General features: G+C 35.6%; 2 protein-coding genes across 20 annotated transcripts; one reads left to right on the top strand and one right to left on the bottom strand.

Moving 5' to 3' along the window:
• Positions 1 to 22,751: 22,751 nt before the first annotated feature.
• On the bottom strand, positions 22,752 to 36,540 carry LOC104241386 (homeobox-leucine zipper protein ROC1-like). 18 transcript variants are annotated; one of them, XM_070151023.1, is made up of 11 exons: positions 36,399 to 36,540; positions 34,506 to 34,740; positions 31,408 to 31,522; positions 30,983 to 31,167; positions 30,602 to 30,878; positions 29,830 to 29,919; positions 29,614 to 29,681; positions 28,117 to 28,269; positions 27,039 to 27,163; positions 23,250 to 24,957; positions 22,752 to 23,163 (listed from the first exon to the last, which is right to left on the bottom strand). In XM_070151023.1, exons 5-8 carry the CDS (start codon positions 30,779 to 30,781, stop codon positions 28,221 to 28,223), a joined length of 387 nt encoding a protein of 128 aa, XP_070007124.1. In that variant the 5' UTR covers positions 30,782 to 30,878; positions 30,983 to 31,167; positions 31,408 to 31,522; positions 34,506 to 34,740; positions 36,399 to 36,540; the 3' UTR covers positions 22,752 to 23,163; positions 23,250 to 24,957; positions 27,039 to 27,163; positions 28,117 to 28,220. The 18 variants fall into 18 exon arrangements, 14 of the variants coding, with proteins under 14 accessions (XP_070007124.1, XP_070007126.1, XP_070007127.1 ...); XM_070151025.1 differs by having other exon boundaries at positions 27,039 to 27,128; XM_070151026.1 differs by having other exon boundaries at positions 27,039 to 27,102.
• A 184-nt stretch (positions 36,541 to 36,724) lies between these two features.
• On the top strand, positions 36,725 to 50,283 carry LOC104241385 (diaminopimelate epimerase, chloroplastic-like). 2 transcript variants are annotated; one of them, XM_009796324.2, is made up of 10 exons: positions 36,744 to 37,104; positions 38,940 to 39,107; positions 42,050 to 42,120; positions 45,869 to 45,926; positions 46,177 to 46,356; positions 46,846 to 46,930; positions 47,634 to 47,693; positions 47,812 to 47,885; positions 48,026 to 48,152; positions 49,923 to 50,283. In XM_009796324.2, the coding sequence occupies exons 1-9, from the start codon at positions 36,814 to 36,816 to the stop codon at positions 48,140 to 48,142; spliced, it is 1,104 nt and encodes a 367-aa protein (XP_009794626.1). In that variant the 5' UTR covers positions 36,744 to 36,813; the 3' UTR covers positions 48,143 to 48,152; positions 49,923 to 50,283. The 2 variants fall into 2 exon arrangements, with proteins under 2 accessions (XP_009794625.1, XP_009794626.1); XM_009796323.2 differs by lacking the exon at positions 49,923 to 50,283 and having other exon boundaries at positions 36,725 to 37,104; positions 48,026 to 48,304.
• The last annotated feature ends 21,806 nt before the right edge of the window (positions 50,284 to 72,089 follow it).

Here is a 72,089-nt window from a genome sequence, read left to right as displayed (position 1 = left end):
ATATGGCTGTAGCTTTTCACTTACAAGTTGTAATGTGATGACATTCCATGATGGACGTTTTCAGTTAGGTGATGACTACCGGATGGGCCACTTGTAAAATTCATATCCGGCCGGTACCCCCTATTAAATAAATGAGCGTTAAAATTAATTCAATACGCAAAAATATACATAATTAACACAAATGAAAATTGAAGTTTACCACTCTTCTTGTGAATTATGGAAAGCAGGGTATAAATTATTTTCTCGCTGCTCATTCGCCGACGGTGATAAATTTAAATCAAGAAAAATTCTTTCATCTGGAACATGTCCGGCAAAAACTGATCCAGAATAACCACCCGATGACTGGGGGTTATCTCTACTACGCACAACCTCATTTTTTGGAACGTCTTCGACCTTCACGTACATCTCCAACATTGTGATTACAAGAAATTCCCGGCATTCGTCCGGAGTCCTCAAGAAATCACTCAAAGTGTCATCATCGTCGATGTTAAACTCTGAGTAAAAAGCAACCCCTTGCGGCGTAACGGAATACGGATATCTTCCGGTTACTTTGAGTATTACTGAACGTTTTCTCACACTCATTTTTTTGCATAACAATGATATCAATGTTTCGTACTCCATTGAAAGTGACAATTTAACATTACACTTAGCAGGTAAACTGTAGCCCACAGAGTTATTCTCCATCACAACCTCACCCCCCCAATATAATGATACTCTTATTCTACGTTCTTCAGACATAATGAAAAAATGCTGGAGAATTTAACAACAATAGAAACCAACAAGAGTTAAAAAAATTTTTTGAATGAAGTTGTGGCGATTCTACGATGTTTATATAGAAAATGGCTAGCTGGGTTTTTTTTTTTTGTATATAGCGCCACAAAAAGTGGCTTTATACGCATTTAAATTATTGAACCCAGACATTATTGGTGGGGTCAGGTAATAAGGCATATAGCGCCACTATTAATGGCGCTATGTAAGTTTGTCAGTATAACTGTACCGTTACTGTATATCGCCACTATTAGTGGCGTTATATATACTTTGGTAACTTTTTTATTTTTACACTTATTTGAGTATTTTTAGTAAAAATAAACCATATTTTGGTTCCGCACTCGTTGTTATGGCACAACAGTGCTGTTGTTATGCTTTCACTGATTTAGCTACTGCTTACTTTGGTCCAAGATATGCTTGTGGTCTGCTAACAGGAACAAACCAGTTAAGAAGAGACAACTGTGGATGCCATGTCACAACTTTTGTGGATGCCATGTAAGCTATAAAAGCTGATATGAAGGCTTGAGTGGAGGGCCGTTTGGTTGAAGGGCATAAGTGGCCCATTTTGCTAACTGGAGGGGAATTTCTGGCACAGTTTACTAACGGAGGACAAAAGTAAGTTATATACTATAGTTCAGAGATATTATTGGACCTTTTCCGTTTATAGTTTATTCAAGTCTTGGAAATTAGTTTGGAGAATAAACTAAAAAATAATAGTCCTACTGGATAGTAAAGTGGATTGTAAATTAGTTTGGAGAATTACTAGAGTAGCACATAAACCGTGAAAATAGCACGACCCAGCACGTTTTCAGATTGATAATCGAAAAATAGCTAGTATTTATAAAGTTATTTAAAAATAGTCACTATTTTGCTGAAACACGAAAAGTTCCAGCATAATATGCTGGATTATGGAGCTCATGCATATAACTTTCTGCATATTATGTTGGAACTCCAGCATGAAAAAATCTAGCATAATATGGTGGATTATGGAGTTCTTCCATTTAAACTTGCCGCGTATTATGTTGGAACTCCAACACATTATGAAATTCCAGCATTTTATACTAGAATCTCATTTGTAAAAAAATTCGAACTCCAGCATATTATGCTGGAATTATTCCGAATTTTTAAAGGTATTTTTGTTCAGATTATATCTTTACATGAAAAAGTGGCTAAATTTTAGTTGCTTTTAAAACTGTGGCTATTTTTAATTACCAGTTGTAAATCTGATTTCTCCACGTAAACATGAGATGGTAAGTGCATTTTATTGAGGGAAACGTAAAAAGAAATATAACAACAACAATAAGCCCAAACATTTGAAATAACTTCATTTAACTGTCCATTGAAAATTAGCAACAATTTTAAAGTAATTGAATTTTTCTTTTTTAAATTTGAACAAAAACAACCTTAAAAATTCAAAAAAATTCTAGCATAATATGCTGAAATTTCATAATGTGCTGGAGTTCTAACATATTATGCTGGAAGTGTATACGTAGGAGCTCTATAATCCAGCTTATTGATACACGGTGAGATACACATATCATTTTTTTTATGTTCAGTTTTTACTTCGAATTTTCAATTCAAACCACCTCAAAACTTCACCAAATCATCCCAAAACTGAGATCCAAGCTCCTTACGATGTACTCAATATATTCTAATAACGCCTACTCAAAAGAAAGAAAATTTTTGACCTTTTTTGCTACAAATAGCCAATTGGCTAATATTAGTAATATTTGGCTATTATTAGTAATATTTTATGAATTGATCAATTTTTGTAATGAGCTACTTATAAATGGACATAGCTGGTAGTTTCTCTTAAATCAATTCATGCTAGTAGGAATGACACCAGGTGACCACTCTAAAAGGCTGCTATTTACAAATTAGCCAGTTCAGGATAAAAATATCTTGAGTTGTTATGAAATTAAGATTTTAGTTTAAAATTCAGGACAAAAATAAGTATTGACTAATCTCTAAATATTATCCCTGAGAATGACATGTGCGCTTGCCCTTCATGTCAACGAGAAAAGAAATATAAGAACAAAAAATATAATTCTTCATAAGCTCTTATGACAAATTTCTTGATAAACTTATTATTATTATTTTTTAAATAATGTTATGCTTTAATAAAAAATCTCAATCAAATAAGAATACCATTTTATAAAATTCAATACATTTCTCTTCAGCAACCATTTCTATTTGAAAAGTTCAAATTTTGATGGTAAATGCTAATCAATCTCAAATTTGTATGGTACGATATCTCCAACTTCACAAGTTCAAATTCGACTATAAAATGTTCTTCCCAAACAGGTACCTCACCCCAAAAAAAAAAGGAGTATGATGAGAAAAGGAACCTATTGCACTTAAGAATCAAACAATTTTTTTTAAAACTATGATGTTCCAAATAGCTTAAAATTATTTTATTGGAAACATTTACTATAGTTTATAACACGTTTTATATCTCATTTAAGTAAATAAATTTAATTGAAAAAATTTAATCAATACAAATATAATACCAACAACTGGACATATATAATTCTCACCCTGTTATTGGAATGATGGAGTATTTGTTACTCATCTTTCTTTTCCCCACGCTGAACAGAGGGTCGCCAAAAATTATATTAAAATGACTTTTGTACATTAAAATATTTGATTAATAACCAAAAAGATAGAGTTTAAGTTGATCGATATTTATGCAATGTTTTCGTTCCTAATTTATGTAAATCTTTTTTGGTTGGTCCTTTTAAAAAGAAACCCATTAAAAAAAATTAACTTAAATTATTAACTTTATCTTTAATGAGAAATTTTTATAGTCATATAAATATATTATTATGTTTAATACAATAAGTTTCAAAAGAATTATAGCTATATAAATATTATGACTTATTTATGATCAGAAATTCTAAAAGTATTTTTTTCTTTTTTCTAAAACAACTAAATATGTTTACATAAATTAAAATGGAGTTAGTATGAGGTAACAAGTTTGAATAAAAAGAAAGAGAATGTTGAGACAAAAAAATTCACTCCTCAGTCCTCGCTAGACTTTACTCCTTCCTTTCTTTCTCCTCACCGTAATCAATCACAAAATGACCAACACTCCTTCAATTCCCAACACTGATCCACCTGACTTACACTCCATAAATATTGACGAACCAATCAACACTCAATAAAAACCTTCTATCCTCCAAACCTTACTTCACAGTAATGATGCCTCAACTCCAACAATCACTGATACCCAATACCATATTGACATGTCGGAAGAAACACTAGCAACCAATAATCCAGATAACTTCATACCACTCTCCACAAAAGAAAAAACAAGACTCTACTCCTCTTGGAAATACTCCATAATAATTAAGGTTTTTGGCAGAAAAGTGGGGCACTTAACCCTCAAGCAAAAATTACAACAATTATGAAAACCAACCGAATCTCTGGCCCTCATTGATTTAGGTAACGACTTCTTCCTCATCAAATACCAAAGAGAAGAAAATATGACAAAAGCTCTCCATGAGGGGCCATGCTTTGTGTTAGGCCATTTCCTATCAGTTAGAAGATGTGAACCTAAGTTTCTAGCATCAAACTCCAAACTTACCTATATGGCTATTTGGTTTAGGCTACCAGAACTACCCACTGAATTCTATGATACTCATATATTATACCAAGTTGGAAATAAACTGGACACACTATTCAAAATTGATGCATCCACGTCATCGACATCACGAGGAAGATATGCTCGAAAATGTATTGAGGTTCCTCTTGAACAACCACTCAAGTCTCATGTCTTTATAGGGAATCACCGCCAACAAATCCTTTATCAAGGTCTTAATATACTATGCATCCGATGTGGTAAACTTGGCCATGCTACGCTACTTTGTCTCATGAAACTCACCATGCCACCAATGCCACAACACTAACCGCCATTCCGTCTACTGATGAACGAGACACAAATGATCTATAACAACTACATTCAGAATGGAAGACGACCACTTTTCCAAAAAAGCGACCAAAATCTACACTTCGTCAACATGAAGCAACTCACAACACTACAGTTCAAGCTTCAACCTCTACGAATCAGCCAACCGACCATGGAAAAGGTACACATTCCTCACTTTCTACTACGGTTAAATTAATTAAGGTTAGACCTAATAATCTACCTAGCAACAATTTGGAAATAAAAAATAACTTTGACTCATTAACTAACCCTAATGAAAAGGTAGCTCAAAAGATAAACTCTAACCTAGTAGACTCCACCAACCCAATAAGGGAAATAGTGGCCCAATTACAAAATATGGATACTACGAACGGGTCCACCCAAATGCCAATACCACAAACTGACCCACATCTAGAAAACAACTATGATAATTACCCTACTTCACTCCATCCTAGGGTGAATAGTAACCATATTGCCACTCATCCAGCTGATACCACTGCCATGTTAGATTCACCACCCCACACGCCCAATCAGGAAATAACTACCATGCAATCAAAAATTTATACTCCAAGCCCACACCATACTACAATTGACCATCATGAACCCTCCACAATCTTCTTCAGACCAATTCACCACAACACAAAGCCAATCAGCTCTCCATGCACCACTCCTACACATTCCAGCCCACATGAGCAACCCAATCCACACGAAACCTCCCTACTCACTCAAGTACCACCGCCTCAACCAACCAATCCACCAATAATACTAATACCCTCAATCATTACCAACTTCACTTCCCCCACAAATTAATGCTAATACCTCCACACCTCAAATAACTTATAACCATGCACATACGTTCCACTCTAACCTTTTCACTGAGAACCCAACATCAACGACCCTCCTTCATGCCATTCAGGCCTCTCAACATCCACTTCCTCAGCCCAGAAACTATGCCACACAACACCCTCTCCAACCACTTACTCAGTAATCTACACATCACAAGCTCCCAACCTCTTCAATCATGGTTGGAGATGGAAATCCAAAGCCATGCACTGACTTTCTCCATGATTGTCAACAACCAAGAGATCATAGTACGTCTCCAAAATTCTCAAGACCTAGCACATATAGTCACAGAGGGCATGACATCGACAATGACCTTTTACGGCCAGTACAACTGCACGACCATGCCAATACAAACCACCAACTTATGGTGGAACCCATTCCCTCAATACCACAAACACTACAATCCCTATCCGGATCTCCCATTCTACCCGCAAGCCCAGTCTCAAATCCCTTGGCTGCACACAATGCCACTATCTCCAATGAGCCCCTTCGAGTCACTAACACCCTCCACCTCAATGAGTCCCCAACCACCAACTCCAGAAGAACAAAAATACTAACCCCTCAGGAAATAGAAACAATCATGGAAGAAATGAGGGAAACTCATAAGGAACTAGTATGGCTAGGAGCCTTTCATATCTCCGTCCTCAAGGAACAATACGAAAAAAAATTCTGCTCAATTGTCCACCAATGGTAATTACACCCACTCTCAGGGGTTCGTCTCAATAGGCGACCCAGGATAATCAAGCTCAGGTGGAGCAAACCACACCTCCACCGCACCCACCTCAACGAATTAGGTCCATGAATTTTGTAATATGGAATTGTAGGGGTGCACAGTCATCGGATTTTAGAAGGACCTTTCGTTCTATGCTCAATTATTTCCAACCACCTTTAGTAGTACTTGTGGAAACACACATAAAGGACCACTACTCTCTTAAGGAAGATTTTGCTTTTTCTAATCTCTCTCGAGCACCCGCTAAAGGCCAGGTATGAGGCATTGTGGCGTTTTAGAATGATCATGTAGTTCAAGTAATTGAAATTGTTATCACCAGCCAGAAAATCAACTGCTTGAAACAAGTATATCCATATGGTACTCCCTTTTTATTTACGGCTATATATGCAAGCAACGTTCTATCATCGCGAAAATTTTATGGCAAACTCTAAGACACATAGCTGATACATACGAAGGGTTATGGCTAGTGGGGGGGTTAATGACATTTTATATTCGCATGAAAAATTTGGAGGATGTTCGTTAAATAACACTAGAGCAGATTTAATGCTTCATTGTGTCACGACCCAGATTTTCCACGGTCGGAACCCTGATGCCGCCTAACATCGCACTCGCTAGGCAAGAAAACGTTATAGTTTTGATCACCTTTTTCCTTTACATTTTATAATTTAAAATTTAACAAAACTAAATCAAACTGAAATAAATGCGGAAGTACATAATTAACCGGTTATCTACATACTATTAACAATATCGAAACTGTTACCACCCAGAAACTGGTGTCACAATCCACGAACACCCTATGAATTACTACAAATACTGGTCTGAAGAAATTACATCTGTCTCGAAAGAAAAAAAAATAGGAAAAGGGAAACATAAGAGGGGATGCCAGGGCTTGCGGACGCCACAACTAGCTCTGCAATAAACTTCTCGATCAGCCACTACTAGCTCCGAAATCTGCACAAAAAGTGTAGAGTGCAGTATCAGTACAACCGACCCCATGTACTGGTAAGTGCCGAGCCTAACCTCGACGAGGTAGTAATGAGGCTACGATGGGGCATTTACAATATAACCTGCATACACTATATAATAAACCAAAAAAAAATATGGAACGAAATGGAACAGTAACTTGCAGTACAAAAAAAATACAGAACCCAATTGTCTTGCCAGTACTCATCTATAACCAATCCTTAAGAGAGTTACAATACTACAGAAATAAATCACAGTAGAAGAAGAATACACAAACAACTAAATAATGCGGCGCGCATCCCGATCCTACCATATAATCAATAACAATATAAATATTCACCCTTATTACACATGTTGCGGTGTGCAACCCGATCAGACCAGTCCACCCTTATTACTCCTCAATATAACACCCTTATTGTAATGACTCGACCGATCGTTTTAAGCATTTTCACTTTGCTCACCAATTCTCGGGCATGACTAGCCCCGTATGATGTATTATGACTTATGTAAATCATCGGTTTTGGTTTCCAGGGTAATCGGAACAGATATGGAAGAATGATCCTCGACTTGAAGCTTTAATTTGAAAGGTTTAACCAAGTTTTGACTTTTTAGTATTCGATCTCGGATTTGAATTTTTATGATTTGGTTTATTTTGTTAGGTGATTTTGGACTTGGGAGCGCATTCGGAATGTGATTTGGAGGTCCATGGTTGATTTAGGCTTGAATTGGCGAAATTGGAAATTTGGCATTTCCCGGTCGGCGGTGGAAATTTTGATATTGGGGTCGGAATGGAATTATAAAAATTAGAGTAGGCCCGTAGTGTCATTCGTGACGTGTGTGCAAAATTTCAGGTCATTCGGAAAAGGTTTGATAGGTTTCAGCATCATTTGCAGAATTCGGAAGTTTAGAAGTTCTTAGGCTTGAATCCGAGGGTGATTTGGTGTTTTGAAGTTGTTTGGAGTGTTCTGAAGGTTTTAATAAGTTTGAATAGTGGTATATGACTTGTTGGTATTTTTGGTTGAGGTCTCGAGGGTCTCATGATGAATTCAGATGGTTAACGGAAGGGTTGGAAATAGATTTGAGCAGCTGAAGCTACTGCTTCTGTTATTTCCGCACCTGCCGATTGGGGACCGCAGATGCGAGGTCCGCAGAAGCAAAAATGGACTGCATGAGCGGATGTTGGACTGCATCTACGAGCCCGTAGGTGCGAGGCCTGGGGCGCAGGTGCAGAAGCAGGGGATTTAAGTGAAAGGGGAATATGCAGTGGTTTGGACCGCAAGTGCGGTCCCGCAGGTGTGTGAAATTGTCCACAGTTGCGGAAGTGCTGGGTAAAATATATAAAAAGGCCCCTTCGCGAATTTTGGGCATTCTTCACTATTTTTTATCCGTATTTAGAGCTTTTGGGAGCAATTTGAAGAGGGATTCTAGGGGGTTTTCACTAAGGTGAATAATTTAATCCCTAATACTCGTGATTATGGTAGTTTTCTGTGGTTTAATCATGTAATTAATGGTGATTAAGGGTGAGATTGAGGGGATTAGGGCTTGAGTTTTGGAGAGTTTTGATCGAGGATTTGAAGGACAATTAGAGGTCGGATTTTGATAGTTTTGGTATGTATAGAGTCGTGAGTGGAAGAAGTTTCTAGTTTTGTGTTTTTTGTTGGATTCCGAGACGTGGGCCTGGGGGTCGAGTTTGGGTGAATATCGGGATTTTGGATTGAATTGATAGTTTTTCATTTGGAATTGATTCCTTGGCCTATATTGATTGCGTTGTATTGCTTTGGTTAGATTCGAGACGTTTGGAGGCCGATTCCAGAGGCAAAGGCGTAGCAGAGTAGGGTTTGGCTTGGCTTGAGGTAAGTAACGCTTCCAAACTTGGTTTTGAGGGTTCGAAACCCCAAACTATGTGCTATATGGTGGTATTGAGGTGACACACATGCCAAGTGACGGGCGTGCGGGCGTGCACCGTGAGAATTGTGACCTGGTTCATTCAATGGCACCGATTAGTAAATTTTATCTTTTGATATATGTGTTTCTTCATGTGATAAAGTAAATGGACTGTAAACCATGCTAGTTATCATACTAGGGCTTTATGCCGATATTGTCGGGACCCCTAGTGGTCGTTTTCTTGCTGTCATCTCACTGATTTTATTGATATTCTGTACTCAGTCATGTTCATGCACTTCATATCATATCTCAATTCTCATTTGTTATTTATTTGCACATCATATCATTGTTTGGGGCTAGTTTTCATGGTATTGTGAGCCCGTGGGAGAGACTAGAGAGTGATGACTGAGTGACGTCAAGAGCCTAATTATGAGAGATAGTTACGGGTCGGGCTGTACGCCGCAGCGGATTATTGATTATGCCTTCGTTGTCTTGTTATAGCTCTTGGGACGCAGGAGCCCCTCTCGAGTCTGCACACCCACAGTTGGCGGGGTTGATTATATTCAAGAATGGATCTTCCCTTGGTATGGAGATGGATATTCTCCATGAGGCTGGATTGGCCTGTTTCTCAGTACTGGAGACTGATGGTTTGTGATGTGTATATATTCCGGGATGGATCTTCCCTGGGCCTTGTAAGCCATATACAGTACCGAGTGGTTGTGAGGTTGTTATTATTATCTGGAGATGGATCTTCTCCATAGGATGGATTGGACTTCCCCAATACCGAGTGACTGCTGTCAGAGATGTATATATTCTAGGATGGATCTTCCCTGGGCCGTATGAGCCATATACAGTACTGAGTGGACGAGCATTTAAGATTATGGGCACATGAGGCACTAAGCATGGTGCATTTCATATAGCATGTTCCTTGGCATATAGATGTAGCAGAGTTATACTTCTTTACCTTTCTAATACCTGCTCTGTTTTACTATTTGAGCTGTTTATTTAACTGAAAACATACCTACATTTCTGTACAATATTTTTGTTATTTTTGACGAGGTTGAGTTCGTCACTACCTATCAGTCCAAAGGTTGGACTTGTTACTTACTGAGTTGGTGTACTCACGTTACCCCATGCACCTTGTGTGCAGATCCAGGTGCTTTCGGTCCAGGTAGCAGTCAGTGATCGAGGTTTCAGGCTTGGGAGATTGTTGAGGTATCTGCATGGCACTCGTAGATCTTGACCCTCCCTCTCTATTCTAGATGTGTTTCAGTTGTATTCAGTGAACCTTGTAGTAGACTATGCTATTTTTTCTAGACGCTCATGTACTCCGTGACACCCTGGTTTTGGGATGGTTGTATCGTAATTTGAACCTTTTTTATGTCTTACCAGATTTGGATGGATGAAGAGGATGTGGAGAAGACGACTTTTATTACACCATGTGGTGTATATTATTACAAGATGATGCCATTTAATTTGAAGAACGCTGGGGCCACTTACATGAGAGCCATGACAACCATCTTCCATGATATGATACACAAAAAAATAGAGGTGTATGTGGACGATATTATTATCAAATCCAAGAAGGATGCAAATCACATAGCAGACTTGAGGAAGTTCTTCGACAGGCTAAGGAGGTAAAACTTGAAACTGAACCCCACAAAAAGTGCATTCGGGGTTCCCGCAGGAAAATTATTGGGATTCATTGTCAGTCGTCGAGGGATTGAGCTTGATCCATATAAAGTCAAGGCGATTCAAGAGTTACCGCCACCTAAGAGCAAAAAGGATGTGATGATCTTCCTAAGACGTCTCAACTACATCAGTCGCTTCATAGCACGGTCCACAATCATATGTGAACCCATTTTTAAGATGCTGAAACAAGCTGGACGGAGGATTGTTAGAAAGCCTTTAACAGAATCAAGGAATACCTGTCCACACCACCAATTCTAGTCCCGCCAGAACCAGGACGACCTTTGCTACTATATCTATCTGTACTGGATGGAGTCTTCGGATGTGTTTTGGGACAACATGATGAGACATAAAGGAAGGAGTAGGCCATATACTACTTGATCAAGAAGTTTACACCCTACAAAGCACAGTACTCTCTGCTTGAACGCACTTGCTGTGCTTTGACCTGGACAACTCAGAAATTGAGGCATTACTTTTGTGACTACACTACATACCTCATATCCAGGATAGATCCTCTGAAGTACATATTCCAGAAACCCATGTCGACGGGAAAGTTGGTCAAATGGCAGATACTATTAAGTGACTTCGATATCGTCTACGTGACTCAAAAGGCGGTCAAAGGACAAGCATTGCCAGATCATCTTTCTGAGAATCTAGTAGGAGGAGAATACGAACCTTTGAAAACATATTTTCCTGATGAAGAAGTATCATTCATAGGAGAGGACATTACTGAAGCATGTGACGGTTGGAGGATGTTCTTTGACAGAGAAGCAAATTTCAAAGGAGTGGGCATTAGAGCAATTTTGGTATCAGAAATGGGTCAACATTATCCGATATCTGCTAAACTTAGATTTTCCTGCACCAACAACATGGCAGAATATGAAGCCTGCATACTAGGGCTCAACATGGCAGCCGACATGAATATTCAGGAGTTGCTGGTAATCGATGATTCAGATTTGCTTGTGCACTAGGTACAAGGAGAGTGGGCCACCAAGAATTCCAAGATATTGCCATATCTGCACCATTTGCAAGAATTGAGAAAGAGGTTTACAAATATAGAATTCCGGCATGTGCCTAGAATTCAAAATGAGTTTGCCGACGCATTGGCCACTTTGTCCTCCATGATACAACACCCCGATAAGAACTACATTGATCCCATTCTGGTGAAGATCCACAATCAGCCAGTGTACTGTGCTCATGTCGAGAAAGAAGTAGATGGAAAGCCTTGGTTCCACGATATCAAAGAATACTTATCGAAAGGAGAATACCCGGAGCATGCAAATCACACTCAGAAACACACACTCTGGAGACTCTCGAATCACTTCTTCCACAACGTAGGGAACTTGTACAGAAGAACTTCTGATTTGGGCATACTAAGATGTGTTGACGCAAAGGAAGCTTCTAAGCTACTTGAGGATGTGCATGCTGGGACCTGTGGTCCACACATGAATGGTTTCGTCTTGTCCAAGAAGATACTTAGGGCCGATTACTTCTGGATGACCATGGAGACAGATTGCATTCAGTATGTCCACAAATGCTTTCAGTGTCAAGTGAATGCCGACATGATAAAAGTGCCACCAAACGAGCTCAATGCGACAAGCTCACCTTGGCCATTCGCCGCCTGGGGAATGGATGTTATTGGTCCAATTGATCCCACTGCTTCAAACGAACAAACTTTTATTCTGGTCGCCATCGATTACTTCACAAAATGGGTCAAAGCTGCATCTTACAAAGCTATAACCAAGAAGGTCGTCGCTGATTTTGTCAAAGATCGTATTGTCTGCCGATTCGGAGTTCCCGAGTCCATTATTACTGACAATGCCGCCAACCTCAATAGTGATCTGATGAAAGCTATATGTGAAGCTTTCAAAATTAAGCACAAGAATTCCACAGCATATAGACCTTAGATGAATGGAGCCGTGGAAGCCGCCAACAAAAACATCAAGAAGATACTAAGGAAAATGGTAGAAAATCACAAGCAATGGCACAAGAAGTTACCATTCGCCATATTGGGATACCGTACCATAATTCGCACATCAACTGGGGAAACTCCTTATATGTGGTTTATGGTACCGAAGCTGTCATCCCAGCCGAGGTGGAGATTCCTTCTCTAAGGATAATACGGGAAGCTGAACTCAGCGACACAGAGTGGATAAGAAGTCGCTATGAATAATTGGCCCTTATCGATGGAAAAAGGATGAACGCAATATGTCACAACCATCAAAATAGAATGTCCAGAGCTTTCAACAAAAGGGTCAAACCAAGACAGTTCGCAGCAGGACAACTGGTATTGAAGAAAATCTTCCCACATCAAGATGAAGCCAGAGGGAAATTCTCTCCCAACTGGCAAGGTTCGTGCATGGTCCATAAGGTGCTAATAGGAGAAGCACTCATACTTGCAGAAATGGATGGAGAAATCTAGCCAAAACCGATCAATTCAGACGCAGTTAAAAGATACTATGCTTAGATTATTTTACATTTCTTTGTCTGATATAATTGAACTACGCTTGACCTGATTCCCGTTTAAGAGGGGATACATTTTACCCTATGATTGCTTGTTAAAATTCCTAATTATGGTTATCCCTGCCTATTGTGTGATTTTACTCTATTTTGTTCACCAATGTTTCTGATTCTTCACATCTCCTGCCTGTATCATGCTTATTCTACTAATTTAGACCATGCTCTACATGAATCCCTAATTTATATATGATTTTTGTCCTACTCGACCTCTTAGAGTTCTAGTTTTTGCTTACTAAGTGTTTGTTCTTATAAAGCTGTGCTAAATCAGTGCTATTTTCTACTTTTGAATCCTTGAATCTTTGTGATTGATCTTTCACTGATTTCACATGATATATCTACTGATTTTTAACCTTATAAAATATTTTCTGACCTCATTCTAAGGTAAATTATGCTATTAATTGATTTCATAAGTCTTTCCTTGATTGAAATATGCTGAATCTAGCCCCTATTACATGTGTGTACTTGTACTATGCAGAAAATATTTTCTTATTTGTTATGCTTAGCCTTATACAATTTCCTTCCTTATTTGCCACATGTTTATTACCGTTTAAAGTTGACTCCCCAATTAAAAGAGTACTTACCATGATTTCATGACTGATTGATTCTGAGTCCCCATAATTACTGATGAACTTTAATTTTTACCTTATTTTCTACCTGCTTTCAAACTATATATACATACACTTTCATTAACACAAGACACAAACACTTTGGTTCAAAAGCTTTCTCTCACACTTAAAACTTTTGGCTCCCTCTTTGTGCTACTTGCTTTTATTCTGAGTTAGCCGGCTGCAAGCCAAGGCTACCTATTGTGCTCTCCTGCTCTTTCACTTTTGCTTATTGTCCTCTTTACTGGTATGTTCTAGTTTCAATTCAAGTTCCAACAACAATATGGTTCTTCTACTGCTTCAGTTCATCTTGTTTTTAGTTTGCTTCTTCTTATGGTTTTGTTGTGAAAATTGTAGTTAATGTGATTACATAATTAGCATATTATGAACCCCTTTCCTTAGGATCCGTATAAGCATGCTCCCCCTTTTATGTAGTCTGTTTTTGCACTATCTGGTTTTTGGTATGAATCCTCTCTATGTAGTCTGCACTCTTGACTTGTATGGCTCTGGGATTGGTCTTAAATCATGTGGATCCTATCTAAACCCCTCTTTAGCATTGTTGGTTCTGTGACTATGTTAGAGCATGTCTGTACTAATTCCTAAGACCTTGGCTTGTTCGGTGTTTACAATCATGTGTTCTATGTGTCCTCAATCCCCATCACCCTTGTGTGTAGTTTCTTTCCTCTTGTTTTGGTCCTGTGAACATTACCAATATGGTTTTATACTCCATGTTTGATTTACTGTTGCTTGATCATGTAACTCTCTCTTTTAAAAGTTATTTTATTGCATGATTCCCTCTTTTACTCCAAAATTATTTCAAACAAACCTCTTCTCAATACTATTTTCCTACTAAAACCTTTCAAACTATGACAAGCACTCTCACTCTACTCCTAAGTCAATAGGTTCTGCCCCCTCCAATATGTGTACTGCCTTGGGATCCTCTTGAGAACCCTCTAAACTCTGGCATACTAAGGCTGGACCTTCTACATTGCACTTATTCAATTTGGTTACCAAGTTTAGGTGTAAGCGCTGCCCGAGATACTTGAGATCCTTAGAGAACTTTGATGCACCTGGGCTATAATATTGTTTATGGAATTTGGGCATTTGAGGCTTTGGAGGCTTTGGAAACCTAGCCCTAATTGAAGGTTCCCTATAGAATAACTTCTTATTTTCTTATTTATTTATGTAATTCATTCATATGGTCTGTAATAATTTGTAAAGGAATATTGGGGTAATTAGTAAAAAGAGATGGGTGGTTACATGTTTGTGGGGTAATACGGGTAGAAATCATGCCTATAGGACTTTACATCTTGATATGATTGCCTTACTAAGTAGAAAACATGCCTATAGGATTTTTACATCTTTGTTTCACCATGTTAGAAATCATGCCTATAGGTTTCAAGTGATTCCATAATAGAAATCATGTTTATAAGTCCTAAAATCAGTTTCACAAGTAGATGCCACGCCTATAGGATATAATTTAACCTAGCTTATGTTATAATAAGTGTTTATATGGTTTTGTCAATCTTGCCTGCAAAGTTTCTGAATTCAGTGTTAAAGAACTAGATATCATGCCTATAAGGAATGCCACCAGAAATTCTGCATGTTGATCTAAACTAGTTTAAATCAATCCAGTCTATGTTCAGTTCACTTCGAAACTGGTTTAATTAATGATTTATTTTCTTGAGACGAGTTCTTTCAAAACTGCTCTAATACATCATTAGAGAGTATGCCTATAGGGATTAAAAATCTGTTTTAAACCTGCCTTATTTCACCTTAAAAATGTATTCATCTGTATGTGGCGTATAGGCAAGCCTATAGGACGTTTTCGAATCTTGAAACTCTAAAACTGTTTCTGTGACTTAATGTTCTTCTGGTTTAATAGGTTTTAAAAATATCAGTAGGTAATTGATGTACTTCTGAGTTTATAAAAAATAAATTGCTTGTCTTCTGCCTTAGGATACAGTTTAACAAAAGGCCCTTATTTGTGTTTGAGTCGTGCTGTTTACATGCCTTATTTGTGGAGGTAAATTGAGCCTCTTATTTGCTCCTTCCTGTTCTTGTTTACTAAGAGTCCTATATGTTATTGCTTGTCGCCTTAGTATTTTACCTTTTAAACCTTAGGGGTCTGTCCAGAACCACCTATAGGTATAGGTCTTAAATCCCTCCAAGATCATTAAGAAAGGACGAGTAGCAGCACGCAATAAAGATCACTGACTAACACTCGCTTTTCATGACTACTAAGGGGATGGTAAGGGTAAATATGGATATAATGACCGGTGCACTAATGCCACGCGTATCCCCTTTCTAAGGAGTGATTAACGGGCATTGTACTGATGTGATCCTATAGGCTAACCAACCTAGAACCTCCATCTCCCCAAATTCTCTTTACTTGAAGCTTTACTTTCCTTTTTATGCACACAACCTGTTTAAATTCTTGTTTTATTATTTGAGTTATACAATGCCCAACATGCTCTGCTTGCAATTATTTGCTTCAACTGTTTATTTTGTTAATGGACTAATACGTAAGTATAAGTTCGGCCGGAACCCATAGTTGTGGACTAAGAGGGGTGCCTAACACCTTTCCATCGAGGTTATTTCGAGCCCTTGCCCTAATCTCTAGTAATGCAAACAATCTAAGAGTTAATCGCTCTAGGTGCCCTAACGCACCGTAATCAGTTAGGTGGCAACTCTTCAAATACCCAATTCCCAAAAGGAAATGAGTTATTACCATCATGAAATATCGAAACCCGGACCCCCCTCCCCTCGCGCGCGCGAGGAGGGAAAAAGGGGGCGCGACAACAGCGACCTTGCGATCTCTGGAAATACTCTGAAAGTGCTGGAAGCTCTCACTCTGATGCACGAGCACCTGGATATGCACACAAGGTGTAGGGAGTAACGTGAGTACGCCAATTCAGTAAGTAACTAAAGTACATAAAGTCTGAGTGTAGTGACGAGCATTTAAAAATCATATATCAGGAAATCTCAACAGAAATATCAAGTCAAAGATCTGCAGTTCAATAGTCAATTTACTCGTAAAATCTTCAGTTAAAATCAAAGTCTTTGAAATTATTTATTCAACATTTTTCAATAGAGGCTTAGTATAAAAGAAGAGTGAAAACAGTAAATATCATAAACAGGCCCATCAGGCAAGATATCACTCATAAATATGGCCCCTAGGGCAAGCCTCTCAGTCACTCGTGCCTCAGCTCTCGTCACACAGTACCCACTCTCAGCACTCCGGCTTAATAATTAACTCATAGTATTATTAATAATCGTTGCGGCGTGCAGCCCGCTCCAATATATATTTATAATAATCATTGCGGCGTGCAGCCCGATCCAATATATATAGTCGACTACGCTCATTAGGGGTGTACAGACTCTAGAGGAGCTCCTACAGCCAAGCATCATATCACTGTGGTGCGCCGCCCGATCCAATATGTCGCTGCGACGTGCAACCCGATCCATAATATATATATATAATCCTCACCATTAGGTCCTCAACCTCTCTCAGTCATTAACCTCACGGCCACATATCGGTGAAAATCACGAAACTCAGCCCAAACAGTTTTCATATATTAAGAAGTATAGTAATGAAATCGGTTTAAACAATAAACAGGTAAAATATGACTGAGGATATGCTTTCAGATCAAATAGAGTGAGGAAAGTAGTAAAAATATCCCTAAGGGTCTAAACAGGTCAACAGAAGGCCCCAAACAAGGCGTACAATCCAAGATATAGTGTAAATCTCTAAAATACGGAATATCATAAGATTTCAGATCAAACACGCGACTTAATAGCCGCTACGAGACAGACCGAGTCACAACCCCTACCGGTTCACGCCCACACGCTCGTCACCTAGCATGTGTGTCAGCTTATTTATCAAAACAATACGAAATACTGGGGTTTCATACCCTTAGGTCTAGATGTACAATCGTTACTTACCTCAAAACGGATGAAATACTACTCCGCGACGCCCTTGCCTTTCGACTCGGCCTCAACTCGCGTTGAATCTACCCAAAATCAGAATCATAACATTAGAATATGCTAAGGAAACGAAGCCCGTGCGAAAATAATTAAATTACAACACAAATCCCGAAATTGACCAAACCCGACCCCCGGGCCCACGTCTCAAAATTCGATAAAATTACATCAATAAAATCCTTATCCTCCCATGAGTCCATACATACCAAAATACCAGAATCCGACCACAATTGACCCTCAAATCCCTAGATTAAGGTCTCAAATTTTCAAGCTCTAAACCCCCAATTTTTGCTACTAATTTCCATAGATTTCAATCTTAATCAGTCAAAAACCATCATAGAAATAAGTTTAGGGTCCAAAAACCTTACCTCTATGAAATCCCCTTGAAATCCCTCTTCAAAATGCTCTCTCAAGCTCAAACCCATATGTAAAAATGGTGGAATAACCAAAAATTCGTGAAGGAGGGCTTATATACTTTCTGGCCCATGGTTTTCGCACATGCGACCCATTTTTGTGCACCTGCGGAGCCGCTTCTGCGACCAAACGACCGCTTTTGCGGTTTCCACTTATAACCTCAAAACTGCACCTGCGCATAAACTACCGCACATGCGGTCTCGCAGGTGCGACCCAACTTCCGCACTTGCGCCTTCAGCTCTTCTCACCCAATTCCGCGTCTGTGGCTAATAGTATGCTTCTGCGGTTCTCAATCTGCGGGTGCGGTTATGACAGAATACAACAGCTTCTGCTGTAACTTTCCAACTCCAAACTCCTCGTCAACCATCCGAAATCACCCCGAGGCCCCTGGGACGTCAACCAAAAGCAAGAACAAGTCATATACCACTATCCAAACTTATACCAATCTTCGAAACACCTAAAACAACATCGGATCAACAAAATAACATCGGATTCAAGCCTAAGATTTCAAAAACTTCCGAATTCCGCTTTTGATCAAAAAGTCTATCAAACCTCGTCCGAATGACCTGAAATTTTGCACACACGTCACAAATGACACAACGGACCTACTCCCATTTTTGGAATTCCACTCCGACCCCTATATCAAAATCTCCGTTACCAACCGGAAAACGCCAAAATTCCAATTTCGCCAATTCAAGGCTAAATCTACCTCGGACCTCCAAAATACATTCCGATCACGCTCTTGAGTCCCAAATAACCCCACGAAGCTATTTGAACCATCAAAATTTACATCCGAGACCTGTTTCACATAAGTCAACATCCGATTGACTTTTCCAACTTAAGCTTTCTTAAAAGAGACTAAGCGTGTCAAACCTTTCCAAAACCATTCCGAATTCGAACCTACTAACCTGATACCATATAACACATATGAACAAAGCATAAAGAAGCATAAACAGGGAAAACAGAGCGGTAACTCATGAAATGACCAGCCGGGTCGTTACGATGGCTAAGTCACTCTTTTCCTATAAATAGATGGGTCCTATTCCATTGTAATTCATCCCAAAATGAATAAGAATTCTCTCCCTAATTTTATCCGCAACACGCTTCTTCTTCTTTTATTGTTTTATAACAAGTTAGTATTATTGTTTAGTTATTTATTATACTAGATGAGGAAAGGCCCGTATACGGGCTCAACATTACAATTTTGAAAATTGTTATTTGTCGGTTCTTAGTTAATATTTTAATAAATAAATTATCATTATTATATTGATTTAATCATGGATAGAAAATGATATTGGGGATCACAATTTACAATTAATTTATTTTAATAATTTACATAAAATTAAGCTACAAATTATAACCTGTTTAAGGTGCTTTAATTAACATAAAAAGAGTAAGTGCTATAATACTTATTTTAACCTCCGGTTAATGTCAAACACAAACATCAAATTGAAAAATTGATATCAATGGTATTATTTTCCCACGGTATTTGAATATTTTATAAGAGGATACATTAAAAAGCTACAAGTATCATCTATACTAATAATTTTCTAGATTAAAAAGCATACTAATCTATCTTCTGTAAACTAATATGGAATACATCCAAATTGGTCTTGCAAGTGTTTCGACAGTGGGAACAATTAGCTACTCGATGAATGAAATGTCATTCATTATAATACGATAAAAGATGAGAAAAAACTATGATTTTATTTCATATCTTGTATACAACAAAATTAAGAAATATTTTTAGTACAATAAGCAAAGAGAACTTCCAAGGGAATTTGCATTCCTGAGGAGGCAATTTACTACTTCAAACAAAGAGAACAATAAACACTAAAACAAATATTAACATAATTATAATTTTTTTTACATGATATAAATTGTAGGAATTCAATATAGCAGTTCAAATTATATTTTAATATAATTCATTTAAAATAATGTTACCTTATGATAAAAATAATAAATATTTGATAGAAGTCTATATAAATTATATGGATTTTAATTTTTTCCTCAATTTAAGGAGATGGGAGGAATGCTTTTATTTTTTATAGAATTGTCATATGTTAATTTTCATAATGAAACAATATAAAAATTATAACAGGTACTATTTAAGACAGTTTATTGATAGTTGAAAACTTATCATGGAAGTATGGAGTTCAAACCATGTAGATTATACTTTTACATCAATTAAGTATATAACATATAGCCTCCAAGTATAATAGGAACACATCTCATTACTTAAATTAACTTTTGAGGTTTAACAAACTATACTTTTTAAAATTATTTTTGAATATAAAATTTTTCAGTTTGAAATCGCTTTCAAAAAGTGTGGATAGATGAAACCATTTAATTTTTATTTTTAAACTGCTTTAAAATAGTATAGGTATATGAAAATCTTGTAATATCTATCGATACCTCTTTTTGTTGTCCTATTATTTAAAAATTGATTTACTTTCTCTACGAAAACTTCTACTACTTGACTAAAACAAAACTAAAAGTTTTAGCAAATGAGAAAACAAGGTTCATAGTACTTCTTACAAAAATATCTAATCAACACTAACATACGGTGCATTTAAGAAAAAAGTTTCATGCTACTCCATAGGAGTGAGTATCAGTCGGTTCGGTTATGAATATTATTGGTTTAGCATATCGGTTATCGGTTTACAAATTTGACAAATCGATAATCAAACCGATAAGATATCGGTTATCGGGTATCGGTTAATCGGTTATCGATCATTATCGGTTTACCCGATAAGATAACTCAATCTAGAGTTAAGAAAAAAAGAAAAGACAATTCACCGGAGTTAAGCAAAAAAGAGAAGAATTCACATATAGCATACTAAAGACTTATACTAGGAGTAACTAGTAAGGTCTATGAAGAATGAAGATGAAGCAACTGAAGAGTGGGGTTGAGAAAGAATATGAGAGAATGAACTGAAGCCCTAGCATTTGTATATACTTAAGGATAAAGTCATAATTTTATTAATTCTTATTGGATTATCGGTTAACCCATTAACAAAATTGACAAACTGAGGCCCGAACCGATAACCCAATAGTAAAAAAATTCTAAACCGTTATCGAACCGTTAACCCAATAACCCGATACCGATAATCCAATAAAAAATTAATGGTTCGGGTTATCGGTTTTACCCGATATATGCCCAGCCCTACTACTCCATGCAGAAAGGAGAGTTGTATGGGTCCACATGTATTAAGCATTATCTGTTAAGAAATGCAAGTAGGGCATTATTTAAAAAAGAAAGAATTACAAGAAAATACACTTGACTTCACACCATAACAAAAAATGGCCCATATTTTTAAGTTTTACCCGACCTAACCCATATTGTACATATTTTGAAAGTACTAGCAAATTCAAAATATGTTTTCTTACAACCATTGCTTCTAAAAGTTATGAAATTAAATCTATATTCTCACAACCATTGCTTTCACTCTCTTTTCTTCTCACATCTTCTACATATGCTTCAAGGGGTCGTCGCCCATTACTGCTTCTTCCTTGTGTCACCTAGTTGCAATGTAAGAAAATTGAAGATTCAACAATCCACCATTGAAGGTCATTCAAAGCTTTGCTTTCAAAAATAAGATTTTTTGAGTTTGTTAGTTGTTTGGATTGGGTGTTGTTCCAATTGATTGAAAATATCAAAAGAAGTTCAAAATTTAAATTTGAAGTGATTTGGAGTAGATTTGAGCAAGATTTGAGTTAAATTTCAGAAAAAACTCAAGGAAGAAGACGAAGTTAGTTTTTTTGTATAATTATGTATAACCTTGTATAATAGTGTATATTAGTGTGTAAGCACATCTTATACACTATTATACATTTTTATACACCTTTATACAAGCGTCTGTAGACGAACTTTTTCCACAATTTTCAGTTGCAATTCTTGTTCAAAACTAGTCCAAATCTCCATTAAATGACTTCAAGTTTTATATACAACTTCCTTATACTATTTCTAACAATTCTAGATAATACCCACTCCAAATTTCTCACAAAATCAAATTCGAAATCTAAACCCACATATTTAAGCTTGTTAAAAATCTAATTTTCGCCATCCAAATGGATTTGATTTGTTGAACTAATATTTGAGTTACAATTACTGATTCAAAAATTAACTTAAAACTTGAGCAATCTTTTTTAAAAATTAAATAGTAATTTTGAGAACTTATTGTAGTTGGATGTTAAATCTTAACCTACTATTTTTGGGTTAGTTGATTGTAAATTAAAATATGGGTTATAAAATTGAAAAGTAGGGATCCCAGTTGTTCTTATGTGAAATTTTCCCTTTAAAAAATACAAACAGTATAGGAGTTTTATAGGCAAAATAGTGGATTTAGAAATACTATTTTGTTTCGGGAGGGGTGTTTTAGACCAACCGTATATTGACATAGGATGCCAGTCATGACTAATGAGCTTGAGAATGAGTTTGATTGTCAGTAGTAAGTATTGAAAGCAGTTCATAGTTCTATACCAAAGATACACGCACACTACCGTTGGAGGGTTTCGACATACACACTTCATAGCTTGGTAACCGTACAAATGTTTTCTATCTATGTGAAAGCAACAACTCTCCAAAGAATTGTACAGGAAGTGTGAATCTAAATATATCAAAATGTTGTTCCTATGTACTCTTGGTTAAAAGAGACATTTGCCATGGCAATACTCTAAACTTCTCTTCAGTCTATACTGGACGGCATCCCACCGGGTATGACTGCAATAGCCTCTAGAATTTAAACTCAAATTGCAAAACCAAACTCATAAGCAGAAACAACAATGTCGGACAATATCTGTCATGCTTGAAACTGTTGCAGAATGTCACCCCTCACCTGCAAATGAGTTGAAGCTAAGCATATTTACACTATAAAGAAGCTACCCAGAAAGAATAATTGTTAAACATATATGATGCTTCTACCATTCCATGTATACTCCAGCAGTCCAATCCTTTTGATATGCTCAAGCAATCACAGAGTACACGTGCATATAAGATTATAAGTCAAAGATCAGTATGTAAATAAGAATCTTTAATCAACGACACTAAACACAATTTGTCATGTAATGACATGATACACTTCTAAATGTACGAAGCATACATAAAGAGGTATTGGAAGCAACTTAACATATGACAAATAGTAAGAGAAGCAAGTTTGTTATTATTAACTAAACCAACCTTTTACCTGCACCGGATCCTCTTTATTCTTCAACCAAGTTACCCTTCTTTCTTTTGCTTCATTGACATTCTATCTACCCCTCTATTTCAAGGCCTTTCTCTGCACTTTTTATTACAGTTAGTAGTTCTCTTTGATTTTCTCCATAGCTAATTCTTATGGGTTTACTGTTTTGACATCACTTGTTGGATGAAGCACATGATAGTGCGTTTATTTACTGGGTAAAAATGAAAAGACAAGTCTTTATGCTTATCAAAAAATAACGAATAGACAATTCTTTATCTGGAGACACTTAGCGGAAGAAAAATCCTTTCATCACTGTTTCCTAATACCACTTAGTTCAGCCCAATCTCTGCCGTGCAAACTCCAAACACCCGCAAATTCATAAAACCCTGCAAACATCGGTACCACTATTGAGCACTCGCAGAGTCCTAAAACAAGGGGGAAAACTGAACTCCAAGAAAAGGGTTACACATAGATAAAGCAAGATCTAGAATATTTTAGAGCAAGGTCGAAAGGGAAGTGAAAACTTTTGTGTTGGCGGTTAAAGGCCTTACTACAGGAATTCAAAAAATAAATAGAAGACAGACAGATTGAACTCGCCGGGAGCCCTGATCCCCATCATCTATTGCTGATGTAGCCCATTTAACAGACAAATCAGAAGAAATAAGCAAGGAGCTTCTGAGGAAGAGCACACAACGATGATGATCGAGAGAAAAAGAGAGAGAGAGCGAAGGGGATAGAGAGAGATCCGGAGGGAGCAATGGAGAAAATGAGAGAAGACCTCAAACTTGGCAAATCAGTTCCCGATTAAAAAGACACGTCAAATCACAATAGGCAATTAGTGAAAAAGACTAAAATACCCCCAGTTTTGAATTTTTTTCCCAGAAACACACACGTCGAAACCTTCTCATAGAGAATGCAGAGAATCCTATAGAAAATGTGACTTCACTTAAGATAACTGCAGAAACCATTGTACCAAAAATGAACCCAACTTAGAAGAGATTAAGATAGTAGCTTAAAACTCTCCAATATCACTTTATAGTTTGTTGTCAGCAAAATTTCAAACAAATTATAGCATTTCGCCAAAGAGCTGTTTTTAGTTTTTCTGGCATATAAGTTAGAAAAATTACAAATGCAAATGGTTATATCAGACTTCATAAATGCATGTAAGTGCAAAAGATAAAAACCCATGGGAAGTGTTCAACCACTATTTACCTCAGTGGTTGGAAGTAAACAATCAACTATCAACAAATAAACCACGACACTCCATTATCGCGCTAATTTGTTAGCTTCTCTGGTCAGAAGCGAACTAAAAAAGTTAGGAATAGAAATGAGTCTTACCTCACAAGGACGAATACGAGCAGATTTATGATATAGCATCCCATTCCTATAGATGTTCCTCTAAATTTTTTCCCTTTTAGCAGCATAAAGCCCAACCAAGTCATAGACATCCTAATTTTAAAGCACGTTATGCACCATTAAAAAACAATCTGTGAGCTAGGAAAAATATGAAGCAGGAGAAGAAAGATTACAACACTGCATAAATACATGAAACAGATATAAAGACACAGCATATTTGATATTGATTTCTGTAAATAGGAAACTCTTTTGGCAAATTTTTTCTTCCATAGTAGTTTCTACTATATCCACGTGAATGTGGAAATAAGCCAAATACTCTTCAGCTAAAATCTGCTTCTCTCTATGGAAGCAACCTTGTTAATAATACACCATATAATGGTTCTAAGAGTATGGACTCTCTCAAATAGAACATATTACATGAACGACTATACCATACTATAAAATCACATACTAATACATAAATCACAAGTTTAAATGGTCCAAATGAACATACGGCCTTATGCATTCATACAAATAAACACAAAATATTCTGCAACATATCTTATAAATTTGTTGTGTTCTTTCATGATTTTTCCAAAATGAACCAAATGTTTCTTTGTTCGTCCTGTTCAAGTAAGGTCATTCACTACATTATGATGTACACCTAGGAAATTTGATAACTTAAACATTTAAGAAACAGGATGCGTTCAATTTTTTTTCCTCCTCCAAACAGTAGTTCTTTTTACTCTTCCAACTTCCCCAGAAAGCAACAGGGGATAAGAAGCAATTCCACGCTGAAACTTTTCACTATTACTATATAAAATTGAAGAATTCTAACCATCATGACGTTATAGCTGAAATGAGTGTATAAAGAGGCATAAACCAGTAGACATAACGAAAAATCATAAAACCCCAAGTCAAGAAAAGAAATTCAAAAGCAACTTTACCAACAATCGTTACTTCTATGCCAATAGTTCATTAACAATCTAAACAACGATTTTCAGTAAACATCGACAAAATAGAGAAGAAACATGTGTAAAAAGGCTTAACAGAAGTAGGTATGACAAACAAAGTAGTAATGAAGAGAGGTTAATGTATGACTTATAAGTGTAACGAAAGGATAATTCATACAAAAAATATCAAAACTTACTCATAAGAATGAAAAATCGATTTTCTATATATACCCATTAGGAGACGGGAAAAGCAACATGGAACTGCAACTATATAGACACACAAGCAACGACATGGATTTATAGACACTGATAGATCACATTGGAAGCTCAAGGACCCAACCTTTATGAATGAAAATAATGCACAGTTCAGGAACATAAGTGCTATAGAATATGAGATTTAACTTTGTCATCCGGAAATAAATGTAGATCTTTTGATGTATTCAGAATAGTAAGAATCATGCCATAAGCTTAAGAAACGTTTTATACTGAGTGGCTATATGCAAGACTGTGGCTATATGCAAGACTGTGTTGCCCTTCGTGTAGCGCTCAATCAATACTGAGTCGTCACTATTCAGTATTTCCTCCTCGACCAAAGAAGTATCTTGCCCAATAGTCATATGAAGTGCAGTTAGATGTTTTTTATGGATATTGTATCTGGATGTTGCTCCTTTAGTGCTTTTACAATATGTAAGCAAATACTTGGCAGTTGTGTTTAATGCAGTCTTTCCATTCGTCCTAACAATTCTTAGGGAGCTCACATTTGCATCTAAAATGGATTCACCATATCTACATGTCCAACTACAATATGTAAGAAAATACTTGGAGCTGCATACTTTGCAAAGCCTAGGCCACATGGCCAACTTGGTATACAAATTAAGTTAAACAGAGTAGAATGACGTGGTTGCAAGTGATGATTTGGAATTTTATCATCTTACAGTGCATCGAATGATAAAATTTGAGCTGCAAACAATTCCATAAATAAAAAAATTCTAAATTAAGACTTGTTGCATCTTAGCCTCTGATTTAGCACCTACAGGAGTTGTAGCCTTTGATTTAGCATACATCAGCCATGAAATTACAAAATAAAAAAAGTACTGATAGAATACAGAAAACCAAGGAAGTCCAATACTCAGCATGCTTATAGTTTAAAAACACACTTTTACCACTCGATTTAACACACACTTGAGGTTACGCTTGTTACATTAAAGATTCAAACACTCAAGAACAGATATGTTTACGTACATGGGACAATCCTCTAGCTAACCAAAATGCATGTCTGATTGACCTTCTTTCTTTCCACTGCAATCTTTAATTAACATCTCAAGATGTCACCTGAAAGGTAAAGTAGTATCCTACTTGCACTTTTTCTGTGAGAGAAGATGCATAAATGCCCATTCAAATGCATAAAACAGAAGATTTTTTAAGGCAAAAGAGATGTTATCAAATAGAAAGTGAAATAATCAAGCAGAAAATCATAATTAGCAGGTAAAGATGAAAGTAAAGGCTGAAAAGAAACATATATTTAAATGGAACCTCTCCGCTCCATGTATCCAAACAATCAATGATTTTAGTTAGAGGAATGAATTAGATAAACCACTCAAATTCTTTTTGATTGAACCTAGTAAAAGATTCTGCATCGATTAGTTTTTTTCTCTTCTTTTGATAAAATAAATGAGGAGGCTGTACTGGAAACAACATCTCTATCTTCTCAAGGTAGGGGTAAGATCTGTATATACACTACCCTCCCCAGACCCCACTCGTAGGATTATACGGGGTTTATTGTTATATAAATGCTTGACAAATCCATAAATATATTGCAACTATTTCTAGCCTCTTAACTTGTTATGTCAAAATACGGAGGCTGTACTGGAAACAACATCTCTATCTTCTCAAGGTAGGGGTAAGATCTGTATATACACTACCCTCCCCAGACCCCACTCGTAGGATTATACGGGGTTTATTGTTATATAAATGCTTGACAAATCCATAAATATATTGCAACTATTTCTAGCCTCTTAACTTGTTATGTCAAAATACAAAACTTAGAAAACTCGTTCCATGAGAATTGTCTGATATTTGTTCTATAATTTTTCCCTTTCCCTGCTTTTTCTTTCTCAATTCAAATCTATCATTAAAAACAAAATTATCATCTACAAATATCTTACTAATTATGACATGTCTAAATGCATATAATGTAATTGAGGATACATATGAGGCATGTATTTGTTGTCAAATAATCATAACAGATACAACTAATAGTGAATTAAAATCTGCTCTCATACATCCTGAGAGCACACTATAAGATATAGTAACAACTTACATGAATAGCTTTTTTTTGTTTAGCATAACATCAGAAAAGCACCGTTCCATATCAACATCAGGTTTTGAAGGAACCAAATCTGAATGCACATGCTAATATTTGCACTACTTTGTAGATTTCCCCTTCATTTCATACTTTTTTCTCCCAGTAAGTCTGCAAAATATAAATTTTAAAATCTCGATGTTAAACCCATTAACATTTTTCATAAACCCATTAAGTACCCCGTTAACAAAATTGAGAAAATCGACACAACTTAACCAAGTCAACCAATTGTGCATAAAAGAAACTGAATTTAAATTGATATGAAATCAGTGAAACTTTAGGTTTAAGAAATAAAAACAACGACAAATTCAATTGCAAAAGGCAAAAGCACAGTGGGACGGAGAGAGAGAGATACCAGCTACTTGATAAGCGATAGATTTATCTATAGGCGAAGAAAGCAGAAACTGATCGACCATGAGAGGAAAATAGAAACAAAAATGGAAAAATGAAATTGTAGGCTTTAGGGAAAGTGGAGAGGCATGATTCTAACAAGAGGACACGTAAGTAGTTAATGGGTAAATATCAAACTGCAGCTTCTAATGAAAGGACACACATTTAGCTAATGAGAAATGTCTGTAAGGCCCTAATTTAGAATTTATTGACTTTTAAGCACCCATGTCGAGAGTCTTTCTCTTCTATAATACTAGATTTTTATGGCCCGTGAACAATGCAGCTTAAACATTCCAATGCATGCGAACAATAATCTAACCTAAATCTCTGGTGATTTAAGCACAGCTATAGATACGAAGCAAAAGGAAACAAATCCTACCTGAGTCGATGACAAAAAGTAAGCATTAAGGTTGGAAAATATCGGCCTTGGCCAGTTCCTGCTGATCTCTCAGATCTAAAGCGAGAGTTTATACTTACCAACTAATAGACACATCAATTGATTCTGTATTTTTTTCCTCCTGATATTCTCTTTTTACTTCTTCCCAAAGAATTAACCTTACTGTTATTTTGACAAAGTTACATTATTTTTTGAAAAGGCACAAAGATACATTATCTCAAACGTTGAGTCACTTCCAGGTGTGCTTACGCGAGAGCAAAAGTTAAAGGAACAACATCAGCATCTCTAGATCCTCATCAAAACTCCGCCAAATTTTAGAGTCATATAATTCTATTCATATAGGTGTAGGACAATTAAAGCTGAAAGCTAAATTGAGAAAAGTAGTCACAAGCAGCATCAGGAAAAATCCCCAATAGACATATCATAGCTTTTCTTCGTAACTAACTTATTTTGTTGTCTACATCAGTAAGGATAACCATTCAGTCCATGAATGGTAGAATTGCTTGATCTCATTCATGATAGGGTTGTGTGAGTTGATCTCTATTATCCTCTCGCTAGACATATATCTATGTATGCTAGAACCATATAGAGCTTTAGCCTTCAAAAGTCTCCCCGTGTAGCAGTAATAAAACACCACTGAGATCTATGACATGATTAAAAACGACGACCTTGTCTTCACATCAGTACTGCTCTCTTGTAATATCTGCATGTTGTTTTTGCTTGAGATTGCACTACTCTGCATATTAACAACCAAATATTGGAATGCGCGCTAATTAGTTAATCCATATAGTGATTAATTATTAATTTGTCACGACCCAATTTTCCCATGAATCATAATATGGGAAAAGAAAGTAAAAGTGAAGATTATATTTGCTTATATTCACTCTCAATATGGAGACAGAGTTGCCTGTTTCCCTGCCATTAGCAATATGAACCAATCTCTGAATAACACCTCCATTGGATAGTATATCCCACTGTAATTAGGAAGGTAGAAGTACAACAGTTAGGCTTTAATGCTTCAAGTAAAAAAAATATTTAAGATATCCAACAAAAAATTAGATGCAAGATAAAGCAGAGGTGGATCCATGATTTAAATCTTATGGGTTCAACTTTCAAGGTTTTTTTAGCATTAAACCAATTATAGTTTTAAAGTTATGGATTCATATCTACTATTCTTCAATTTTAATGAATTTTTATATATAAATTTTTACTCCGTGTCGAAAGTTATGTGCTCAATTGAACCCGTAGCTTGAACACTACATTTGCCCCTGAGATAAAGGATACTTGTGTAATGCTTCGATCCTTTTAATTCTTGTAGAATGTTATCTCTGTTTCAATTTAGATGATATATTTCGCTTATCGAGAGTCTATCTGACTAAATATTGAAGCTAAATTAAATTAGTTTAACTTAGTATTTTAAAATTAAAATTTAGATATTCAAAAACTACATGAAAAGTACTATAAGTTGTAATTTTTCTCATGTCAATATGATAATAAAATATATTTTAAAATGCTAGTCAAACTTCACACAATTTGACTCTTACTAAGCGAAATATGTCATATAAATTGAAACTGAAGGAGTAGTTTCATAAAAGAAGAGGAAACAAAATTTAGATATTCAAAAACTAAACGAAAATGACTATATACAAAGCGTACCTCAGTCCTAGTGTTTTCATCATGGAGAAAATCAAACACTGTTTTCGAAGAAATCAGGAGCCAGAAGGAAGTAGCAGCGCACATGACAATGCTAGGAGGTCTGCCTGGAACATTAATGCTTTTCCTAAACATGATTCGAACATCATTTTCTGAACCACACTTCCTGAGAGAGTTGTCCATTGATGAGCTGTTGTAGCACTAACTCCAGAACAATAGCTAATTATCATTCTCTCTGCTAGCTTCAACACACTCTTTCTTCCCTCTGGACCTCCTAATACTGTATAGGAAAATGAATAAAAAAGATAAGAACGTCAATTCAGGAATTTAAATTCAAGAACTAAATTTTGTTTTTCACATCATTCAAAAAGTGTGTTATTGTACCTACTCATATTAGTCATGTTATCGTCGGGTAAATTTGTGGCCATCGCACTTGCTAGCCATTCACATTGTCTATCCAAAGTAGCAATCCAACGCTTTGCCCCGAATGCAAGGCCAGAATTTAAAAGAGGCTTGTAAATGTTATAAATTGCTGTATCATCTGCCTCTACATGCTCAATCCAGGTGACCTAGAGGTTGGTAAAATGTTGACTAATAAGAATTCGAATTCATAATCTCAGAATTTAAATATGGACAAACTTGGTAGCAACATTCTTTTATTTTATAACTGAGAAATCTTTGAAAGCTAGATGGTTCATGGTTCAAAATTTGGTAGATAACGAGCCCATTTCTTTACCATTATCCACTTAAATATCAGGCTTATAAGTCCAAGCTACATATGGGTTGTATGAATATATAGAAGGTTTTACCTTTGAGTAACCAATTGGCATTTCTTGTTCCATCAACACTTCGTTTACAATATCTTACGAAGTAGCAATCTCGAGTTGGAACCTGTGGAAATGGTACTTGAAATTCTGCAAATATCTGCCAAAACAGTGAATAGGTGACACAAAATTAGAGAAAGGGAAATTTTACATGTGATTTCATATTTGATGTTAGTCACTTTTCATCTGTAACATATTGCGTACATGTGAAATCACATAATCACCCCTGTTCAAAATATATAAAGCTCCGGACAAATTTGATGCTAAGTTAATTACTCTAGTTTCAAGTCTAGCTCTTTTAGTAAAGAAATTTCACCGATTTATACATTTTTTTTCTTGCTCTCATAAATACCATAGGCTTAGTGGATGATGGATGCGTATATTGTAGAATACCTATAGTAACAGAAAAGGATAAAAAAAATTCACTTGTTTCAGTCATATCATCAAACGCCTTGACTGCACCAAAAATATTTTATGTTCCATTACTACTGTAGGACAATAATTACATTCACATGTGGAATACACAAAAGAAGATGAACAACTCAATAAGCAGAAAGATTCTAATATCAGTAATTGCTAAGTTCATCCTTAAAGAACCCATTTACTCTCGAATCACAATTTTACAAATAAGTTCATCCTCAAAGAACCCATTTACTCTCAAAACAATCTTATACAACTAACACCAGAAATAACAGTATATCACAAATATGCATCTATGTAGCTATTTTCAAACATCAAATAAGATACAACTACTGAATGCATATATAAAATCCAGCAAGAAAGAAATCCAAAAAACAGGAAAAATAAAAAACTAACAAATACCTACCAAAGTCCCATTACCAAACAAAGGAAAAACTGAAAAAAGGTCATAGACATACACATACAGCACATGCCACAGAGAAGCTGGATTCAAAATGGAGAAATTTGAATGAAAAACCAGAAGCGAAAGCGTTAAATATTAGGAGGAAAAATTGGAAGAGGATTCGTGTCATTGAAATCAGCAACAACTCATAAGGATTAGCGAAAAGTCAAATTACCTTAGTCTGGCCAAGAAGCAATAGAGCACAGAGAGATGAAGGAAAGGGAAAGTAAGAAAGAATGAATTGCAAGAGTCTGTTCGTGCTTTGGGTTAAGCTCAAATTACACACAAGACAAAAACCACAGAAGAACTGATGCGGTGGAGGTCCAATTTTGGGATTAAAGCAGATGTTGTTAAAGGTCCAAACTGCCCTTGAACAAAAAATGAAAAAGACAGCTAAGCAGGCACGTGGAAACTCAAGTTCTTCTAATATACTAGGTCGGGTTGCCCGTGCTAGCACGAGCCCAATATTATTATATTTTAAACTATTTTTTTCTAACTTTATTTTGATATAAAATTGTATATAATAAAATTGATGCATGGAAGTTAGTATCAAATCAGACGCAACCCTGCATGCTAACTGCCGATATTATTTACATTTTGGCTCAAAATATACATTCTTTACATACAACATCACATTAGTAGATGCTTAAAATGATAGTCTTTACATTATATATGGAATAGCTATATAAATATTGACTACCAATGATGTGTGTTTAATATCTTCTTGGCCTTTTTCGTAGCATTTTTTTGACAAAAACACCTATAAACAAAGAAGCAAGACAATACACATCTGCTGAAGTGAAGTTGCTAAAAGTTGAAAAAAATAGGACACATACAAATGCATAGAGAGGAAGCACTCTCATGAATCTCAACAAATATAAATTGGAAAGATCAGACTTAGTAATTTGAGAGAACAAAGCATATCCAAAATGTTCTATCAGAACATTCTCTAAGTATATAACTTACATACTTCTATAATTTCAATAGTTTATTAAATCTAGGTATTTGTGGTTAATGTAGAGATCACACTAACCTTACTGTTTTCCATAGCTCTAGACCTTAGTTGAGGGTTATTGTTATTGCATGTCATCTATTTTATGATTTTTAGGATGCTGTCATTATTTCTATGGTTATGTTGACAATACTGATGAATTGTCTTTTCTTGTTTTATTTCCATCTTCCTGAGCCGAGGGTCTATCGGAAATAGCCTCTCTGCCCTATCGGGGTAGGGTAAGGTCTGCGTACATACTACCCTCCCCAGACCCCACTTAGTGGGAGTTTACTGGGTCGTTGTTGTTGTTGTATTAAATCTGGGTATTTTTGGACAGCGTGAGATACATCCCATCTATGTGTAGGCTCATTCAAATAGATAGCTACCAGAGATAGCTACCAGAGATGCTCTGAAAGAAAACTGCTAATTATATTAGTTTAGCCTTACATATTTATCAAAATTACGACTTTACCTGCGCGCCAACTATATTGGGCTTTAAGTACTGATTTTGCAAACCATTAAGTGGTCTAATCAAGCCAAAAGCTTTCAATCTCACAATGGCTCCTGAATCATAGATATATCTAGAGCAATATAAGAGTAAAAAGCTTTCTTGAAGAAAATAACAAAGAAAAAAAAAACTAAGTTTTTGCACTACCCTTACCTCATTCTTAGAGCTAAGAAATACTCACAATCTTGAAGATTTGAAATGGGTATGAGGCAAAAAGGAAGAGAGAAAGAAAACCAATAAGAGAATACTCAATGCCACCTTGAAAACACAATCAAGAAGAGCACTTTAGTGCAAGTCCAATAGCTATCAAAGCAACATCTGGTTGATCGCACAAAAGACCATAGAGAGAGTAAATCTTGGCTTATAATTATGCCTTTCAAATTTCATTTAGTTATTGCGCAAATGTTAGTACTACTGACTTAGACTTTTAAATTTTAATAAGAGTAAAATAAAATATTACTTTTCTTCCCTGTATTGTATCTATTGACTATTATAGATTAAGTATTTTATGGGGAATGAAAAGTAACACTAAAAATTAAATACGTTCGGGAGAAGTACTCTCATTTCATGGAGAGTGAAATGTGCCAAGTTCCCAGATACAATCCAGATGTCCACATGGATTCAACATATTCAATGGACCCATAAAAAAAATGTTAACCCAAAAAAGGGTGAGAGAGAGAAAAGAAGGTATACTGATTTTAATCCTAGAGCATGTAGCACACCTTGATTTTTATACTTCTCATACAAATGAGAGAGCTCTGTGTAATTTTATGTCGTCAACCCACTGAATCCCACAATTAGTTTCTCTGGTCAGAGCACTAAATAATAGTAAAGTTATCCTGAACCTTAAGCATGCAGTCACAAATAGAGGAGAGAGTACCATCTGGAAGCAACATTGACAATTAAACGAACCTCTCCCTTAAATGTGCTAAATGGAACATCTTTTCCATCAATATCCTGCATCAAAACATAATTTATCAATCTACTGCACAGCAAAATCTAAACAAATCAATATGAAACAATCTTATCTCTTTTTAGATGAGAAAATATTTTTGCTAGTATCTCTTTTAGCATAAAAAATTATAAGCAAGTTCCATTAAGTGATGTCAAGATGAGTAAGGATGTTTCGCGATATTGCTATAGTAGAGATTCCAATGGATAAATGACGAAACCAAGAAATCTTTGATTCCTTTTTTGATCATAAGTTACATCAAGAATCATATGTTATTTAGATAGTGAACCATATAAGCAATCAATTATGTCATATTTTTTAATAAAGATCAATCTTGTTCTAGTATAACCCATAACTGTATTATGATCTATTCTGATAGATCGACCTCCTCTATTCAATGTTGCAGGGAAAAAAGCCTTCGGGCATATCAGTTTTCTATATAAAAGAGAAGGTTTTCCAGGTCTTTTACGCTTGGCATGCCAGTGATCCATGGCTTCGCTGAGAACTGCTCCTTCTGCCTTGTATTTTAATTTAATCTTATTCCACATTTAAAACATATGATAGTATGAGCCAATTTCGAGATCTAATCTATCAGTTCCTAATGATAGCATACATCACAAAAGAAGAAAATACAGACACAGACACACAACAAATTCATACAAGAATTTCACTAAAAGGATTCTGATAAATCCAAATGAAAAAAAGGATTCTCATATCCTTACAAATAAGAAAACATATATACAGAGTAGTGAATAGAGCACAAAGCAATGCACTTTGAAAAAATGGACTTGATTAAAAAAACATATTATCAAAATCACATTTTTCCTTTTAAGTTTTTTTATATAGTCTAACGAAGAACGTAACTTTGTATATCGATCACGAGCGAACCGAGCAAAAGTAGATTGCTAGTGACAAACCTCACGCCACGTTAATTTCTTGAGAAACAAATTTAATCTCGGATTCACCTTTTTCTCCTTCATTACCCGAAGAAGCTACGAAAGCATTCCTGTGCTTTGTTCCACCTTTTGGATTGTGAGGTTCAACTCATCTCTGAGTATCATTCCTCTCACGATAAGGCTCATATCAAGAGCTCGAACGGCCTGAATGAACTCACCAGCAATGTACATTCAGGAAAATCAAGCATTTGTTTGCTTAATTTATGCGCGATTTATTCTACACCAAATAACCAAACAATAACGGAAGACAAAATCCTTCATTTTTGAAATTCAAATCTTCAGCAAGAAGTCTAAAGCAAACAAAATTACTATCATGATAGGTTAATGTACAGTTATCCACGGAGTCACATTGGTTGGCTTATATATCAAAATGCCATCACCAGTAATTGGATAAAACAAAGAAAGGAAGAAAGAGAAGGAAGGAAAGCACTCATCATAGTACAGCAGAGGCCAAAAACACAAAGAGAAAAAATGCAAAAACCAAGAAATTGATAAAACGAAGGAAGAAAAAGAGAGAAGAAACCTTAACACCAATTCACAGGTACAACAAATGCCAAAACCAAAGAGAATGGAGAAATCCAAAAATCAGATAAAAGCTAATTGCCAGAGAGACAAAGAAACTATGGAGTAAAGCTGTAACAGAGCAATAATTGAGTAAAATGACTTTGAATCAAATTCAAATTTGAACGTCAGAAGGGAATTTTTACCTGATTTTGAATTGATCTTTGTCTCTGCTATGATTTGGTTATGGTGGATCGTTTCTTTGCTGCTATTTCTTGTGTCTGCTTTGCTTTGCTAACGGTGGATTGATTTGGTTATGGTGGAGAAAAGAGACACAGAGAGATGAGGCGTCCGTTCAATTCCACCTATAAGAGACACGTAAATTATATTAAAGTACTTAAATGACGAAATTACCCTTAGATTTGATTTTTGTGACACAAAACAGCCATGTCGAAACCACTAGCTTGACCTTGGTCAACCATATTCTCAATAGAAAAATAATAATAAGTAGAAAATATAATACGTAGAAATTACCAGGAGCTAAAAATTAAAGCCGAAATTAGAAGAAAGAAACGTTAAAATGCTTCAGGCAGGAAACCTACAATTTTGACTCTCACTCCAATGGCCATCGCCGCCGCAATTACGGTGCCTCTCACAACTCCAAGGCGCCGTTCTCTTTCTTCTACTTCCGCTAATCCCATTCGATTTTCTTCTCCTTTAACTGCACGACCGAAAAATCTCAAATTCACCGCCGGTAGAGGAACACAGTGCCCTAATTTCCGCATTTGCGCGGCATCTTCAATGAGAATCAAAGCTCCGGAGAAAGGTTCACCAGATTCTTTCCTTGATCGTAAGGAAAGCGGAATTCTTCACTTCGTCAAGTATCACGGCCTCGGCAACGACTTCATATTGGTAATACAACACAATACATATGAAATGCTCGATATGAATAATGTTTTTTTCTAGTTTCCGAGCAATTTGGAAATGCGGGGTCAATTTAAGAGATATCACTTGCTGCATTTGTTTCCCGTTATCTTGGTCAACTCCATCTATGTAAAGTTTCACCGTTTTGTAGTTTTGACATTCCTCCGTAACTATAGTTTCAAACAGTGGTCGTATCACTATTTATTCTTTTTCAAATATCTTTAATTTAATTATGTGGTATGTGTCGCTGACCCAACTAATCTGGGATTGAGGCGTTTTTGATTGCTGAGTTTATGTTTTCCCTGTTGCCAAAACTGAACAGGGCGAGGTTATCTTATTCTCATTTAATATATCTCAAAGTTCTTAGTTATCTTTTTTGTAATATCTCAAAGTGTTGATTGATTGGTCTTGGTGTTCGTTGGAAAGATGCAAAATTGCAGAAAATGACTTAGCTAGTTTTAAAAACTCGATTCATTGGTGATTTTTAAATCCTATATACTGGTTTGGAACTCAAAAGTTTGAGTCTTTTGCCAGAGTAGTAAATGTGGCATTGTTTAATAACAGTTGACAGTTTAAAATAGTGAAACTTTAGTATGTTACTTATTTGAATGAGCTTGAATTTTAAGGTTTGGAGAAAAAAAATCCTATGCTTTTGATAGTTACACTTTGAAAAAGGAATCCTATGTTTGTGAATCATGATTACCTTTCCATGACTGTGATGCTTTTTTAAAAAAAAATTGATAAGGTAAAGATTTCATTGAATAAGTACCAAGATGGTACACAAAAGTACATGAAAGAAGGCTCCAGAATAGCCAGTTACAATAACTTTCCAAGCATCTCAATAAAGTCGAAATATTGATCTACATTCTCCAAAATACTGCTCTTTCACCAGAAATACAAATTATGCAGACAATTGTTCTTAATTCTAGAGATATGTCTTCTTTGTCCTTCAAAGCATCGCTTGTTTCTTTCCAGCCATTAAGTCCAAAAGATGCATAGAGGAATGATTTTCCAAAATTGCTGCTGTCTTTTAGCTATTCTTCGACTCTGCCAGCTCTCCAGCAAACTCCTAACATTGTGTGGCATTACCCAGGATACCCCACAGATATTCAAGAAAAGATCCCAACACTGCCTTGAGATTTTGCAATGTAGAAGAAGGTGATTTGTAGTTTCCTGGTCTCTTTCACATAGATAACATCTATTACTTAGTGCAAAGCCTTTTTTCTGCAGGTTATCCTGGGTCAAACAAGCTCCCATAGTAGCTATCCACCCGAAACATGCCACCTTTACAGGTGCTTTAGTCTTCCAGAGTATCTTCCATGGCCAATCAGATTCCCAGTGTCCTATCTGCTGTTGTAGTAAATTGTAACAACTCTTGACTGAGTACTTCTTATCCCTACTTGCAGTCCAAATCAACGAGTCCCTCTTGCTTTCTTCCACAGCAACAGAATCCAATTGCTGTAATAACTGACATAAGTCATCCATCTCCCAATCATTTAGACCTCTTCTGCAATTAATTTGCCAACCAGTAGTAGAATAAAATTCTGCAACAGTCCCCTTTTTGTTAGTTGAGCAACTGAATAACGTTGGAATCTTGGAGCTCAAACATTCACTTCCCAACCATATATCAGTCCAAAACTTTATTCTACACCCATTACCCACTTCCAACCTTGTATAGCTGTGATGTTTTCGTATTTGGAGAAGTAAGTGTAGAAGCATGAACTCAGAGGAAAAGAGCCATGATTTGTTTAGTTCTTTGGTCTTTGATCTTTTATTTTGAGTGTTTGATTAGAGGCTCATCTTGTCCATGCTTGTTTGAGCAGGTTGACAATAGAGATACAACAGAACCTAAGGTCAGTCCTGATCAAGCTGTGAAACTATGTGATAGAAACTTCGGAATTGGTGCTGATGGCGTGATATTTGCAATGCCGGGTGTCAATGGCACTGATTATACCATGAGGATCTTCAATTCAGATGGAAGTGAGCCAGAGGTAATATTGCATGTTCCTGAAATTTAAATTTGATTGCATCTCTGTCTCTGGAAGGATTAATTTTGCTTATCTTTTACCTCTAGAAGTTGCATGTTTGTGTACCTTTGTGCAATCTATGATAGATGAAAGGAGAGAATTGTGGTTGAAACTGTCTTTCTTTTCATCCAGTCTCTCTCTATCTTCTATGTTTCTTATTTTCTTTTCTTTTTTGTCCAATTTTCTGTTAGCCGTGCCTTGGTTGTTGGATCTTATTTTCTACGTAGCTATTGCGTGAAAGTTCGGAAAGTATTATGCTTATAGCAGGCCTCAGGTACAGTAGAGTGCTGTGACATGTAATCAGATGACCTGTAAAATTGGCTGCTAAGTTTGCATATATCTAGTAGTTCTCAAACATATTTGTATGATTCATACCAACTTCTGTTTCTTTCTGATTGTTCATTTCCATAGTTGAGTCCACTGAAGATTTAAAGACTTCATTTATGAGACCCTATATGCAATAGATTCTTGCCTGAGCTACAAATTGTTTTATCGTTTATTCCCAGTTTGACACGTGCTTTTGAGGCATACTTATTTTATTTTGTTCTGTATGTGTGTGTTGTGGGTAAAAGGTTTATGCTTCCTGGACTCTTTAGTATGGCTGGAGTGATTGGGTCGACGCAACATTACACTGTGAAGACTTGTGAAGTCTTCATTTTCTAGAACCCTATTTGCAATACATTCTTGCCTTGGCCCGCACCACATGTATAGAAATAACTTTATTGTTTATGCCTAGTTTAATACAGGTGCTTTCTAGGCATACTTATTTTATTTTGTTGCGTATAATTATGCTGTGGGTAGGAATTGTTTATGCTACTTGAACTCTTCAATGTGTCTGGAGTAACTGGGTCAATAGTAGGTAAAACATATTAGATACCATTGACTCTGGTATCTACTAAGGTTCACGACCCATCTTTAACCTGTTATTACACCAGCGCGGGTAATTCAACATGCTTTTCTAAGGAAGCAAACAGCTAAGACGTCTCCTCCCCATTTGTGCGAACTTTTCACTTCCTCTAAGTAAGCTTTCCCAATCAACCAGTTAAATAAATGGAAGCCAGAAAAGTAATTGCAAATCTGAACAAATATTGGTCAACATTCAAGCAAGGTAAGATCATTTAAATGGGGTGTCTTTACCCCCCGGAAGATGATTATCCACCTATTTAAGCACTTTCCAGTACTAATGTGTTGTCTACAAGGAGGGGCACATACCTTTTCAGGATCCAAGTCAGAGATAGGTGGTGAATGAGTACACAACCTTTTTTCTTTTATTTATTTGTTTAATTTTGTTAGTGACTAGGGAGGTATAGTGTTGTGGAAAGGACCCTCCACCTCCAAGGCTCCAACCATGAGATTGGGGTTTTGAATCACCAAGGAAAGCGAAGGTCCAATATTGGCTCCTTGTTCTTTGGGTGGGGGGGGGGTGGGGGTTTAAGGTTACCATACTAAAAAAAGAGCAGCCAATCTTTTTCTAATACACTAAAGCTGAGTAGCCAGAATTAGCATAGGAGTAATATGTATATGGAGCTTAAGGAGGATTTAGTGAAGGATGAAGAAAAGATCATGCTTATGTATGAGGGGAAGTTCCAGTGTCTATATTAGGATTGACGGTAAGCTGGATTCTAAAGGATTTTTTCTTCTGTAGGATTCAGTCACGATGCCCATTTTTATTTACTGATTTCTTTGGTTGGTGTTGATGAAGAGTGCATGTCCGAAACTTGAGGTATTGGATTTATTTCAGTCAAAGAGGTGCTGAGTATCAACCAGCTTGTGCATTCCATTGTTATCAACAGGCTACATACTTCCTGTATACGGGAGTTCTCTCCCTTTTGATTAATACAATTTATCTTATCAAAAAAAAATTCAACAGGCTACAGATCCTCAAGTCAGAGAGAAGACATCAAATGCTCCACTTTTGCCACCCCCCCCCCCCAACACAAAAAGGGAACACAGTGTGAACTTGAGCTGAAAATATTTATAGGATTGGGGATTGTCATGAGCGAAGTCTAAACTAGTTATTTCACAGTCTCCCTTTGGGACTTCTGTGAAAATGCATATTCCGAAAAAGAAAAGAGAGCATAATAAGGACATAGTTTTTTAGGGGGGAAAACAAAACACTAATGGATTATATGCTAGTCAATCTGGACTGACCTAATACCTTATGGAACTTATATATTTTGAATATAAGAGAAGCAAAACACCATATATTTCACCTGTGTGGAAAGACTATCCTTTTCTCAGATCCGAATTTCAAGGTCTAGGCAAGTCTTACAATTTTCTCAAAGAAAAGATCTATGCAAGTCTTATACCTTCTGCTCTTGCACCTGGAAACTTCAGCTGAGTCCGTGTTTGCTCACAATGGAAGACAAACCTGCAATAGTGCTTGTATGAATGTTATTGTTCAACTTTACTTTGGTTTGTTCCTCAATCGTGTAATGATTTCTAAGACAATATATAGAGATCTGTGTTGAATATAGTCTTTTGTCCGTTTCATTGTTCATCTTATGAGAATTTAGATGCAGCCTATGTTTGTTTTCCAGTATTGCTTTCCATGTTTGGCGAAAAGAAAAAGGTTTTAAAAGATTAGAAGAATTGTGTTTGCAGCAAATTATGACCCTTTTCTGATGGAATATAAAAACAGGATTGAATGACTTTATTTTCATGAAACAGAAAACCACTTGAATATGTTGTTAGGTCATTCCTTCTTTGTCCATGTTTTTTCCCTTTCCCTTCTCCGATATAGAATGAAAGCAAGCCTGATAAACCATTCGTATCTTCATCCATACAGTGACGAAAAAGTGCCCTTTTTGTTATTCTTCTTTTTTTTAATTTTTTTTTTTTTAACTTTCACTCCATTTGAGTTGAAATTTGTGGTTGTTAACAATATATCCTTTGTGTAAATACAGATGTGTGGTAATGGAATTCGATGCCTTGCCAAATTTATAGCTGAGCTTGAGAACTCCCGTGGAAAGCGAAGGTCTCTACATTCTTTCTGATTCTATATATATAGTGATGTACTTTATAGAGCCTTCTATATTTGCCAAATATTTCCTGGTTTATGTTTTAGAAATTACTTTCTTTTACTTGTTTCTTTGTATTGAAAACTCCTGGATAAACTGAAGCTTTTTTGAACTTGCTTATTTGGTTGTAGAATCTGGTGTAGACCTAGTCATGTTAGCTAGACCATGAGGAAACTAGAAAACCAGGACATGATAACCTCATCTACAAGAACCTTGATTTTGGTGTAGATCTCGACTCCAGGACGGCACTTGTGGTTGTGGGGCCTGATGGAGCTGGAAGTAGCATACTGCTTAAGTTGATGATATGTGATTTAATTCCCACTGATGGCATGGTTAAGAAGCATAATCACCTTAGAATTGCGCAGTACCACCAGGACTCGGCTGGGAAGCTAGACATGGAAATGTCAGCTTACATGATGAGGGGGAGAGGGCAGCAATTAGGAAGTTTGGCCTCACAAGTAAAGCTCAAATAATGCCCATGGAGAACTTGTCAGATGGTTAACATTGTCCGGTGATTTTTGCTTGGCTGGCTTATAGGCAACCTCACATGCTTCTGTTAGATGAGCCAACCTACCATCTGGATATTGAGACAGTTGACTCACTTGCTGAGGCATTGAATGGAGGGTGGGGTGGGGGTGGTTCTAGTTAGTCATGATTTTAGGCTCATCAACCCAGTTGCCGATGATATATGGGTATGTGACAATGGGGCTGTGACACGGTGGGAGGGTGACATCGTGGACTTTAAGAAATACTTCAAACAAGAGCCAGATTGGGTGATCGAAGCAGATATTCTTTATGTTCAATAGTTATATTAGAAAGTGATGGTGTCACTTTTTCTTCTTATTTGTTATTCACTGCCAAGGGTAAGTGTGATATATTATCAGGCCCGTTATGCACGCTGACAGGGAGAAAGTAAAGATTTGTTGGTCACCCGTAAGAGTCAAGACCTAGTCATGTTAGCTAGACCATGCCTAGAGCTGATACTAGAGAGAGGTAGTGATTGTACCAAGTCATCGTATGAAATCTCTGGTTGTCGCTTAGTTCACAATTTCCACTGTCCACTCCAATGTCTTTACATATTCTCTTAGGTTTTGGTGAGGATACATGGCAGTGTATTTCTTATGTTAACATAATATTTGTCATGTATCACCATATTAGCGTTATGTTGTACTTCCTTTTGGGATTCTGAAAGCTATTACAACAACAACATACCAAGTATAATCCCATGATAGGGGGTGTGAGAGGTTGAAGAGGTAGAGGTAGGCCAAAAAAGTATTGGGGAGAGGTGATTAGGCAGGACATGGCGTTACTTCAGCTCACTGAGGACATGACCCAGGATAGAAGAGTGTGGAGGTCGAGGATTTGCGTAGAAGGCTAGTAGGTAGTCGAGAGTTCCCCGTTCTTTACTAGTAGTATTAGTAGCATTCTTGTATTTTTCGTATTCTTTGTTCTCTAGTATTTGTCTGTTGTTTTGTTCGCTTCGTGTATCGTATTTCCCTGATTGTTACTATTTGATGCTACTTTTTTTTTCGACTTCTCTTTTTCTCCACTTTTTCCTTATTGTCTTTTGTCTCCCTCTTCTTTCTTTCTTCTTTCTTCTTCTTCTTCTTCGTCGGTTCGTCCCTTCTCTTCCTTTTCACCTTTTCTTGAGCCGAGAGTCAATTAGAAACAGCCTCTCGACTTCTCCAGGTAGGGGTAATGTCTGCGTACAAACTACCCACATCCCAGCCTCACGTGCCCGAACCATCTCAGCCTCAACTCCCGCATCTTTTAAAATTCAACAGAGCTCCCATCTTTCTACTAGCAGTGCACCTTAAGTTCACAGGCTTGATTCTATGGAGCTTGTGCACATCCTTCCTCTAAACAAAAAAGTTAGTTGAAGTCACTCTCCAAATTGGACTGGTACAATCCAAATCTCTACCTTTAGAAAAAAGAATAAAGCATAAGAACAAAACAAATGTATGAAACTGAGAAGAAAAGGTCTTGCTCAAGACACTTCTCATGCTTCTCCTGCATAAAGCGGCCACAATTCACCACTCCAGATTGAAGGATTTCTCAATCAACATGATGACTTAAACAGCACAGTGAACCCTCCAAAGTTTTACTATATTTCTTTTTCTTCACGCAATTAAGCATGCACTACGGTTAGAATGCGCTATATGCCTGTGCATTAAACTTCTTGTTTGTTTCTGTCAAATCATAAATTGAGTTCCTAACATACAATCCTCGCCCATATTCTCATTAACTTTCAGATGTCTGAAGAAACTAATTCTTTTATCTGTCACAAACTTTTACACCTCTATAAGTAGCAGTCACTGACAGCTTGGTTTAACATTAATGTCGTTCAGCAAATATGGATGCCTTCGAGACCTTCAAGCTACACATTCTATGTTTGGTACCATGAAAATGAGGGTCATGGTAAAGGAGAGAGAAACTCATTGGTAAACCTCAATTGTTAGGTATAAAGGGAAACGGAGTGAAACACCGCAAGAGTTGCATACCTCTCAACATTACTTCCAAATAGACCAAGAAAACAACCATTACTCTTTTTTAATTCATTCCTCCAATCCTCACTCTTCCAACCAGTCAAGCACAGTACACCATTCAGAGAACCATAGTCAGAGTTTATTTGTTTGGGGTTTTAAGAATTTATAGCTTTTCCACATTTATACTCGATGCAAAGATTGGCAACCAATAGTAAATTCCAAGATGATGCTGCATATTCAGTATCTTTGTGAACTATTGAATAAAAAATTGTACAATAGACCCGTTTTTAACCAACATCTAGAGAACCAGTGGCATACTAGAAAACCATTACCTCTGATGTCTCTGTTTGCGCCATTAGAGCAGCTTCGGCTCTAGCGCTGGCCAATCGCCATTGAATTTGCCGATTATTCAGCAGCCTCAGTTCATGTGCATCAATGACACGATTCTCCCCAGCTTTTCCTCTTCTCGCATCGGCAGCAAAACTCAAACTTGAAGGCATAATGCAAGCATTATTAGGTATTGTACCCGTAACACCATTTCTTATTCTAGTAGGACTTGGCATACCCCTTGATAGAGAATTTGTTGATGGTGTAGCCATTACACCATTTCTTATTCCTGTAGGACTTTGCTTACCGCTTGATAGAGAATTTGTGGATGGAGTATCCGTAACACCATTTCTTATTCTTGTCGGACTTTGAAAGCTATTGTGGATTTAATTTTTCAAAAATTCTTCTTCTGTTTAAGTTTTTTTTTTATTATTAATAAAATATTTTCTGTACTTTGGCTATTAAAGTAGTATCATGAATGCTGTATTAGAACTCCTAAACACCAGATGATATTTTGGTTAATGTCTCAATGACCATATACATGAATATATTTTAGTGGCTTGGATGGTTTATGCATCTATCCATAATCAAAAAACAAAAGTATCTCTGGCCAGCTGTAATTTTACCAGTTGCATAAATATGACTACTGATCCAAACAAGTTTCTGCATAAAGTTAAAGGTGATAAAAATCTTTGGTTGCACCTTGTTTTTCAGTGCGCTTAATTAGATTCTGATAATTGATAGGTTTGATTAACTGTCAATATGATTGTTATGGCCCACCTATTCTGTTATATGCCTAAATTTGATAATAGAATTTGATTGCATCTGATGAATATGGTTTTCGTAAATAGTGTGGATTCTGATTGGCTGTCATGTCTTTTTAATCTTGTAGTTTCACCATACATACAGGGGCTGGACTTATTGTTCCTGAGATTCAAGAAGATGGAAAGGTAGATCCATTTTTCTCATCCATTTAAGTAGACTAAAGCGCTATTGCGTGGATTGAGCAGATTGGACGTGTAAGATCACATAGCCAACCCGACTATTGATTGACTGATTGTAGGAACTACTGCATGCTATAAGCATTCAGTATTATTGTTTTATTCTTCCTTTAATGATTTATTTACTTTGCATTAAATAGTAAAGCAATTACATGCGTTTACCTTTTTCTTCAGATTTAATATTTGCTTCGAATTTCAGGTTAGGGTTGACATGGGTGAACCCATTCTGAAGGCATCAGATGTGCCCACGAAACTACCCCCTAATAAAGATCAATCTGTTGTTAAAGCAAGACTAGATTTAGATGGAAGTGCTTGGAACGTCACCTGTATCAGCATGGGAAATCCTCATTGTGTCACTTTTGGTACATCACAAAACCAGGTATTCTTCTTTGGATTAATTCTAATTTGTATCATTTCTTTGGTACCAAAGGCTGATAGTGGTACCATTGTTTTTACGACTTGTTATAAGTAAAAAATGTTGTTATTCTTAAAGGATTCAATAAGCTATTCTACGAAATAAACAACTGAAGAATGTTACGGTAAACATTGTACCAAACTTTTCACTCTGTTAATCAGCTTCTTAAAAATCTCATATATCTAAGAAATCAAGTCAATTGTTCTGTTATTTTCTTAAGCTGAATCGGATTACAGTATTCTTTGAATATTCATTTCATTTTTCCCCCGTGAAATCTAGTCATTTCATTTTCATATTCGAGGAATTTAGTGGTTATCTCATGTATTCTTTCGTTAATTGACAGTATGCTTCTGCTTGTGCAGAAATAGAGAACAGAAATATTTGGCAATCTTGTGTCTCCCTCTCATTTTCTGGGCTTGATTGCTTTCCCTTTTTCTGTTTATCATGCAACAGGATTTGCAAGTAGATGAATTGAATTTAGCAGACATTGGTCCAAAATTTGAACATCATGTGATGTTCCCTGCTCGCACTAACACAGGTCAGTTTAAATCTATCAGTTTGGGAACTTTAGCCTCTTTAATAATGCAGGAGTATGATCTTCACGACAACCTTGTTATTTTCTTGTTATAAAAAGATTTTGAATCTCACAACAAGAATTTTTGGTGGCTCTATCTCATCTTTGTCTTTATTGAACTAGCATGATTTTTCCTTTGGAATTTCCTAAATCTAGGGGTCATGGATCCCTGGTTTTTTAACATTATTGTTCTTTCCTTTGGGATCTTTAAACTAAATGTAGCAGAATTGGTTTCTGTTATATACCTGAAATTCTGTTTTTGGTTGATCAGTTTGGTTCTCTACTACTACTTTGGCAAGCCATTTATGGTTATTGAACTCGATTATCATTTACGATCATAAAGTGATTGCGTAGTTTTCATTCAGCATGCATCATCCGTTCTGTTAGCACTTTCTTGAGTTGGATCTGCACTTAAGGTGCACTTCTGGCATCATTTTAAGCTATAACGGGAATCAACTCAAGTAATTGTCAAGTTTGTCATTTATGTTCAAGATGTAGCTCCCTGATCTAGAGTCCACTCAATTACTGTAATTTCATGTACTTGCTGCCATTGATATAGATAAAGAAAGATAACACTTAAGTCTAGGTTTGCACGCATGTTATAACTATTTGATCAGAATTTTTCCGACAATTTTATTTACATATGACATATTTGTTTGATTTGCAGAATTTGTACAAGTCTTCTCCCCAACACACCTTAAAATGCGTGTCTGGGAGCGTGGCGCAGGTTTGTTTTATGAACACAAAAATAGACCTTTAACACTTTAACTGACAAATAATTGATGTATTAGGTAGGCCAAGTTATCTATTAAATATAACTGTGTATTTAACCTTGGCGAGTATAGGTGCGACACTAGCCTGCGGGACAGGAGCTTGTGCCGTAGTTGTTGCAGCAGTGCTTGAGGGTCGTGCTGCAAGGGTAAGAAGTTGATAACTTTATAGGTTAATGTTGTAAAAATGAAAATCATGTCAAGTATGTCTATTTGTATCTGTCCCATATATTTATTTTCGTTATTGATTACTCCTTTTGATTATTGCCCTTTCCCATTCTGGTAATAGCGGTGTACTGTTGATTTGCCTGGTGGGCCTCTGGACATTGAGTGGAATGAGAAAGACAACCATATATACATGACAGGGCCAGCAGAGGTAGTTTTCTATGGGTCAGTTCCTCTTTAAGCCCTTGAATGTAAGTTTATTTTAACTTCATACATTCTGTAAGCTATTTAAATCTTTTAGATTTCATAAGTAAGCTCCAAATGTTTGCCACTTTGTTGGAAAATGAACGAAATGCAGAAGACTGGATCTTGGATAACCAGATTACTTTAATTGTTGCCTCAATTGAGCTTTTTCTTCTTTCCATATCCTTCTGCGGTGATTTCTCAAAGATGTAAACTTTTACTCTCTCCCATTTAGTCATTTTGAGGAGGCAGAGAAGTGCATTAGTTTCATATTGGTCGAAGTTGTATAAGGATCATTATTGAATGGAGCAGGCTATTCTTCTCATTGGGATACTCACACTCATAGAATTAATCGGTTGTCTTGAGGTTAGAGAAATTACATTAGGCATAGACCTGTACATACCACCTAGTTTACGCCATCAAGTTGTATCGTGTAAAGTAATTAGCTGAATTAAGAGGCTTTTTTATTATGTAATTACTCAGTGTATCGGAAACAACCTCTTTGTTGTTGTTGTTTGTAATTACTCAGTGTTCCACAGAGCACAGAGTACATGTTGATGGAAATATAGACATAAGGGCTGTAGATAATGAATAGCTTCCTTTAGTTTTTAGTTTGTGATTTTGCGTTGAAATAATGTTCACCTTCCTAACAATGAAAATTTCAGATACATTACATATGTTCTTCCCCGTATAAATTTTTCATTCTATTAGTAAATATAAAATGTACTTGTGTAACCCCATATCAGACTTGTTAAGAGTGCCAACAATCAGCATATGTTCAGGGATTATAAGTAAGAACTTTAAATTTTTGGTTGTGGGTGGTTTTCTTTTTTGGGTTATATAAGTGATAGATAGTTTCAAAGCTCAAAGGCAAATATTCTTCTGGGAAAAAGAAGAAAATAGAGACTTGAGGGAAGCAAGACCTGATTGTTCAAAGCTTTTTCATCCATATATGTTTTGAGAAAGTAGATTTTGCTACTCTATATCCTAAAGCTTTGTCATCCATAATTTTTTTAGAAAGTCCACTTTTCGATATACTTGGTTTAGTACTTTGCCATAGTCATTTACTGAACCAGTCATCAAATTTATACCAGAGCATTAGTAGTCTATGACTGACATCGAAATGGTTCAATGGTCTTTTTATTTGGAGTTTTATCTCATTCTCAAATCTCAAGTCTTGAAGATGAGTTCTTCAATTTTCTTAGTGTATATTAAAATGTGGCGTTTAGTAAGACTTACCTGATTGTTCATCAATTGACCAACGTTTCAATTTTGAATTGTATGGTTAGAGCAACACCATATTGAATATGATAAAGTTCTTATTTTCCTCCTTAAAATAAAAGAACAAGAGAAATTATTGAGCTGTTTCCAGCCATAAAGAGCTGAAATACACCATCTCCTGGAGTTTAAAAGTGTACTGTGTATTTCTTATACTCATTTGAGCTATATTCCAATTATTTTTCTCCTTTAAAACGACAAAAAAGAGAAGAAAGGAGATTCAAAATTCCTTTCCAAAAGGCAGCCCGGTGCACTAAGCTCCTACTATGCGCGAGGTTCGGGGAAAGGCCGGACTACAAGGGTCTATTGTACGCAGTCTTACTCTGCATTTCTACAAGAGCCTGTTTCCACGGCTCGAACCCGTGACCTTCTGATCACGTGACAATAACTAGTTACTTTCTCATTTTGTCAAATCAATTGTTAAGGCTTTTTTGGGTCCTTGTTTTTAAGTCAAGCTCTAGACTTCATTTAATTTGGAGTGTAACTAATTGTCTTTGTAGGAATTTGGACAATGGCTCGGTGGACGTTGAAAAAAGAAAAAGAGTTGTTAAGAAGTCTGTGGAACTTGTTTTTTGTAGTTTTGTTAAAGCTGAGTTAGAGTCAAAGCATGATAAGTCACTTCCATTAAACAAGAAAATTCTAGCTGGATATATATATATACTACATGGGGAATATAATGTAATCTAGTTAATGAGCTTTGCTCTGCGTCATTGCTTAGCTAATTAGGGTCATGTAGTTCGAAATCAGGTGATTCTAGGATTATAATTTTGGTTCCCTCGTATTATAACCATGGTATTATAATTCTCTTTCGCTATGGGATAATAATTCTATGATTTTGGTATAAATTTTATTTTGGTTTTACCTAATATGCACAACTAGACACTAGATAAAAATAAATATTAAATTTTATACTGAGATAACCCCAATTCCTGTAACCAAGCCGCTCCTATTTTTTTTAATTTAAAACTGTAATTAGGGCGGCAAACGGTCGGGTTGGGTCAAATATATTTAAAACTGTAATTAGGGTGGCAAATGGCCGGGTCGAATATAGGCTGGTTGAAAATGGGTAATACAAAAGGGATAAATTATCCGACCTGATCCATATTTAATACGGATAGGAAATGAGTTAACCTGCATATATGATCATTTTTGGGGGAATTCCTAGAGTCCGTTTGGCCATAAAGAAAATTCACTTATCTTTCATGATTTTTTTTTTTTTTACATTTTTTGGGAATAGTGTTTGGCCATGAGAATTTCAAATTTTACTTGAAGTTAACTTTCAGAATTTTTCGAAATTTGCAAAACTCCAAAAAAGTTTTTCAAAATTTTACTTCAAATTACTCACAAAAATTCAAAACAAGTTCCAAATTGTATTCATGTTCAAACACAATTTTAATTTTCAAATATCATTCTCACTTAATCCCCCCCCCCCCCCCCGGAATTTCGCAATTCTTATGTCCAAACGACCGCCAAGTCTCCCAAACTTGAGTTTTTATAAATGTAAAAATTAAATCCATTGGTTATGCATTTGTTATTCTTTTTTTAAGTGGATAATATGAATTTTATTTTTGACCAATTTTTTAGTGGATAATATGAATGAATAGTGGCTTCTTCTTTTTTTTATCCATTTTGCCACGGTGATATTCACTGGTCCAAACAACGGGAAAAGGAGAGGGAACTTTTTATGAACCAGATTGAAGATTCCTTTCTCATCTTGTAAAATCAATTGAGAAGGCTTTTTTAGTCAAACTCTATTCATTTAATATGGAGTGTAACAAATTATCTTTGTGGGCATTTGGACAATGGTTCGGTGGATGTACAAAAAAATAAAAGAGCTGTTAAAAAGAAGTTTGTGAATCTTGTTTTTAGTAGTTCTGTTAAAGCTGTGAAAAGAAGTTTTGTTTTTAGAGTCAAAGCAAAACAACTACTCCATCCGTTTACTTTTACTTGTCGCATTTTGACTTTTCACATTTCTTAAGAAATAATAAATAAAGTACATAATTTATCATGATACTCATATTAATGGATGTATAGTCTTATTGGATTTGAAAAATGATTGAGAAAGAGTAATTAATACTAAGGGCAAAACGTGAAAAATAAAATATTTTTCTCTTGATATGCGAAAGTGGACAAGTAAAAAGTGAACGGAAGGAGTATTACATTTGACAAATAAATCACTTCCATTAAACAAGAAAATTCGAGCTTGATCACATGGAACATATTATTTTCATACTACATTGGGGAATATAAATTAATGCACTTCGTGAGTGTGTGCATCCAAATGCTTGGAAGGTGGCCAACTCGAAGCATAATGACTTTTCCACTTGTTCTTACTCTATATTGACATTATAGTAAGAACCAAAGTTTTAAAAGGTGAGGGCGTGAGGCGGGGCATTTTATTTAATATGGGCCGAGGCGAAAGCCTCGAGACATGGGGCGTAAGCCCCACAGATTTTTAATTTTTTAAGTTTATAAATTAATGATATAGCATTATAACACGATAAAATATAAAAGATGCATTAAAAGTTCAAGAAAACTAAAATGAATTAAAGAAACTCATATAAAATAATATTTAGCATATTTTATAAGTATAAATAATACAATACTGTTAAAGTTACTATGAAATATAGATTAACTCCAACTCTTAACTTTCAAACAATTAAAATTATAATTTCTTAAAAAATGTTATCAAATTGCATATTTTACCTCTTTAAACGTAAATACACAATAAATTTTTCAATACTGTAATTTAAAATATTACTCCTTCATGAGTAAATATAAAAAAACTTTTAATAGTAAAATAAAAAATATATAATTCTGAGAGACATAGAACTAAGACATGAAGATCTTGTGACACCCTAGGCAAATCCCACATCGATAAAATACGGGAGAGATGCTGGGTATATAAGTAGATATGTCTTAGACTCTAGTGACATGTTTTAAACCCGTGAGAGTCTAGGTCCATAGCGGATAATATCACTAGCGGGCTGGGCTGTTACATATGGTATCAGAGCCACTCCACGTGCAACCTTGAACAGTGGTGGGGTAAACATCAGCGAGGACGCTGAGTCCCTAAGGGGGAGGGGGGTGTATGTGACACCCTAGACAAATCCCACATAGACAAAACACGTGAGAGATGTTGGGTATATTAGTAGATATTCCTGAGACTCTAGTGACACATTTTAAACCCGTGAGTGCCTAGGCGCAGAGAGGACAATATCACTAGCGGGGTGGACTGTTGCAGATCTATCAAGTAAAGATATAAATTTTGCTTATCTATTTTTAGAAGAAATATTTAAATGATATTCACCCTCACGATGTTATCAATTAATAAATATGCAATAATATGTTCATTATTTGAGTTATTCACATTTTTTTTCATATTTCTATAGATAAAAAGAACTTTAATCATTCATTTATTAAAGAATTTTGAGAGTTAATAGTGCAAATTAGTGAATTGAACAAATGATTTGCTTAGGAATTATTGGGCGAGTCCCGAGCGTTGAGCGTTAGGCGTGTTTAGGGCGCACCGCCGGGCGCTTGGGAGTGTAAGCCTCAGAGAACTAAGCCCCATACATGAGTCTTAAGGCGTTTTGATAGTGCCCCGCCCCAGGGCGAGCCCCGAAACGAGTCCCAGAAAAGCCTTTTAAAACAGTGGTAAGAACAAGTCTCTCTACTTCCTTTTTGGCAAAAACAGATTAACATTATAAATAAAAATATAAATTAAAAATGTCAAGCTCTTAGGATAAGCCCAGTTATTTTTATTAAATTAAGACTTCTGAAATCTTTATAAACATATGAATACTAGATATATTGCATATAGATCTGAACAAGAATAATTTTAAGTACTAGTAGTATTTGTTCTTTCCACATCTGAATGTGGGATATGCAAATGATCAAAATTAATTTGCTCACAATAAATTAAAGTCAAACATCTCTGACTTTATGTGTTAAAGATTGCCATAACAGTACGTGACTGTCTCCAATAGAGGAAAGGTCAACTATTTAGAATGATCTAAACCACATGTTTATGTCTTTTGACTCAAACCAAAATTCATTTTAGGTAACGTTTATTAGGAATTCATAAAATGTCAGCCCATTTTAAAAGAAAGAAAAAGAAATATTAGTTGTCAGCTCATTAGGAACAAACCAATGTTTTTAGTTTTATGTCTTTTTTATAAGAAATTTTTATTTTTACGTATAAGAGGTCTGCAGACAATATACAAGGTTTGCAGACAATATACAGGATATCTAAAAATGTCATTTTCTTCTATTCAAATTAAATGGCCACAAGAGATCACTTATTTGACGTATTCAACCATATATATGTGGTCTCCTCGCCATGACAATTTAGTGGTAACAACGTCACTATTTGAATTACAATATTATGAGTTCAAATAGTCAAAATTTACACAAAAAATAAGTCATTTTGGGTTGTCACATTCCTTTATTTCTTTTTGGATATATATATATATATATATATTGCTTATCTTGTGTGCTTGGAGTATGAGACATGACAGAAGTGTATCTTCTAAGGAACCAAGAGACAGGAGACTGAGACAAATCTACACTTCCACCAAAACATTTCAAAATCTAACACATGGATAATTTGATGTCATTAGCTTAGTCACTGCTAGATTTTTAATAGTTAAATTTATCCTGGCTAATATTCAAGGGTGCATTAGTTCTATATATATGCCACGTTCAATTAGATGGTCAATTGGACAAGCTCGAAAGTGTCGTTTAAATTTTAATTACTACTAATATATGTTTAACTTGATTACTGCATGGGTTTCATTATCATTCTGAATTCATAGCACTTTGTCAAATTAAATTAAGGTTTAAAATCAGTAGCCTTAACAAGTGTTTTTTTCCGGTTAATTAAATAACACAACAGGTAATGGCCATCACTTTTCATTAATCCATGAATATATTCTTGCTCTTTTTCTCCATCTCACTTATTTTTTTTCAAAATTCTTTTCGGTAACTATTAATCTCTTTTTTTTGTTTGTTTAATCATCTGGTATTTAAAAGAAGAATTAACCTAAATAGCCGCTCTTCCAACCAATTTAAACTAAAAATAATCAATAGATATATAATACATGTATAATATGTATACAATGTATAACCATGTAAAATCAGTATATACTTTATATATGCCGGTTAAAAAACATAAACATTAATTATGATTGGTTATTTGCTTAAAATCCCTATTTAGGACCCATAATCGCAACTACTGTAGACTCGCCCCGCCTAGGGGCCATTAAGGAAGAAGCGATCCTACCAGGAGTTTCTCCATTCTCGGGGCTTGAACCGGAAATGAATCCAAGCCATCTAATATTCCTTGATTAGATGGCCTGAATCAAAAAGAGCATTAATCTTATATAACCTATCATCCTATTAAAAAGTTTAGAATTTTCAAGGAAAAAAAAAGGCGTGGATTTATTTGAGGACAATAGCGCTATCTACATTTCTTTACGAAAATGGCAGAATTATTTGACTTTTGAAGCAAAAAATTCTACTATTGGTTTGCTACTAAAATCAGTTAAAGTTTCGATTTAGTAACTTTCCAAGAATTGCTATTTGTATTCCGTGTGTTAATTAGTCGTCCGAAAATGGATAATTATGAACTATCATATTCTACGTTACAAATCAATACTTTTAACTAGAATTACATACAATTATCTCTTAAATAACATAATTGTATATTGTATAAATATTTAATAATATAGAACTTAAACTCGTGGGAGAAAAGGTAAACTTAATTAATGAAAAAGGCCTAATATCAACTTCCACTCTCAGCGTCTACTCTTCTATATTGCTTCAAACTTTTTTTTCTCCTTCTTTTCTTCTTATAAGGTATTTGTAAATTAAAGAAAATAATTATTTGTGTTCCATGCATAACAGTGAACGTTGAATACTATGACATTCAAAAGATCAACGTTGCTCATAATTAAGTCATATTTCTGAATGTATGTATTACGATGGCCATAATATTGTTTGTCTCTAATTATTTGCCAATTAATAGGAGAAATTAAGGTCAACTATTTGGAATTATCTAAACCACATGTTTTCTGTCTTTAATTAAGAACTAAAATCCGTTTTAGGTGAGTTTATTGGAAATTCTATATATTGTTAACTTTTTGGGGACAAACTATTGGCTCTACTATATATATTCCTGTCGATGTCTCACAATCTTTTGTCTTGCTTCCAAGGTCCAAGTAATAGGCTTTTAGACGATATTTGGTTATATTTATAAAAAAAAAAAGCATTTAATGATGAAATAAAAAAAAAAGAATATTTGGAAGTTAGTTATATTAACTGGTAAAGTTGCTGCCATGTGACTAGGAGGTTATGTGCCGAGTTCGCACCATCGAAACAATCTCTTGCAGAAATGTAAAGTAAGGCTGCATACAATAGACCCTCGTGGTTTGGCCATTCTGTTAGAGATATAGTATATATGCCCTATATCCAATATCATATTTGATGATTTGAACATATTTTTGTGAACGCTATTTGATATAAAATATATATGGCATTTGATATTATTTTATAATTATTATTAATTGTTTGATTAATTTGATAATGTCCTTGATTAAATTTTGAGATTTGTCATCGTGATAGAGATCATGATAATGTGTAACGACCCGACCGGTCGTTCTGAGCTCCGGCGCGTCATTCAGCAGTTTGAGGCCATGAGCGGCTTCATCTCAGGTATATTGACTTGTGTGTATGGTCAGAATTAAAATTCAGGAAGTTTGAAGTCAAATCTAAATGGAAATTCTCATTTTGAAAGCTTAAAATTGAAGAAATGAACTAGGATTACAATTTTGAGTAAACGACCTCGGAATTGGGATCTGAAAGTTCCAGCATGTTCGTATGATGATTTCGAACTTGGGCGTATGTCCGGATTTGGTTTTGGGTAACCCATGAGCATTTCAGCGTACATTGTGAAAGTTAGTACTTTAGAAGAATTTCATAAATTTGGGTTGGAAGGCATTTCAGTGTTATAGAAGTCCATTTGGGATTCCGAGTCTGGGAATAGCTCCGTATGGTGATTCTAGAGTTGGAAGCGCGGTCGGAAGTGAATTCGGATGTCCGGAGGTCATTTTGAAGTCATTTGGCTAAATATAGAAATTTGAAGGTTTTTGAGAAAATTCGACCGGAAGTGGAAATTTTGATATCGGGGTCGGAATGCGGTTCCGAAAGATGGGGCAAGTCCGTAATGTCGAATGTGACTTGTGTGCAAAATTTGAAGTCATTCCGGAATGATTTTGGTAAGGTTTGAGACACTTAGTCTCTTTTAAGGAAGCTTAAGTTGGAAAAGTCAACCGAATATTGACTTATGTGTTAGAGAGCTCGAAATGCGAATTTTATGGTTTGGATAGCTTCGTTAGGTGATTTGGGACTTAGGAGTGTGTCTGGAATATTTTTGTGATGACCGGTGTAGAATTAAGCTTGAATTGGCAAAGTTAGTATTTTGGCGAATTCCGGTTGATAGGTGAGATTTTGATCCGAGGGTCGGAATGGAATTCCGAGAGTTTCTATAGTTTCGTTATGTCATTTTGGACTTGTCTGCAAAATTTGAGGTCATTCAGACGTGGTTTGGTTGAGTTTTTGATCAAAAATGGAATTTGGAAGTTCGTGAGATTCATAGGCTTGAATCCGATGATGATTTGATGTTTTGATGTTATTTTGGGTGTTTCGAAGGTTGGGACAAGTTTGAATGATATTGTGGGACATGTTGATATAATTGGTTAAGGTCCCGAGGGCCTCGGGTGGATTTCGGAAGGTTAACGGAATGAAATTCGAACCAAAAAGAAAAGAAAAAGCTGCAGAAATTTCTGCTGCAATTTTCTGCAGAAGGTCTTTGGACTGCAATCGTGGAGCGTACTTTGGATGCCTATATCTTTTGATCTACAAGGAATTGTGAGATGATTCAAAAACAAAAGTTGTAGCCCTTCATATCCAGTTTCCAGAAAGCTAAAGAAATCGTAATTTGTACATTTGTATAGAAAGTTATGATTGATTAAAGATGACTGGTGGAGCAGTTTCTCCAGAAATTTTCTGATTTCATGGAGCCGATTTAGAAGCTCATATCTCGCGATATATAAAGAGTTATATGGTGTACAACCTATCAAATTAAAGATCTTTGAGTCTAGTTTCTAAATCTTCAAACCGTTTGTCATTTGGATATTTATACAAGATGTTATGGGTGTTTAAACAGAAGGTGTCCGACAAGGAACAATTTTAATAGGATGTACAACTTGTATAGCACAAATGCAAGGTACAACTCGACGAAGTACGGGCAGATTCTTTTAAAAACGGATTTGGCTTATTTCTTTCATTTGGCTTGAATTATTTTGGAGATAATTTCAAGGGGGATTTCATCAAGCATCAAAGGTGAGTTGTTTCTACTTATTTCCAAGTTAAATACATGGATTAGAGCTGAAAACTCAAGTAATTTATGGACAAAAATGGTGGTTTAGGGCTTGAAACTTAAGAGAATTAAATGGTGATTTGAGGGGTCAAATGAACTCCGATTTTTATGAATTTGGTATGTATAGACTCGTGGCGAGATAAGGGCCGTATTGATGTAAAAATTTCTGAATTTCGAGACGTGGGCCCGGGGCTCGGGTTTTGCTAATTTCGGGATTTTCGACATTTTTCGAGTCTTTTCGATTGGGTTATATTCCCTTAGCCTATTGTAACGTATTCCTTGTGGTTTTGACTAGATTTGACGCGCGAAGAGGTCGATTCAAGAGGAAAGGGCATTGCGGACTAGTCTACGGCCGGTTAGAGGTGAGTAATAGATGTAAATGCTATTATGAGGGTTTGAAACCCCGGACTTTCACATCGTAACACTATATTGAGGCGTGACACGCATTCCATGGTGAGTGCGGGGTCGGATACTATTGGGGATTGTGACTTGGTCCATCCCGTGTGATGTTTATACTATACTGGTGATTGATACACACACTTTATTGATATTACTGGGCTTGATGCCATGTTTGGGGCCTTGTGCCGATTTGTAAAATCCTTCGAGGATTGATATTACTGCTTAGCATGATTTGCATATCATTTAATTTCAGTCCAAGGTTTTAAATGCTGTTTTGCAAACTCAGCCATAATTCTAAGTGTTGAAAACTTAAATGATATTTTTAAATGTATTCCGGGCTGGGAACTTCTGTTTTGTAAATGCCCAAGGGGCTTATTATATTATTTTCTGGACTGATTATAAAGTGACTTGAAACAGTGGTAACAATGACACTGTGTGATATACTTGAAACAGTGGTAACAATGACACTGTGTGATATACTTGAAATAGTGGTAACAATGACACTATGTGATATACTTGAAACAGTGGTAACAATGACACTGTGTGATATACTTGAAATAGTGGTAACAATGACACTGGATGATATACTTGAACAGTGGTAACAATGGCACTGTATGATATAAATTGGTCAGGTAACAATGGCTGACCGGTCAGGTAACAATGACTGACCAAGATATTGCGCTTGGGCTGTAGGAGCCCCTCCGGAGTCTGTACACACCCCCAGTGAGCGCCGTCGACGATAAATAAATATGGATGGCTCGGGCTGCACGCCGCAGTGGGTACTGGAATGTACCATCATATGCATTGCATTGCATTCATGTATTTGTATTTATACTGGTGTTTAGCTGCTCAGTTCCATATGTTGCTGTATATTTGGATTTTAGCTTACTTTGTGTATTTACTGGATTTTCTTATCTTCGGACTGTAGTTACTTTTATTACTCACTGGGTCGGAGTACTCACTTTACTCCCTGCACCTTGTGTGCAGATCCAGGGCAGTCTCAGGCTCAGTAGATCCAGTTGATCAACGAATCCAGCATTTTGGGGAGTACCAAGGTAGTTGTACGACGTTCGCAACATTGATTTCTTCCCTCCTATCCTATCCTTTTTTTATTTCCGCATTATCAGACTTTGGATACACTATGTATTAGGATGATATTCTGTATTCTAGAGGCTCAGATTCGTGACACCGGGTCCTAGTGAGATTATGTTGTGTATTTTGTTAAACTCTTCAGTACTTTGATCTTGAATTAATTGATATTTCCACCCGCTATTTTTGATAAATTGGGTTAAGTGTTGAATAATGGCCGGGCTTGCCTAGTAGTGTGTTGGACGCCATCACGACCGAGATTTGGGTCGTGACATAATGAGAGCAAAGTCTCTTACAATTTAATCTAAATTTGTTCTTGATCGTAGGATTATTAATTTGGACATTAGTAATCCGATTAGATCAATATTTATGTGATCGTCTTTATTGGATAAAGATTAGTTGATCTCATTAACTAAATCACATAGATAGATGATGCATATAGAGATATGATCATTGAACCGACTCATTGGATAATTCCTAATGGTTAGAATTACTATAACTGTCAATAGGATATTCTCTAGAAGAATGTGATGTAAAAGTTTCTTTTGACCTGGGATAGTCATAGTAATCGACCAGTTATTTATTGTGTTTTGATACTAGACACCTATGGCCCTAGGGCGATAGTTGAAAGGATATTGGGTACGATTAAATACTTGTAAAATTAGTGATTGATCAAGATAGAATCTGTCAACTCTTGGTAATGAGTTTAAACTCCATGTTGTCATGAATTATAAACGACCAAATTAAGACCTTGGCCAGGGCAATTGAATGAAAGAAGAAAAGAGTTTCTTAGGTCATTCAATGGTCGATTATATTTGACATAAACACATAGTTGGACGCCTATTAGAATTTGACAGTTGAACCATATCCTAGGGTAATCTAGAGCTATAAGGAGAGAAGGAATTACTACATTATTCTTCTAGTGGTTCTTGAGAGTAAATTGTATACTTCATGCTATCCGGTCGTTAAGTAGTGTTGCTAGACGCCACCCTTGATTAGTATATTGATGTGGTCAATTTACTACCGGCTTAGTATTGAACCTATGGGGTCGCACACTAACGAGTGTTCTGATCTTTGCTAAAGGATTAATTAACTTATTATTTGATAATTAAATTAAGGAATTTAATTAGTCAAATAAATTTAATTATTAGTCCAAATAAATATTATTATATTCTTTGCTAGCACAGAGGGTATGATTAATATTGTGAATAAATTGAAGTTTTCTATTTGAAATAGAAAATTAAATTATATCTCTTGGTTAAAATATATATATATGATATATATAATTAACACTTATTTTATATAAGAGATGTTATATAAAATATTAATAAATGGCTTGTTAGTAATTCCAATTTGGAATTGGAATAGTTCACGTGCATATTTAAGCCCAATTGGAATGGGATTAGTATTTTACTAATACGAAAGTAATAGATTCCAACTTTGAGTTGGAATAATATTCACATGATCGTCTTTGGCAAAACCCATCTGGATGGATTCGAATTTTTTATGAAAAGATTGTACAAAGTTTATTTTTGGAATAAACGTTTACCCTAAGTAAATCATTACCTCAATCAAATAGGAAAGGGATTTATATGTGATGCTATATAAAGGGTGATGGAGAAAATTTACCATAATTAATTCTTGAGAAGAAAAACACTTTGTAAAAGTGAGAGTGCAATACAAAGCCAGGAGAGAAAATACAATTACAAGAAAAGTGTTTCTTGTTCTTCTAATTTGTGTTGAGATTTTTGAAAAAAAATTCAGCACAAGTTTTTCGTTCAATTTTGTTCACGGGTTTCATTGATCAAAGAATTGATAGCAAGGATCGGTTTCGGTGTGGATACGCATAGAGTCTTCACATTATCGAAGAAATTTTGAAACGAGACTCACTTTACCAAGTACGTCTTAGATCCGATCTTTGGCATGTAAATAAATTTTAAACACGAAAAGATCTGCCTAGGATTGTTATTGTCTTCCGCTGCGTATTACGAACATCTATACGCAATCTATCAGTGGATCAGAGCCGGGGTTTATTGTGTCAAAAAATTTTTTACGAAACATTTTAAGATTATATTTGAAGAGTTCAAACAATAATACATGTGTATTATGCAATAGTCAAATTGTTTGCATGCATGTGGATTGATATAATTTTATTATGAATAAAATATATAAACATATAAGTTAAACTATTGAGATAGTTCGTAACTTGAATTTGAAATTTTTGTATTAGATATGATTGTGATCTATAATAGGTTATTGGATTCTACTGTTATTTTAATTGTTATTAGTTCATGAGATGTTAATTAATAATAGTTTTCTGGAATGAATTATTTTTATGTGATATATAAGATAAACATGTTAGAAGATATTGAATTTCGTTTTTATGTTACATGCTTGTTCGTTACATAATTTTGAATTATTTATTACATGTGATGTAAATCAATTCAGGACTAAGCATGTAGACAATGTGAACTAAATTCACATGCTATAAAAGATTGATCTTCGTGTTATTAAAAACTGTTTTAGTAACAATTCCCCCTTACTAAAATTTGAGTTCTTAAATAATAAAATATAAGATATTTTATTATAGAGCTATCCATCAAGGTAAATAATTTTACTTATTTCTTGTTTATAAGGAGCGGCCTGACTACCAGGAGACTTATAGTTCGAGAATATGTTAAAATTACTTATTACATTAGATGTATGGATTGAAAGAATTATTCAATTTTACACTAGACGCCTAGACCACCAGGGGGAGTATAAAATTTAATAAGTTCTTTGCTATCATGATGGTTGAACTCAACTATGACAATAGGATCGACCTAACTACCAGGGGTCTATTTGACATAGAGTTATTTAAGGAAATTGTATGGGGATACAATTGGTAAGAGTACCTACCTTTAAAATATATGTAAGAAACGACTTGACTTCCAAGGGGCTCATTCATATTGTTAAAGGATTCCTTTACTCCACTAACAAAAATAAAGATTTCGTAAACTATAATGAGGGTAAATAATTTAAAATAATTAGTGAAATATCATTTAGATAAAAGTCCATGTCATTATGATATATGCAAATATGTTCTTATATTATTGCCTTGTATTTTCTATATTTTAGATTTCTCAATATGTCTGTTATATCACTGCGTGAAATACTTGAGACCAACAAGTTGGTAGGACCAAACTATGATGACTGGTATAGAAATTTGAGAATTGTTCTCATGCATGAAAAGCTCATTGATGTGATCGATAAGCCTGCAAAGATAGTCCCACCAGAGAATGATGTTCAAGGCACCAAGGTTTATCAGAAACACTTGGAAGACTGCCTTGTTATTAAACACATCATTTTCGCTTCTATGAGTTCTGAACTCTAGAGGAAACATCAGAATATGGATCCAACTGTAAGCATTGAATATCTTAAGAAGATGGTTGATACACAGTTGGACATTGAAAACTCTCCAGTTGGACCCCTTGTCAATCATATGATTGTTCTTACCGAAGAACATGAGAAGTTGGAGTACAAGCTTGGTAAAGAGCTTTCTAAAGATTTGATCTTGCAGTTAGTATATGATGCTGAATGTTTTCACTGTAAGAAGAAAGGGCATGGAAGAGAAACTGCAAGGAGTATCTTGCAACTCTAAAGGATAAGAAACAAGGTGAGACATTAATGAAAAATATTTTCAAAGTTTCTTTAGCTACTACTAATTCTTCATTGTGGGTATTAGATACTGGCAGTGGTTATAACATCTGTAATATGTTGCAAGGGTTCAAGATAAGTAGGAGGCTAAAGAAAGGAGAAGTTAATCTACAAGTTGGAAATGGTGCAAAAGTTGCGGCCGTAGCTGTAGGATCAATTTCTTTAATAATGCCTACGGGCAAAGTACTTATGTTGGATGATCGATATTACGTTCCTAAATTTGTTTCGAACATAATTTCAGTTTCTATGTTAGATAAACGTGGTTTTCACATTAATATAGGCAATGATATTTGCTCTATTTATTATAGTGATAATTTATATGTGAATGGCTATCTCCAACATGACGTTTATGTCTTACCTAATGTGAATGCTAATTCGATTATGCATGTTTCAAGTCTTAAGAGGAAAAGAGATGATCAAGTAAATCATGCATACCTTTGGCATTGTAGGCTTGGTCATATTGGAGAGAAAAGAATTAACAAGTTGTACAAGGAAGGGTACCTTGACAAATATGATTTTGAATCATATCCAACTTGTGAATCTTGTCTTAAAGGAAAAATGACCAAATCTCCATTTACTGGAAGTGGAGAAACAGCTTCTGAATTATTAGGACTAATTCATATAGATGTTTGTGAGCCCATGAAAATTCAAGCTAGAGGTGGATATTCTTACTTCATCACCTTCACTGATGATATGTCAAGATATGGATTTGTGTATCTTATGAAACACAAATTTGAATCTTTTGAAATGTTCAAAAGGTTCCGTAGTGAAGTTGAGAAACAGACTGGTAAAAGTATCAAAGTACTAAGGTCTGATAGATGTGGAGAATATCTTAGTAAAGATTTTACTAGGTATCTCAAAGAGAATGGGATTCTCTCCCAGTAGACACCTCCAGGGACACCACAACACAATGGTGTGTCTGAAAGGAGAAATCGAACCTTATTAGATATGGTGAGATCTATGATGGAGTTCACTGATCTTCCAATAAATTTATGGGGATATGCTTTGGAAGCAATAACATACTTACTTAATAAAGTTCCCACTAAGTCAGTCTCTACAACACCATATGAGATATGGAAAGGATGTAAGTCTAACCTTAAACATATTAAAGTCTGGGGTTGTCCAGCTTATGTTAAGAGACTACAGTTTGATAAACTTGACTCAAGATCTGATAAGTGTAGGTTCATTGGGTACCCAAGGAAACAATGGGATATTATTTCTATTACCCTTCTGACCATAAAGTGTTTGTGGCCAGATGAGCAACCTTTTTGGAAAGGGAATTTCTTTTAGAAGGAAATTATAATGGAGAAATAGAACTTGATGAAGTTCAAGAAACTAATGAATCAACACAATGTAAAGATCATGCGACCCAAGTTGAAGAACCTTTATTGGGTGTTTTGAAGTTGCCAAGGAATTTGCCATCTTCAACTGTTGAAGTCCAAGAACTAAATGAAGTTAAAGAACAGGTTAATGAACCAGTTCCAAACCAAATTGAACAATAACCAAATCTAGCACAAGGTGAACAGGTTGTACAAGTACCTCTTAGAAGGTCTACACAAGAACGTCATGTACCAACTAGATTAAATTTAATGGTACAAGATGATGTATCAAATGAGGTTGATCATAATGATAATGACCCTAAGACCTGTGAAGAGGCTATACAAAGTTCTAATTATGAGAAGTGGCAAAAGGCCATGGAATCCGAAATGGAATCTATGAAGGAAAACAAAGTATGGACTTTAGTTGAACCTTCAAAGGATATAAAACCTATAGGTTGTAAATGGGTTTTTAAAAAAAAGATTGGAGCAGACGGAAAGGTGAAGACCTACAAAGCTCGTCTTGTTGCCAAGGGATATCGTCAGAAAGAAGGAGTCGACTATGACGAGACTTTCTCTCCCATGGCAATGCTCAAATCTATTCAGATTTTTCTTGTTATAGCAGCATACTATGATTATGAAATATGGCAAATGGATGTGAAAACAGTTTTCCTTAATGGTGAGCTAGAAGAGGATGTGTACATGACACAACCTGAAGGTTTCACATCTTCGTCTGATCATAATAAAATTTGTAAGCTACAAAGATCCATTTATGGACTAAAGCAAGCTTCTCGAAGTTGGAATATTCGCTTTAACAAGACAATTGAAAAGTTCAATTTTATTAAATGCGAAGAAGAACCTTGTTTGTATAAAAAGGTTAGTGGAAGCATAATTATATTCTTAGTGTTGTATATTGATGATATATTGCTCATAGGGAATGACATACCGGCATTGTAAAGTACCAAGATTTGGCTATCTGAATAGTTCTCCATGAAAGACTTGGGAGAAACAGCTTATATATTAGGAATAAAGATCTATAGGGATAGATCTAGGAAGCTGCTTGGACTTTCCCAGTCTTTGTACATTGATACCATCTTAAAGAGGTATAACATGGATAATTCCAAAAGAGCTATCTACTGATAGGCACTGAAATTACTCTCAGTAGGGAGGATTGTCCTAAAACACCCAAAGAGAGAGAACGCATGAGTAGGATCCCATACGTTAGTGCAGTGGGAGCTATCATGTATACCCTGACATGTACACGTCCTGATGTGACTTATGCACTTGGAGTGACTAGACGATATCAAGCAAATCCTGGTGAGGAACATTGGAAGGCGGTGACTACCATTTTTAAGTACTTAAGAAGGACTAAAGACCAATTCCTCATCTATGGAGATTCTGAGTTGAAACCTGAAGGTTATAGTGATGCAAGTTTCTCTTCAGATAGAGATGATAGCAAATCTATTTCTAGTTATGTATTCAACTTAAATGATGGTGCGGTGAGTTGGAAAAGTTCCAAACAAGCTACAGTAGCTGATTCAGTGACTGAAGCAGAATATATAGAAGCTAGTGAAGCTGCTAAGGAAGCTGTATGGATGAAAAAGTTCTTAACTGAACTTGGTGTGGTTCCTTCAATAGAAGGTGCGGCTCCACTGTTGTGTGACAATACTGGAGCCATTGCTCAAGCAAAAGAACCAAGATCACACCAAAAGTCCAAACACGTTTTGCGAAGGTATCACTTGATAAGAGAGATCATTGAACGTGGAGACGTCGAGATTCAAAAGGTTGATGGAAAGAAAAATGCTGCAGACCCATTCACTAAAGCTCTTGGTGCAAAGGAGTTTGACAAGCACAAGTGGAAATTGGACATGAAGTACAAGAGCGATTGACTCTAGTGCAAGTGGGTGATTGTTAGGGATATAGTAGATATGCCCTAGATCCAATATCATATTTGATGATTTGAACATATTTTTGTGAACGCTATTTGATATAAAATATATATGGCATTTGATATTATTTTATAATTATTATTAATTGTTTGATTAATTTGATAAGGTCCTTGATTAAATTTTGAGATTTGTCATCGTGATAGAGATCATGATAATGAGAACAAAGTCTCTTACAATTTAACCTAAATTTGTTCTTGATCGTAGGATTATTAATTTGGACATTAGTAATCCGATTAGATCAATATTTATGTGATCGTTTTTGTTGGATAAAGATTAGTTGATCTCATTAACTAAATCACATAGATAGATGATGCATATAGAGATATGATCATTGAACCGACTCATTGGATAATTCCTAATGGTTAGAATTACCATAACTGTCAATAGGATATTCTCTTGAAAAATGTGATGTAAAAGTTTCTTTTGACCTGAGATCGTCATAGTAATTGACAAGTTATTTATTGTGCTTTGTGTCACACCTCCTTTTTCCGCCCCGCGAGGGTACAAGAGCTTTTTCCAATTAAAGGACAATCGAAACGGGATTTGTTTGTTTATTTCAGAGTCGCCACTTGGGAATTTTATGGCGTCCCAAGTCACCGGTTTTAATCCCGAATCGAGGAAAATATGACTCTGTTTGTCATTCTGCGAGCCAGAAATCCGAGTAAGGAAGTCTGTTAATTCGGAAGAAGGTGTTAGGCATTCCCAAATTTCGTGGTTCTAGCACGGTCGCTTAACCATTTTTATACTTGGCTTAATTATCTCGATTTACTAAATACATTTTTTCTTGTTGCATGATTTTGTTACCGCTTTTGTTTAGATTGTTTACAATTATAAACCTTTCTTGAAAACGAATCACGCGTACGTATATTCATATTATATATTTTTTATAAATGTAAAGAATCGTGTCACGCATACATGTACACAATAAGATTGATAATATTTTTTATATTTTTATTATAAAATAAAAACTTATGTTCGAAATTGTGCTTAAAATAAAATTAAGAACATTCGTCACTCTTGTATGATTAAATAGTGAACTGCACATCTCGGGTTATATGAAATAAATTTATTTGATATCCTCCGGAAAAAAACCCTTTTATTAGAAAAGTTTGCTCGAAGTTGCGCGAACGCATACTCCGAATTGTCTTTAGAAATGTAATTATGTCACGCGAACGTGTCCCTAATTACACGAAATATTTTTTTTTTTTGATGGTGATATAAATTTTCCACAAATGTTTATTATGTCCATCTATTGTTAAATATGAAAGCCATGGGAAATCACCGAATGGAATGTCTCGAGATTTCTTAAAAAATCAAAATTTATTAGGTGTTGGCCACAATTTTTTTTTTAAGCGGGTAAATTATATACCTCAAAAACTATTCAAATTAAAAGAATTAATGAGATGAAAAATAAATAACATGCAACTAATACTACCGTTTTATCGTGAATACGGTATATGTACTTTCAGTACTTGATAATTATATGCACAAGTTATTTATTATTTTCATAAGCTTAAGACTAAATGTATACGTTTGAAGACTTACCAAAAGCGAATTATGTGTAAAAAACTAGAAAAAATTTAATTGATAAGCAAACTAATAGTTCTCGAAGAATTTCCATTATTCTATTCGGAGCGAACGCTATTTTTGTACATTTTTGACTTAAAATATTGCAATTCATATTTATAAATCCAACCTTCTTCTACACTACTTATTTTTAATCCAAAGGTCTAATTATTTGGTTAATTTGCTTACGATGATTGAATTTGGGATAGGTAAAATTAAACTAATTTTTTTCTCGGCTTATGCAAGCTATTTACAAATACTAAGTCTACACTTTGTAAAATCATTGACATTATTTTATATACTATTTTTTAAGAAATGAGTTAATCGCATTCCTAAAATAAATAGGCCATTTGTTATTAAGAAAGAGAACTAATCTACAAATTGATTTAATAAAATGACATTACATGTGACGTAATTATACATCTGAACTATCCGTGATGTTCCAATATCTTAAACGTAACGGATTATATCAATTCCCCTCTCACCTATAGTTATACACATAACCGTTATCATGCCATATACGAACAAGAAACAACTTACATCATCTAGCTTTAAACAAAAATCGGATGCTTGACGAGATATACTAGTAATGTGGTTCCTTGATATTTCCATACTATCCTATACTTAGCCAACAAGATTACAAAATTTAATTAATGGTCAGCTTTCTGCCGTGTTTCCTATCTTGACAATTCGAAAATAAATATTACCACTAAACTTCAGAATAAATAATATTACAGCAGAGTTTGTACTACTCCAAAAGGCCAGTTGGCTAGTAGCTCACATGTCAAGTATAATACTACATTAGCTAACTAAAAAAAAAACTGAAACTTAACTAATAGATTTAAATGAGTAGAGGACATAATTGCAATTCCAAACTTCATTTACTCGCAATATTGAAGCTTTTCATGACATGAGTCTACAGATATGTACCTGGAAATGAGGGTAAAAGAGGTAATACTTCAGCAATAGCAGCAACAGAAACCCAATAGCAGAAAAATGCCAATGATTCAACAGATTTGAGCAAAAAACAGCAAGACCCGTGAAAACCAGACGCACAGTAACAGGAATCTTTGGAAATTTCAGATTCAAACCAAACAATATCAACAAACAAACCCGGACAGATTCAAGGAAACAGTATTTCTGATTTTTAAAACTTAGGATAAGCAAACTGAAACTCTCAATCTCCAAAAATCAACCTTAACACTAGCTTCTAATGTAAAATTCTGTTTTTACTGTTTCTGATTTTTCTCCCTTTCTTTTCTCTGTGTGTATATTCTGTCTCTCCTCTATTTTTGTATCTTTTCTCTCGTCTCTCCTCTCTATTTGTTCTGCCTCCTTGAAATCAGTCCCTAACACCACTTCTTATACAACTTATTTTCCTTCTTTCCAGCCTACTGCCCGGACCCCCTTTTGTTATCTAAGGCATATTTTTCCCTTAAAATCCGCCACTAAAACTGCTTTTTCTAGTTAATCAGCACTTTCCCTTAATTTCAGCCCCTCCACTTCATTTGGTTCCCCATTATGATTAATTAATACCTCATTGATAAAGCACTAGCAATAAAGTATCATACTAACTGTTTTATTCCCCAAACACCCCTGAAATTCCTTTATTTTTACTGCCCTAGACCAAACTGCCCAAACTTAACCATTATCTAAACCAATCTGCCTAACAGCTAACAACCAATCTCTAAAATAAATCAAACAACCATTCTATCCTCACAGATTGTGCCAAACAGGGAACTGCAATAGCTACGATCGATCCATCATACCAAATTTCTAATAACTAATTGACAAAGGCTGAATTCAAACTGGAACTAACAGACTGAACTTGAATAAAAAAACATATTAACACCACACAGAAATTCAGCAGAACCATTTAAACTGAAATTGAAAATCGAACTAAAATCAACATGAATGCAGGAGCATTGTCAGCATATTGACAATGCCCTGAAACTAATTGCCTAGAGATCAACATACACAACATTCATTTGACGAACTTATTGATTTACAAACAAGAACGATTTAATTGACGAGTACTAATCAACTGATTACCTACAACAATTGTCAACAATTAATCTATAAATAATCAGGCAATTTCAATCTGCATTGAAAAGAACAGAGGTTTTAACAACTAATCGACAAACTTATCCGAATCGATTACACATCCTATAATTATTCACAACAAAGAACAGAAACAAATTCGATCAAATAAAAGGGATACTGGGAATGAAAAGATGAATTGAAAGAATGTGGGAAATTAATCAAAACTAAACTACACAAATACATGGATAAACAACAACCAGAAACACAGAAAAAGAAAAAGGAAAAATACCTCCAACCTTCAGAACTCATACGGACATAGGCTCAAAGTCATACCTAAGCATTTTGAGGTCGAACAGACTTTAATTGAAGTGTTCTCAACTGAGAACAACTCGATTAAAGTCTATTAGGCCCCAACCCTTCAATTAATTTGGTCAGATTCCATGATTTGGAATTTTAGGGTTCCGTTTTTTTTTCTTCAGATTTAGGGCTCGAACATTTCTGGGCAGATTCGACGGGAATCAAGGGTGGTTTAGGGGTAAAGGAGGCCTAGGGGTCACCTGGTATGAATTTGAAAAGGATCTGGGCAATTCCTGTTTGGCTCTAATCTTCAAATGAAGATTCGAGCAGTTCTAGGAAGATTCGACCTAAGCCATTACCGGATCTATGACAAGGGTAGTTGGGATAAGCTGGGGTGTTGATTTGGAAGCTATCGGAGAAAGTTATGTTTTCAGACCAAACTTTGATCGAAGATTCGAGGTGTTGGGGTCTGATTCGAGGTAAGCCATGATGATAGTTGGAACGGGGAGGTTGAGAGGAGTTAAGGGTGTTAAAATGGAGTCATTTGGACCACCGGAACCGCTGTGAGGCGATTTCCGGTGGGTGGTTGACGGTGGTTAACGGTGGGGTTCATCTGGTCTCTTGAAAGAGACAATGAACAGGACAGGGGGGGGGGGTGTTTGGTTTGGTGGTAGGGTATGGTTTAGGACTTATATACAGGGTGGGGTGGATGGACCATGGCCGTTGGATCAACTGAGAGCAATGGCCTGGATTAAACCACTCAAACAAACGGTGTCGTTTGGTCTCTTTGAGAGACCGGGTCAAGGTGGACCGGGTTGTGGGATCGAGTTTGGTCCAAGATCTGGGGCCATTGGATCAAAGAAAATGGGCGGCTCAGATTGAGCACCTGAAACGGTGCCGTTTCAAATTAAACCAGGGTTGCACTGAACCGTTTGATTTGTTCGATCAACGGTTCAGTTGAAGGACGACGAAACGGGGTAGTTTCATCATCCTACTACGTCGTTTCGTTTGCATTTGAGACCAGCTGGTTTGGATTGGGTCAGGGATGAGTTTTGGGTCTGAATTTCTCCTGGCCCAATCCGAGTTTCCTTTATATTTACCCATTTCCATTTTTCCTTAATTACAAAAATTAAACAAAAATTCTAAATAAATTGTAAAAATCAAAAAATAAAATTACACCCATATTATTTAACACCTATAATAATTAATACTCAAATTAAAAATTTAAATAAAATCAACACAATGGCAAAAAACACATATGCATATTTTTTTGTGATTTTCTTCCTGTAAAACAAACCTGTTAATTCCTAAGTTGAAAAACTAAATCTTAAATGCACATATTATATTATTTATTTATTTTTTGTATTAAAAAAAAATTACACACGCACATATACCTATGCAAACAAATAGGAAGTCCGTACAATATTTCCTAAAAACAACACATAATTAAAGAAAAGTCCTAATTTCAGGAATTATTTTGGAGTAATTTGTATGAGGCAAAAATCACGTGCTCACAGCTGCCCCTCTTTGTGCGGAAACTCGAAGAGTTTTCGTGCAAAGATAAAGTGAGCAGATACGAGTGATTTTTGCCTGTTTGAATACTCCGTGGGAAGCATTTTTTGAAAGATTTGACCGAACCTCTGCTTCAAAGGTTTCCTACATATCCTTGGCTATTAAGGAATCAGGTCAATGTAGTTCGGGAAGTTTTGGTAGCTGGGACTACCGTGGGACTGTGATGTTACTGCTGTTGCGTGCTGCTTTTACTGCTTGCTGACCTCCTTATTACACCCTGCTTAAAGAAAACAAAAAGCTAGACTAGACCATGGTATATGAATTACAAAATCTTATCTAGATCATGCCCTTGCGTTTCTT

The sequence above is a fragment of the Nicotiana sylvestris genome, chromosome 7 (genome assembly GCF_000393655.2).
Source record: "Nicotiana sylvestris chromosome 7, ASM39365v2, whole genome shotgun sequence".
Lineage (NCBI taxonomy): Eukaryota > Viridiplantae > Streptophyta > Magnoliopsida > Solanales > Solanaceae > Nicotiana > Nicotiana sylvestris.
This window is presented reverse-complemented; position numbering and strand designations above follow the sequence as displayed.

Excerpts from the sequence above, each read along its gene's own strand:
- LOC104241386 (XM_070151017.1), bottom strand. The coding sequence starts at position 31,440 with ATGGAACAAGAAATGCCAATTGGTTACTCAAAG. Across the intron at positions 31,168-31,407 it reads TGCCAATTGGTTACTCAAAG|GTCACCTGGATTGAGCATGT; the intron begins GTAAAACCTTCT and ends ACCAACCTCTAG. Across the intron at positions 30,879-30,986 it reads CGATAACATGACTAATATGA|TATTAGGAGGTCCAGAGGGA; the intron begins GTAGGTACAATA and ends TTTCCTATACAG.
- LOC104241385 (XM_009796324.2), top strand. The coding sequence starts at position 36,814 with ATGGCCATCGCCGCCGCAATTACGGTGCCTCTCACAACTCCAAGGCGC. Across the intron at positions 46,931-47,633 it reads CCCTGCTCGCACTAACACAG|AATTTGTACAAGTCTTCTCC; the intron begins GTCAGTTTAAAT and ends TTTGATTTGCAG. Across the intron at positions 47,694-47,811 it reads TGTCTGGGAGCGTGGCGCAG|GTGCGACACTAGCCTGCGGG; the intron begins GTTTGTTTTATG and ends TGGCGAGTATAG.